Here is a 71,545-nt window from a genome sequence, read left to right as displayed (position 1 = left end):
ATGATTATATTGATTGTCAAATATATGATATCTGTGAGATCTGAAGAAGTGTAATTATATTTTTATATATCTGAGTGTCAGAACTCTCAGGTCTTTCACTGATATTCTCTTATAAGATCTTATTCTCTTTATAAGATCTTGTTGCAGGGTCAGAGTGACTGATGAGCAAGCTTCTATCTGAGAACTATCTGAGAACTCAGTGTTCACTTAACTGTTTGACTGTTTCTCTATTTCTTACATGTTGTTATGCATTCAGATATCTCTTGATGAATAATCATTTCTAATAAGAAGATGATGAACATTTTTATAGTGTAAGAGGCCTGCACTGAATAGATCAGTATAATATTATAGGTCTTATATAACAAAGATAAAAACATTAGAGAAGAAAAGAAAGAGAAAGTGCAAGAATCAGTGATTAAGATGAATATTTATACATGTATGTGATGATGTATGTGGTGGAGCTTTGAAGTGGAAGAATATACATGTGTTCATAGCGGCTGAGGATCAGCGATTAGAAATGGCTGAGAATCAGAGCATATGCTACGCGTGTTTGTAGCGGCCACGAATCGGTGATTGAGAATGGAAGAATCTATGAAGTGTAATGAAATAGTCTATATGATTGATCGGGCGCAGCCTGCTACAATAATAAAACTATTAAAAAATCTGGTTCTGATCTCAGACACAGTCACACAGTCAGTCTAAATAAGATTACTTTCTCATTTTTTTCAAGTTATAATTTCATTTTAAGATCTGAAATATAGTCACTTTACATGTTTTTTTGATAGTCAGTCCCAGCGGGATTCACACTAAGAAATGTATGAAACCAGACTAAATGAGATCAAATGTGAAATTCATGATTCTGATAACTAGTCTATCTTCAATGATGTGTACACTTCTGAAGAGATTATAAGTAATTATAATAAGATCTTCAGATTTGATATAATTATTTATTTATATAAATATTTAATCTCTCACTGCAGATCTATAACCTGATTTTCTCTATTCTTATTAATAATGATAATTGTGTCAGTGAAGATCTTCATAGTAAATACTTAATTCACAGTAAATGTCAATTGTTATTTGACTTTCATCTCAGCCTGTCACTGTATATACAAGATCTTGATTTCATTTAGAATTCTTGTATATATACAGAGCTTCAATTTCAGTTCAGTGATCTGTGATTCGGAAGAACGTACAATCATCGGATAATAACGCGGCCGCTTCCGAACTTGCTTACGAGTGTAAAAGAGGCCATAGCAGCCACTAATTAATTTAGTGTACAATATTACAATATATAAGAAGCCGGTGTACACCTGTAATCATACACTGGCTTAAGCAATCTTTGAATCACATCTAGTAGCATGTCTAAAAATCAGTGAGAAGTACAGACTTCTCCAGAACATGATAATTTCATCTATGAAGTAATTCATAGTTATCATGCCAGTATGGTTCTAGAACATCTCAAAAGATAGTGTATAAAGAGTGATGAGTGAAAGAGCATCTGATTGATGCTGCTTTACTTATTAGAGAAAAACTTCACACTCAGACAAATATCATGTATGCAAACAGATGAGATGTGAGAAAAGAAATGAGAGCAGTGAATCAGATTAAAAGAAGATCACTCTTCATCAAGAAATAAAAGAGAGAGTGGTCATTACTGAAGTCATATAATAATAACAGAAATCATATAATGATATAGCAATATAATAATATAGTAATATAATAATACAGTGATATAACAATAGATATTATACAATTAACAAGAAATCACTGAAATGAATACCTTCTCTAGCTGATATGAACAACACTCTTCTCTGCTACCTGAACTGAAAGATATGTAGAATCTCTCAGAGAGTTTACTCAAAGCAGTAAGAAAAGCAGTTAAAACTATTAAACTGAAATTGAAGCTTTATACATGTACAAGAATTCTAAATGAGATCAAGGCCTTGTATACACAGTGGCAGACTGAGATGAAAGTCAAATAACAATTAGTATTCACTGTGAATCAAGTATTCACTATAAAGAGCTTCACTGACACAATTATCATTATTAATAAGAATAGAGAAAACCAGATCTTAAGTCTACAGCAGAAGATTGAATATTTACACAGATAGATGACTATATTAAATCTAAAGATTCTATCACAATTGTTTATAATCTCTCTAGAAGTGTATACATCATCAGAGATCACTGTGCAGAATGAGAATTTAAGCATGAAATACATTAAGCTAGAAGATCTGCTGAAGTTATTAAGCTTCAATGATAACTGAAAAAATAATGCTGTAATCAGCTGACTAAGTCAGATGTAATTATATTATCAGATCAAACATGAACTCACAGACAGACAGTTAATGAAATTTTAACAAGTCTTAAGATCTACTGTGTTTCTACACAGAAAAGCAAAGTCATTGTAAATAACTAATAAAAAGATAAATCTTACAGACTCAGAGTGATATTCATTTTCACAAACATAGAATAAGTTTTTCAAATGAATCTTGTATCACTTTGAGAAAGTGAATATATAAGATAAGTATTATGAATACTTCACTGAGTGTAGATAAGTGAGTAATCTTATATTATACTTTACACACTTCAGCTTACACTATTTCATATTAAATGAAGAGCTTTCAACATCTTTCTGTTTACAGATCTTCATTCATGATCTTACACCTGAGTTAAGAGTAAAATGAAAATACTTAACCTTATAACCAGGCATGATGAAAGAAGCATACAACATTCTCATTATACAGAAACAAGTAAGTCAATTGTGACAGAAAATACTGCAATTAAGTATGTCTCAGTGAAGAACAGATAATCAGACTTCTATGACACAAGTTACATACTCAGATGCAATAAATCTAGATCTGAATGTCATTACTAAAGCACTGAATTCTCTAAAAAAGAAATTCTCTGAGTGAAAATCTTGATATTACAAGTATCAAGCTTACTTTAACTATGAACATCAAAATCATGATGCAAAAGATTACACTCAGTGTACACAGTCAAGAGAAGTAAGAGAGTTAAAAAACTAGCAGAATAAGTGAGTTCAGAGACACTCACTGATATTCTATGAAAAGTCTTCAAAGTGAAAGAGATATCTGTATTAGATAATTCTCTGAATTCTGTGAATATTAAGAGAAAGCAAGCTTCTGACTGAGATGTGAGTAAGAATGAAGTGAACACTCATCTCAATGCCTTCAGACCTGAAATATTAATGTATAAGAGATACTTGAGTAAGAATCAAGAGATAGCTGTAAAAGTGTTAACAGACACAGAAGCTTTTACACAATATATTGATAATTATATAATTTAAAGACTGAAAGAGATCTGCTGAGTGAAGAATCTCTGATATATAAGATTATCTGATAACTGATATTTAATATCATCTGTAAGAGTAAGAGTTCTCTTGCACTTTGAAGAATGATCTTGCTATATTTAAGTGTGAGAGCTGCAGAATGTGAAATACAATCTTATTCTCAGACTCAATTGATTTCAAAGATTCAATCTGCAGATTTAATGATATACATGTCATATGTAGTTGACTGATAGAAAGAAAACAGTTCATACAATTCTATCAACTGATATGAGAAGAACATTTCATATCTCTGATATAGAAGAGTTAAATCTGCTTACATATTAATAAGTAAAGAGAATGATTTACAAGACCTTATCTGAAAGCATTCTGTATGTTATACAGAACTCAGAAGCAGAGAAAATCAAGATAAAGAATATGTGAAAGAACAAGTGTATGAAGAAGCTTCTGAAGAAGTATGAGAAGATCTTCTAAACAGATCTTTTACTGGAATTGTCACTGAAATAAGGATTTATACATGAGATTGACACAGAGAATATAAAACCAGTCAATCAGAATATGTACTCTCTATCACAAACACATATCAAAGAACAGAAGTATCAGATCACAGACCTTCTAGAATGTGATCTCATACAACTCTTATCAAGTGTGTGAGGCTTTTCAGTTCTATTCATGAAAAAGACAGGTGAGAAGTGACAGATGTGTATCAATTATCAAGCACTTAACAAGCTGACAATCAAGAATGAATATTCACTGTCACAGATTCAATAACAGTTGAATATAGTTGAAAACACCTGATATCTATCAAAGATTGATCTTCTCTCAGAATACTAGCAGATCTGTGTAGATGAACTATCAGTCTCACAAACTATATTTAATATGCAATGAGAGAAGTTTGAATTTCTGACAATGTCATTCAGTCTGACAAATGCACTCATTATCTTTCAAATAATGATGAATACAATTCTTTATAAACAGAATAAAATCTCATATCTTATATATTTCAATGATATTCTAGTCTTTTCAAACTCATATAATGAATATCTGAAGTATCTCAATGAAGTGTTTACAACTCTGACAGAGTATAAGCTCTATATCAAATCAATTAAGTGTGTGTTTGAAACAGAAGAGTTAAAGTTCATAGAACATGTAGTAAGTGATAACTGTATACACTTCATCTCAGAGAAATTGAATGTTATAGTGAATTAATTACAGTTAAAAAACATATATCATGTACAACAGTTTCTTAAGTTGATCTCATATTATCACAGATTCATCAAGAATTTCACACAGATATCTGTATCACTCTTAGATCTCTTAAGAGAAACAGATGCAAATCTGTGAAAGAAGAAGTTTCATTCAATTATCTGAAATGCTGTGTGTGAAGAGACTTTTCTCACACTGAGAGAATGTATAACAATATTCTCAGTACTTATTCAATCAGATTATGATAAACCTTTCTACATTAAGACAGACACATTTAAATGAGCTATCAAAGACACTCTTCTACAGATGAGTAAGAACAGCAAGCTGCACTCAGTGATATATAATGATAGAAAACTATCAGACACTGAGCTCAATTATTCAGTATATGAAAAGAAATTGCTAGTAATCAAGTATATACTAGTGTTATGAAATAGATATATCAACAACAGATATATAACAACAGTAATCACAGATTATGAAAGTTTCATCTATCTACAATTAATAATAAAACCTTTTAAACACTTAGTACATTGAATCTCAGAGTTCTAAGCATACAATCTTTATATTAAATACTGAAAGAGATCAGACACTGTGATACCTGATGCAATCAGTCACAGACTCAATTTTATAAGTGAGAGTTCTGTAAATCAGATATAAGAGACATTCATATTAAACACACTGAGAAAATGCAAGGAATCAGAATGAGTGAACATTATAATCTCTTACTTAAAGAATGACAAGATGTTGAATGATAAGTGTCTTATAAGAGTAGTAGAAGAGATGCTTCTGAACTTCAAGCTGAGGAAATTAGAAAACAACATTGTGCTTTATCATGATCTAGAATACACAGAAGCTCTCTATCTAGAATCTTCATTTAGACACAACTTAATGACTCACATGCACAAGGAATTCAGTCACTTAGAAAGTTCTGAACTGATGAGTATACTCAAATCAAGAGTATACTGGCCAAGCATGACTGAGAACATTCAGACATACACTTACAAGTGCCTGAATTATCAGATCATGAAAGAATCTAAGAAAGAGTTAGAATGTGAGAAAGTATAATATCAGATGAAGTGTATAATACAATTATTTAAATGATGAGAGATGAATCTCATAGATATATTACTGCAAACATTAAATAGAAATTAATGAATAATCACTGCTATAGATTATGCTACTGACTGATCAGTTATAAAAGCAGTTTCAGAGACAATAGAGAAGATGATAATAAAGTTTCTATATAATAAGATCTATATCAACTATAGAATGTCACACAAGATTCTAACTGATAACAGTGTGAATCTTGTAGAAGAAGTAGTGAGGCATTTCATGAGTCAGTTACAGACAAGATATTATAGAACAATGTTATATCATTCACAGATAAACAGAAAGATGAAACACTTGAATGAAATCTTGAGCAACATGCTGATAAAATATCTAGTGAGCAAGTCTACAAGATTATGAGATGAATATCTCAGTTAGGTGCTATTAGCCACGTGAATTCAGCAGCATGCAGTCTTTAAGTATTCATCATTCTACCTGTTGTATGAATTGCATCCGCACATCCCAGAGAATGCTTCAGAAAAGATGAGAAAGAAAACAGCAGTTGCAGACATGAAATCAAGATTGAAAGAGATCAGCTATGTACATGTAAAAGCTAACAAGTTACTTCTGAGCTGAGCAATTCAATTGAAAAGAATATGAGACTCACTAGTTAAGAAATTGAGTCTTAAGATGAGAACATGAGTTTTCATACACAATGAGAGTTCTGAGAAGTTTCAACCTAGATGATTTGAGTCATATAAGATACTCAAATCACATTCTCTGAAAACATACACATTGAAAGAATCAGAGAGACAGATCTTATACAACTTAATAAATAATTCATAACTTGTAAAAGTAAAGATACAAGACTCAAGCAGATTATGATTATTCACAGCACTATTATCAGTATTGAAAAAGAAGAGACTTATAATTGAAAAGTCTCACAAAGTAAGAGAAATCATAGACACTTATGAATCAGATAATCTCACTTATTCTAATCTTTTCATAATTATAAGGAAAGAATGAGAAGTAATGAAGAAATCAGGTGAATGCTATACTTCAATAAGTAATGAGACTGTAGCTGATGATATAATAACATATCACAGACAGTAGGTGCAATATAGCAAAGAGCAGTCTCAAAGTAGTAGACTTGCACATAAGTCAGATCACAGAAGAAAAAGAAATTCAGAGTTGAATTCAACTGTTTACATCAGTTCAATTGCAGAGATCACAGAGAATGAACTATCTGAAACATTCACAGATATATGAGATTAAGTCATCTCAATCTCTGAAGGCACTCAGAGATTAAGTGAGATTAGTTTTAATAAGCTGTTCACTGTAGTAGTCTGAGTGAGTGAAGAGAGACAGTATAATGCATAAGACAGAATTATAAAAGATGAAAGCTGCTGAATCTAGTTACTGAATACTGTATTATATAGAGATTATGTAAGAGTAGTGACTAGCAGATAAAGAAAAAGTGTAAGAAAAGAAAAGAGATAATGAATTAATTATCAACTGTAAGAGTCAGCTGTAAAAGATAAATATTATTATACACATTTTATTCATTTTTATACATTACATGTTTAATCTATTTTCAATGTCACATTATCTGAAAAACACTAAAAATAAAGAAAATCTCAAAACTTGAGATCTGTAAGAGATTTAAAAGCTGTAAGTCACTCTTGCAATAATACTGTATATATTTTCAATTTCTCTATCACTCTGCATATGACATTAATGTCATTTATCACAAGATTGACTGAAATGTCAATATAGAAATGTGTACGTGTACATGTAGAAAAATTGAAGAAGAGTGTGAGATCTGCAGAATCAGAAGCCAGAGCAGAGAGAGCAGAGATAGAAGAAATAAAAGAAGAAGAAAATACAGAACTGAATAAATAATAATAAGAGTCACTCAGAGTTAAATGCTTACAATCTGATGTGTGTACAATCTTTCTCACAGAGAAGAAAGAGAAAGTAACAGAAGAAGCTTAAGAGTGAAAGAGAGTAGTCTCAGCAGTGCGTCAGCATGGCTCAGTTGATAAGACTGGTAATCAAGACTACACACATTAGAGGTGCGTGAGTTCGAATTCCATCACTGACATCTGCCACTTCTTACTCATGAAAGCCCTCATGTAATAGAGGCTGAGCCTAATTAGTAAGACTTAATGCAGAGTAGAACTTTCTACTGCAAGTCAAGTCACTAGTTAAGTGAGATTCTGTGAACACTTATCAGAGCTGATATGAGATGTCAATGTCTCACTATTCTACTATACATCTGTCAAGATTCTAACAATATAGAGTCAAGTCTAATGTAGTAATTATACACTATTTAAACAAGTCTCTAACTAGAGTCATCATTGAAGCCTAGCTTTCTCTTAAATACAGAGAATGATTTTAAAAATCATCTGACTAGTAGATCTAGACATGTATCTAGACTCTAGACAGAGTACTCTGATAGATTAGAGTCTGTAAGCTCTCTGTCAAGCTCTAATACTGACAGAGAGAACTGCAGTTATCAAGTCTATGATTAGTCTCTAACACAGAGTGAGATTATAACAGCTGATTGATAGGCCTATGAGCATCTAATAAGACCAAGATCAGCAACTGAAAGCTTGATGTGTATATCATCAAGTGAGCAGTGACAGTCACTAACTAACATCTCTGAAAATTAGTGACTGGCCCGAGAGAATGGACACAGTGATCGGTTAATTATAGAGGGTTAAATGTAATTAGCTTAAGATGCATTCTGCGGGTGACTAGCGCCTGTAGTGATTCTTCAAAGAAAATGCCTTCTTAACTTTACAGACTATACTCTCTGATTAAAAATTAATTTTCTTCTTTAAATGTTGAAAAAGTGAATCATGAGAAGTTATCTCTCTGAAGAGAAAAGCTTGAATCTCTTATAGACTTATAAATAAGTGAACTATTAAAAGAGAAAGAATATGAACAGTATTTAAAGAGAATTTCTATAATCAATATAAAAGACTTCATTCTGATTTATTCAGATAACTCAAAAAATGAGAATCTGAATAGATTAAACACAGACATTGCTTATACTGAAGATAATATTAATTTTATCTCAGATTTCTGAAATCTAGACTGTGAATCTGAAGTCTTTGATACTGAACTATTTATAATAGTGAAAGCTTTCAAACTCATAGAAATAAAATCTTATAAAAGAGAAAATAGTTTAAAAGAGATATAAATATTCTCTAATAGTCAAGCTGCTTTAAAAAGACTTAGAAGTAGTCAGATTTATAATGATTAAATGAATCTTGAACTGATCTTAAACTCTGTTTTGAAAATTCAAAAGAGAAGAATATCAAAGCTGATAATTTATCTACACTGAGTTTCTGCTTATATGAATATTCATGACAATGAATTGACTGATTCAGCTGTAAAAAAGAGTGCAGAATTAAGCAGATTTATTCAAAAAATTATGTTCTGATCTTTTATAAAGAGAAAAATAAAAGAATCTTGTTTAGATAAGTGAAATGAAAGCTGATAGAAACAAAAGAAGAGTATACATTATTCAAGATTTGAAATAAAACTCAAGTGAAAATCTTGTTTAATTAAATATAAAAAGAAAATATTCTCATCTATAATACAGCTGAAACTAGAACATGACTATTTCAAATCTTATATACAAAGATTTGATGATAGATTTAACTCAATAGAATGCTCATTCTGCAATGTAAATGAGAATTCTGAGTATATTGTAATGCACTGTGCATTATACAATAGTCTCAGAGTCAGATTGAAAGAGAAGTATAATCTAAATCAATTAAATATAAGATTCTTATTCTCAACTGAGACAGGAATTAAATACTTAATAGACTTTCTATCAGAAACTCAAGCAGCTATAAGAAAATGACTAAATTCAGAATTATCTGAATATGAAGAGAAAGAAATCAATCAGATATAGTCTGTTAAAAGAGCTATATACTATCTTTTAATAATTTGTTTTATTACAGTCTCTCTTTACTTTATCTTTTTCTTTCAATTTCTTTCTATCTATCTATTTAATATGTCTATCTTTAAGACTGTGTTCTTTTTCTCTTTTCCTTTGTCATGATATTGTCAAATAATTTCAAAGTATTAGAAGATGTTAAAACACTGTAATTTGTAAACAGTTTTTGTATTCTGAGCTGAAATTTTCTGATTTTGCATATCTGAAATTGATGAATGTATAATAGTTAACTTTACAGATATAGGAAAAACCCTGAGAACTAAAAGTTCTCAGATAGATGTCATAGTCTCTGACTGTATACATCTATAATTGAAGAATAATAATAATAATAGTCTCAGCAGTATTATCATCTTTGATTAGAATGATCTCTGATACTGAAGTAACTAAGAACTATTATTAGTATATGAAACTGCAAAAGCAGAGATAATAATTACTGAATGAACACTCACTGATCTTAGAATTGTACATGCAATTACAATATATACAAGGCTTCTTAGAAAGAGAGAGAGAAACACAAGAGAATGCAGAAAGCAGAATACAGTGTGTGAAAAACTCATTCTTATAATAACATCTCAGATAAAATATACAAGTCTCATGTCTGCAGATGTAAAAGAGTACAATATTCATATTTCTGTTTCTGAAAACACAGATATCTTTCATCTGCATCATAAAGTCAGATGACAGATATTAGAGAATAGACTGATACATATCTATTACTCTGAAGAAATTCATCAGAGTGAATATTTTTATAATATTGAACTTTACAGTTATGAAAAGCTTCTTCATATCTGTAAATATCATGACTTTGTATACAGTAAAACTTATAATAATTTCCTCTAAAAACAGAAAAATCAGCATTAGAAAGAAAAGATGAAAAAGAAAAAAACTTACAATCTCAACACTGTTGAGAAGAGAGAGAGTGATTCTCTGATATAAATAAATAATTATCTCATCATGAATATTTAAAATGAATATAATAATCAGTGTCTGCAACTGAGCTTCAGATTATTATATTATATACAGTCTTTATATAATAAATTATTCTGAGAGTTAGTAAGAAGAGTAGAAGTATATACACTGAGAAATGTGATTTATTAAGTCTATATAACATCTTCTTGAAACAGAGAGAGCTGATAATGAAAGCAGAGACAGTAAAATCAGAAGTAGTAGAAGTGAGAGTTATGAAAACAGAGGTAGTAGAAGCAGAAGAACCAGATTCAGAGATAAGTATAGAAGATTGAGAAGTAGTAGAGAAAGAAACAGAGAGAGAAGCAGCAGAGAAAGAAGTAATAGAAGAGATAAGAGAGAATATGAGAGACTCAGTTATATATGACACAGACAATTTCTTCATTATCACATTCTTCAAGTTCTTAATCAATGATTTAATATTGAGTTTACTATTATCAGTGAATACAGATCTGTCAACATATGAAGATTCTATATAAATAAAAACAAACATATCAGTATCTGTGTTTATATAAAATCATGCTAGAAAACATGATCAGAAACTCACTGAGAGGAAAAACAGTCAAGAATATATAAGAAGATAAAGAAGATGTGTTATTTATAATAGTACATTCTGATAATTATTAGAAGATAAATAAGTTCTGATCATGTTTCACAACACATTACACTTACTGCTAATAAACTGCTCAGTATAAGCACTATGAGAACACTTGTTATGAGAATGAAGAGTCATTATCAGAAACACATATAATGTGATAGATAAACAGATAAAAAGAGTTGAAAAGAAGAAGAAGTAGAAATCTTGAATAAGATAGTGATGTTTGATAATGATGATAATGAAGAAGATGATTGAAGAATGAGAAAAGTTAGTGAATAAGTGATATAATATAGTGAAAGTTTCTTTGTACAGATGTATGTGAGATGCTAGCTGAATCAGAGATAGATTATATAATTGTGAAATGCTAGTAATGAGTTAATTCACATGAAGCTAGAACATAGAATATGATCACATGAGTGTGATCAAATCTGATAAGAGAGAATGTGATTCAGAAGAATATATAACTGTCAGATAATAACACAACTGCTTCTGAACTTGCTTACAAGTGTAAAAGAAGCCATAGTGGCCACTAATTAATTTAGTGTATGATATTACAATATATAAGAAGCCGGCGTACGCCTGTAATCATATGCTGGCTTAAGCAACCTTTAAATCACAGATCTCAGCTACGTTTCTTACTGTTTTAAGTAAATTCTCTGAGAGATTCTGCATATCTTTCAGTTTAGATAGCAGAGAAGAATGTTATTTATATTAACTAGAGAAGATATTCATTTCAGTAATTTCTCATTGATTGTATAATATCTATTATTATATTATTATATAATTATATTATGATATAATTTCTGTTATTATTGTATAACTTCAGTGATAATTATCTGTCTTTTTATTCTTCTGAGTAGAGAGTAGTCTTCTTTGAATCTGATTCACTGCTTTCATTTCATTTCTCTCATCTCATCTGTTCACATACATGATATTTGTCTGAGTGTGAAGTTTTTCTTTAATAAGTAAAGCAGTATTAATCAGATGCTCTTCTACTCACTACTTCTTTATACACTATCTTTTGAGATATTTTTAGAATCACACTGACATGATAACTATAAATCACTTTATAGACAGAATTATCACATTCTGAAGAAGTCTGTGCTTCTCATCAGTTTTTAGACATGCTATCAGATGTCATTCAAAGATTTCTTAAGTCAGTGTATAATTACTGATGTATATCAGCTTCTTATATACAGTACACTAAATTAATTAATGACTGCTATGATCTCTTTACATTTGTAAGCAAGTTCAGAAGTAGCTGTGTTATTATTCAGTAATTATACATTCTTCTGAATTATAAGAGAAGAATATTAAAACTGATAATTAATCTACACTAAGTTTCTACTTATATAAATATTTATAACAATGAATTGACTAATTCAGCTGTAGAAAAGAGTTCAGCATTAAGTATATCTATTTAAAAAACTGTATTCTGATCTTTTATAAAGAGAAAGATAAAAGAATCTTATTTAGATAAATAAAATAAAAGTTAACAGAAATAAAAGAAGAGTATATATTATTTCAGATTTAAAATAAAACTCAAGTGAAAATCTTGTTTAATTAAATATAAAAAGAAAATATTCTCATCTATAATTCAGCTGAAACTAGAATAGAATTATTTTAAATCTTATATATAATGATTTAATAATAGATTTAATTCAATAGAATACTCATTCTGTAATATAAATAAAAATTCTAAGTATATTATAATACACTATGTATTATATAATAGTCTCAGAGTCAGATTAAAAGTGTGGCGGGCTGCGCCCGATCAATCATATAGACTATTCCATTACACTCCATAGATTCTTCCATTCCCGATCGCCGATTCGCGGCCGCTATGAACGCGCGTAGTGTATGCTCCAATTCTCAGCCATTTCTGATTGCTGATTCTCGGCTGCTACAAACGCGTGTATATTCTTCCACTCTGAAGCTCCACCACATACATCACCACATACATGTATAAATATTCACCTCAATCACTGATTCTCACACTTTCTCTTCCTTTTCTTCTCTAATGTTTTTATCTTTGTTATATAAGATCTATAATATTATACTGATCTATTCAGTGCAGGCTTCTTATACTATAAAAATGTTCATCATCTCCTTATTAGAAATGATTATTCATTGAGAGATATTCAAATGTGTAACAACATGTAAGAAATAGAGAAACAGTTGAACAGTTAAGTGAACACTGAGTTCTCAGATAGTTCTCAGATAGAAGCTTGCTCATCAGTCACCCTGATTCTGTAACAAGATCTTATGAAGAGAATAAGATCTTACAAGAGAATGTCAGTGAAAGATCTGAGAGTTCTGACACTCAGACATATAAAAATATGATTACACTTCTTCAGATTCCACAGATATCATACATCTGACAATCAATATAATCATGTCTAATGATAATATGAAACTCTTGAACATGAACATAGATGCAGTGTCACAGTGACTTCAAGCAATATTGAAACTATAACAACAATAAATAGCTGATATGCATGCAACTCAACAACATCAATATGAAGAGATTCAACAATTATCACAATAAGAAACTCACATGATTTCAACATCTACAGAATTGAATACAAAAGTGCTGAAAGAATGCTTAGATGTTTCTGCATATTTCAATGCTTTCAATCTCACTCTCTACTCATCATGGAGAATGGAAATGCTTGTGAAACTGAGTGTAGATGAAGATTTCATCAGTTCATTAATCAATCAAGGTTGATATATCAATGAATGATTGAAGAATCGCGTGAAACAGAAGTTTCATTCATGGATGAAAGCATGTGAACCAGCATTGCAAATGCCTGACAACATTATGAAACATCTTAATATCCTGTTTTAAGACACTGTCATGCAACAGAAAGTATTAGATTGATTACAGAGCACTTAACAGAGAAACACTTCTCTTACAACATTCATCTCTGACTTCAACACCAAGATTCTAGAAGCAGGTAGTCAGTCTTAGAAGAATTGAATGAAGATTAGCATGCTTAAGAAGACATTGACTTTCAAACTCTTACAGGCTCTTGTAAGTGTAGATGAAGACTCAACTTATAAAGGCTTCTGCACACAGCTTCAGACAATGAATGACTGTCTTACTAAGCTTAAGAATATACAGAACAGTGACAGAAGATATTACACTTCAGTGACTCATACACCTGCACTGAGGAATAACAATGATGCAGATGCCATGAATTGAGTAGACTCAAATGTCTATATATAAGCAAGAATCTTCACTGTCTGAACAGGCTTCTGAGTCCCTAAGATCACTTCTGAAGAAATTGCTGATCAACATTAACATAGAGTGTGTATCAACTGTAACTGATCAGGACACATTGCTTTCAACTGCTGATCAATCTTTGTGTCTTCTTATTTAAAGAATGAATCAGTGCCTGTCCGCGCCAATCACATTGCATTAGAGAAAGATTCAGAGAATAACTATGAGAACACTCTGATGAAACAGGAAAAAGATTAGCTTCTATTCAAATTTGCAAACAGAAGCTTGAAGAGGTTGAATGACAATAATTTGAAGAGAAGATGATAATGAATGCAATTCTTGTATTCACTGTGATTAATAACATGTATAATATGAAGATCATGATAGACAGTGATCTATGTCACTATGCAATGATAAAATCTTCAGTTGTAAGATGTCATAATCTTCAGTGTATTCCTCTATCAAAACCCTGACTCCTCACAGAATTTGATGATTCAAAAGACATTTGTACCTGTTACATGATGAAGCTGATCATAGATATAGAAGAACATCAATGTGAAGATGTCTATGTGTATGAAGTTGATAATCTTGATTATAATCTTATGTTAGAACTTGCCTGACTATCTGAACAAGACATCTTGTTGAATACTTGAAACAGAAGCTTGATATTCCCTAACAATGATAGAGTTCATAAAGATGACATTCACAAGATCATAAACCTGACATAGATCTCTGTCAACATGTATGAATTACTCTGAAAAAGAAGTCATCACTAAAATCACTGACAGAGTCACTGACAGCAAGATCATGTGTCAATCTATTTCACCAGTCTGACTGATATCAGAAAGGCTCTAGAAAAGTTATTCTATATTATAATAACAGATTCTTGTACAAAACTCTCTCAATAATATCATGAATATCTAGATATCTTCTGATAAGATAATATTACAAACATACTCTTCTTACAAGATTCTGAAGTGAATCACAGTATTAAATTAGAGAAAAAAGATGATAAGGACTCTGAACTGTTATAAGGCTCTCTTTATAACATGTTCTGAGATGAACTCCTTCTTCTTCAAAAGACACTCAATGATCTGTTGAATAAAGAATTCATATGTGTTAACAACTCTTCTGCCGCAGTCTCTATCCTCTTTGCAAAGAAACCAGATGAAGAACTCTGATTCTGTGTGAACTACTGAGATCTGAACAGATTGACAAAGAAAGATTGATATCTCTTATCTCTCATCAATGAAACTCTAGCATGGATCAGATAAGCTCAATAGTTTATAAAACTAGATGTCATTACTGTGTTTCATAAGATTCATATTGCTGAAGAAGATGAATGGCTTACAGTATTCTGAACATGTTATGATCTCTTTGAATGAATAGTCACACTCTTTGAACTGACTAATGCTCTCAGTACATTTCAGAAGTATATCAACTAAGTGCTCTGAGATTTCCTTGATAAGTTTGTATCTACTTATCTAGATGACATTCTCATCTTCACTGATGAATTCAGAAAAGAATATTAAGAACATGTGCAAAAGATATTACAATAGCTATAAGAAGCAGAACTACTGATAGATATTGATAAGTATGATTTTGAAGTCAAGAGTATCAAGTATCTGGGTTTTATTATAGAAGCTGGCAAGGGAATTTGAATGAATTCTGAGAAAGTCTCTGTCATCCTTGAATGAGAAGCTCTGTGTACTGTGAAAGATGTATAAAGCTTCATTGAATTTGCTAACTTCTATCAGCAATTTATATGAAACTTCTCAGATATCACAAGATCATTTACAGACCTTACTAAGAAAGACTCAGTATTTCAATGATCAGCAGACACTGAAGCTGTGTTTATACAGATGAAGAAGATGTTCATTAATACTTCTCTGCTGATAATCTTTGATTCTGATTATAAGACAGTTGTTGAAGCTGATTTCTCTGACTATATGACAGAAGAAGTGATATTACAATATGATGATGAAGATGTTCTATAATTATATACCTTCATATCTAAGAAACTGAGTCCTGCTGAATACAATTATGAGATCTATGACAAGGAACTTCTTACAATCATATACTGTTTAGAAGAATGAGACTCTGAACTTTAAAGTATCTCTGAGTTTGAGATAGTCACAGATTATAAGAATCTCAAATACTTCACAACTATCTGTAAACTTACTAAATAATAGATGCAATGATCTGAGTTCTTAAGCTACTTTCATTTTATAATACACTACTGCTCTGACAGTCAGAACTCAATGACAGATGCTCTCTTATAATAAGAGTAAGATATATTATTCAATATAACAGATACTCACTGAATGAACTGAGAGCATCAGCTCTTGAATCTGAAGATACTAGTTGATCAAGATGAAACAGCTCACAGTACTATACATGCTTCTCTGATTAGAATTATCACTGATATCTCAACTTCTTCTGAATCTACATTAGATGAGCTATGACATACAGCAGCTTAAACTGATGAACTTCTTCAAGCACTCACTGAAGCAGTATGACAAGAAGCACTCTGATTTCTCTCAGAATTACAAGTAAGAACTGATATCTCAGAATGTTCAATCAATGATAATAATGCTCTATAATTCTGTGAATGACACTGAGTCTCTCACTCTGAACTCTTATACATCTGGATAATGCAAGAGATACATGATTCACATATGACTGATCATTCAGACTGTGAACAACTGTATAGAATGATCTCTCAAGAATTCTATTAACCTGAGATATCAAACAGTATCAGATACTTCATCTGAAACTGCAATCACTGTTCTTTCATTATCTCATGAAAGAACTGTAGAAAAGGTCTACTGAAATCACTTGATATTTCTGATAGAATCTGGTGAGATGTGATGATTGACTTCACTGTTAATCTATCTGAGAGCAAGAATTGTAGAAACATTCTAATCATTGTGAATTGATTGAGCAAAGATATAATATTGAAACCTTGTGACAAGATGAATGCTGAACAAGTTACTGAAGTCTTTCTATAAAGTCTGTTCTATTGAATGCATGAATTATCAAGATTCATAGTATCAGATCAGAGCTGTCAATTTGTGAGTACTCTATGAACTAGAATCTGTCAAGTTCTCAGAATTATATGCTGTCTGTTAACTGTCTATCACTCTGAGACTGATGATGCATCAGAACAGATAATTCAGACTGTAAAGAATTATCTTCATAAGTTCTGCAATTATTCACAAGATGATTGGTATGACCTTCTTCTACATGCAGAGGTTGCTATCAATGATTGAGATGCTGTTTCAACAGATGTAAGCCTGTTCTTTCTTACACATGAATATCACATGAAAGTGTTAAATCTTCTAGAGATCACACAGTTCACACTGAACTCTCACAGTCTGATTCAGATCATCAACAATATAGTAACAAAGCTTCAAGATGCTCACAATTGAGCAGAGGCCTTTATGACAATCACAAAACAAGATCAAGAAGACTAAATCAATATCTGACAAGATCTCACAGAGCAGTATAAGATAGAAGACCTTGTGTAATTGAATCTCAAGAACATATGAATCACACATTCATCTCATACACTAGACTATCACCATGTCAGGTATAAAGTGATAGAAGTTCTAGATAGTCATAACTATCATCTTGACACATTATCAGAGATTCATAATGTATTTCATACAAGCTTGCTCTGCTGTGCTGTCACTGATTCATTCTCTTCTCAGCTGACTTCTGACTGACAGCTGCCAGGCATCATAGAAGAAGATAATGAGCTTGAGTGAGAGATTGAAGATATTCTTGATAAGAGATCCCGCGGCTGCAGCTGACAATATCTGATGAAATGAGTCAGCTATAATCAACTGACCTGAACTCTGAGTTCTGCATTATCTGAAACAGCAGTCCTTGACTGATGAGAACTGCTTCTGAAAAGAGGGGACTAATATGGCGGGCTGCGCCTGATCAATCATATAGACTATTTCATTACACTTCATAGATTCTTTCATTTCTGATCACTGATTCACAGCTGCTACAAACACGCGTAGCATATGCTCTGATTCTTGGCCATTTCTGATCATCAATTCTCAGCTGCTACAAACATGTGTATATTCTTCTGCTCTGAAGCTCCACCACATACACCATCACATACACATATAAATATTCACCTCAATCACTGATTCTCGCACTTTCTCTTCCTTTTCTTCTCTAACATTTTTATCTTTGTTATATAAGACCTATAATATTATACTGATCTATTCGGTGCAGGCCTCTTACAAAAAGAGAAGTATAATTTAAATTAATTAAATATAAGATTCTTATTCTTAACTGAGATAGAAATTAAATACTTAATAGACTTTTTATCAGAAACTCAAGCAGCTATAAGAAAATAACTATATTCAGAAATATCTGAATATGAAGAGAGAAAAATTAATTAGATATAATCTGTTAAAACAGCTATATACTATCTTTTAATAATATTATTTTATTATAGTCTCTCTTTACTCTACTTTTTCTTTTCTATTCTTTTCTATCTATTTATTTAATATATTTGTCTTTAAGACTTTGTTATCTTTTTCTTTATCATAATATTTTTAAATGATTTCAAAGTATTAGAAGATGTTAAAATACTGTAATTTATAAAGAGTTTTTATATTCTGAGCTGAAATTTTCTGATTTTATATAACTGAAATTAAACTGATTATATAACTGTGTCTAGACTGGCCGCTGAGATTATGAATTTCATGTTTGATTTCATTTGATCTGATCTCATACATTTCTTGGCATGAATTCTGCTGAGACTAATCATTAAATAAACATGCAAAGTGACTATATATCAGATCTCAAAATGAAATCATGACTTGAAAAAAATGAGAAAGTGATCTCATTTAATTTCATTTAGTTTCATTCTTAGTATAAAGTTACTATTTTTAGACATTTTAAGGTTTTTTTTAGACTATTTTTAATTTTTTAAAAAGTAATGCTTTTTGATAGCACTCAAATGAGATTTAAAGTCATTTAAAGCAATAAAAATAATTTAAATTAAGAAGTGAAAATCATGATCTCATTTGAAAAATGTAATAAGAGTAGACAGTAAGTCTCACTGAGACAGTATGAGACTACTATCTAATGTTAGAACCATGTAATGAAATCTGTTGAATTAACAATGAAACTATCAAAAATTCTGATTCTAATCTTAGACACAGTTACACAGTCAGTCTAACTGTGTCTGAGATCAGAATCAGATTTTTTAATAGTCTTATTATCAATTTAACTGATCTTATTACACAGTTTTAACATTAGATAGTAGTCTTATACTGTCTTAGTAAGACTTACTATCTACTCTTATTACATTTTTTAAATGAGATTATAATTTTCACTTCTCAATTTAAATTATTTTTATTACTTTAAATAACTTTAAATCTTATTTAAGTGTTATTAAAAAGTGTTACTTTTTAAAAAATTAAAAATAGTCTAAAAAAAACCTTAAAATGTCTAAAAATAGTAACTTTATATCAAGAATGAGACTAAATGAGATTAAATGAAACTACTTTCTTATTTTTTTCAAGTCATGATTTCATTTTAAGATCTGATATATAGTTACTTTACATATTTTTTTAATAGCCAGTCTCAGTGAGATTCATACTAAGAAATGTATGAGATCAGATTAAATGCAATCAAACATGAAATTCATAGTTTCAGTGGCCAGTCTAACTGAAATTGATAAATGTATAATAGTTAACTCTATAGATATTAGAAAAACTCTGAGAACTAAAAGTTCTCAGATAGATATTATAATCTCTGACTGTATACATCTATAATTAAAGAATAATAATAATAATAACTTAATAATGACAGTAGTAAAGTCAGTTAAAATCTTCATTTCAAGTTGTTCTAATGTTGGTATTAAAAAACACATTCAGATGCCATGTTAATATTGATATTCAAGTAACTGATAATGATGATGATATTTCCAAGTTTGTGAAGAGTGAGATTACCAGAAGATGTCTGTTGAGCTTCAGAATGACATCATCAAAACTCTTTAGTAGAGAAGCCAAGGCATGTAAGTGTATACATAACTGGTATCTCTCAACACGAGCCCCGTTTCCTGACAATAGGTTCTACTAGATTTCAATGAGCATATTTGCAAATCAAGCAATCTTCGCATTACACCAGGAAAAGCCGATTCGTGATCGCCTTGGCAAACTACCGATCTACGTTGAACACGCATACGATGAGATTTGTGATGAGATGGATGAAAGTGAAAGAAAAGTTGCACATCGCGCATTGAAGTGGGTTATGTGTTTGAAGCTTTCTCTTTCAACAAACCTACTTCTCCCTGCAGTTTGCCAAGCCGGGGATCGCCTTATTCACCCCATAGATTGATTACCTTGATGAAGATCTTATTCTTAAATATTGCCATAATTTGTTGATCATCAATCCCATAAGCCGAGTTTGGGTACCTTCCCATCTGTCTGTAATAATAGAGAACTGCGAAAACCACCTTTGGAGCCAACTACAGGCACACTGCCTCGTGGCAAGTGTGTGCCTTTGGCTACTCAATAATAATGTGACGTCCACATTCCGAGGATGGTCGCGCAGGCGAGTGGAAGGGTTTCCACAAGACGGCCCGGAACCTAACGACCTGATCCACTACTCGGTAGACTATTGCATAGAAGTGCGAGGAAGGGGAGGTTGGAAAGTCATCGTATCTCCAATCTCCTCGAACTTTCTTGGATCTCCCAGCGGGGAAGTAGCATGGCATATCGCGCCTGGGCTCGAGCATACTGCGTATGCAGACAACGGATTGTTGCTTTCACCCAACCCGACGTCTCCTCCCACGAGTTTATCATATTGGACCAAGAACCATATCAGCCTTCCTTGTTTGTAAGTTCGGGATGTACAGGACGCTACCAAACTGGTGGGCTAACCCATGGCCATGCTTGGGACAAAGAAAATTTTGAGGGGGTTCCACTGCTGTACCTTGCTGCGTCATCCGGGTCAATCCCTATTTGCATGCATCTCCTCAGTATGGGAGCAGATGTGAATTTCCAATGTAGTTACTCGCCAACTGGGATTAACCTCCGAAGCATGATAATACGCAAGTCCAGATCCAATTAATACGATATACTTCCAACTGCTCTCATGACAGCAGTGTCAAGTCAGTGGGCTGTATTCACATGGTGGATTTTCTGATCAAGTCGGGGGCAGCTATGAATCCGTTCAAGAAGAGGGTGGGACACTCTTCTTGCGGCGGCGGCATTCGCAGGTCGCAAAGAAATTGTACAACTACTTCTGGATGCTGGGGGGGGTGTGAATATGGGAATCGAGGTAGGGATGTATGTTCAACAGCGCTCTTGCTGCTGCTGCCTGTGATAGGTTGGACATAAAATAAATAAGTGGTTGAGCAGCTTATCAAGCATGGGGCGGAGATGGATAATTACCTCATATTGTGGATTTCCTCATCAAATCCGGTGCAAAGGAAGAATACGATTCATACAGAGATTTTGAAAGCTCTGATACAGATGAAGAGATGGTACGCTGGTAAGAGAGTAGAACTTGAATATTCTAGAGAAAGAAGCCCTGAATCATTGAGCCAGATCAATGTCTGTCATCATCATTGAAGACATGTTGGCAGTCTCAGACATTATATTTTGTTGATATACTATTGAAAGATTCATCTGAATATTTCAAAATTCTTCTCTATTGAATGAGACTCTCTCTACTTGTCATCTGATGAAACAATGTGGCAGAGATATAAATACTCGCTTAGTATTATTTATAGCCAGGTTCTTGAAAATAAATTCCTCTCATACTCTTCATACATCTGAAGTTGAACCTTTCAGACAATATGAATCCTTGAAATGAGTGAGGCATAATACTGTAATTAACATATTTCTTATTATAACTAATACATCCATGCCTTAATAATCATCCGGAGATCGGGAAGATATAATTGTAATCTCATGGACTCATTGACCGAACAGTAAATTAGTGGGACTTGATGTCGATCCAGCCCCAACCCCCGGATCAGTCTATAACTTCCAACAACCCGCAACAATCAACTTTCAAGCACCAGCAACAACATCATCCGATCCCGTCCCGATAACCTCACTTTTATCCTCTCCCGCTTTACCAAACCTCTGCTAGTTACTCTATTGGACCTGATTCCCTCATCTCCTCGCCGCAGCCCCTCAAACAAGCTCCAAAAGCAGCTTGCCACGCGCCTGCTGTCTGCCTACCATCCCCCCCTCCCCGAGCCCCCAATCTATCTATCTCCCTACGAAGCATGAAGCCCGTCGTATCGGCGTTAAACGCCTGGAGCTGGTAAGAGTTTAGCTACATACTCGATGAGGAAGCCCATATCGACCTTGAATAGCCACGGCTGACAAGAGACTTCTCGTCACAGCTTTATCATTTCCATCTTCGCTGTCATCATCCTATCAGTCCTCGGGTCTCTCTTCAAAGTACGTCAAATATTGAAACTTAAACGCTATCAGAACGTGTAGGCGGAGAAGCCTTAACATCAAAGGCTCGCTACTCTTTCTACACAGCCGCCTTGAAGCATCCTGCCCATGATGACAGCAAAGCTCAGAGGTTTTTGGAATATAACTGACCAATAACCGATCAACCTGTTTACAGAGCAATCACCATTCCATAACTGGTTCCACGAAAGACCCCGAGGACGGGACAGCTGTTGCAGCGTCGATATTCACAGCTGTTGTTGTGTACGCAGTATGTAATCCACATTTCCTTCCAGCGAGCCCTTTTGCGCGGAAATCATACCTAGCGCACCAATTTCGTAGCACTACCCTATTTATTAACTCCGATTTACTCTCTTTTTTTACTTAGTTCTTCATCGTATTTTGCGGCATACAAGCGTTCCTACACGTCCGATCGAGTCGAAGAGGGGCAATTTCGTTGAACTAGGTAAATGCGCCTTTCGTTATTTACATTAATTTACACCTAATAAACAGCATCTACTCTCTATAAAGTAACGGCGTCGAAGATCGAGATAGATTTTGCTGGGGGTGGCTTTTTCCTTTTCCTTGTTGCCTTCGATTATTTGGACATAATATATTGCCTGATTGGCCGGGATGGGCGATGGGTATAGATAGGGCTTCGGGGGATTTATTGGTGATAACTGTGCCATCGGAGTACGCACGGTTGTCGAATATCCCCTACTGAAATCTAAGCCTATCGGTTCTACTTTCTGAGCAGCTGTCACCCTCGCCGTGCCATGCTACTCATCTGTTAACGCACCAAAAACGGGAATATAGGAGAACTACTGAATGACATATCGTGACATCTAGAATGACTACGCTCTGAACGCGGAAAGAATCCCGGAAGCAGGGTAGTGTCTACGGTCTATGGCCTCTGGCTACCGGGCACCCACGTTATATGTCCGATCAACTAACCCTATCACCGTATCTCCGCTTCTATCCATGTGGGCCTTGTTTTCTTATTTTCCATTGTGAACTTCGTTTTGTGTATGATGTAAATCTTTACTGTTGCTTGATTTTTGGTGTATTAATCATCATGGAGTAAATGTGTACTTGCAAATAGAACTTCAAAGTCGGTTTTGTGGCTATTTAATTGCTCCCTTCGCGACTCCTCACCACTCTGGTCTCACTGTCCGATTTCAGAATAGAAATACTCTTCATTTGGGAATTTGCATCTGTATCTATCAGTGGCACTCAGACTTTTCTCATATCACATATACTGTTGTTTATTTATTGCGGATTGTCCTCAGGTTTGCTTGGCCAGCTGCTGAAAGGGGATAAACGTGTCCTTTGATATGTTGGCCCATTCATCGTCCACTGCCCTAGCATGTATACCTTATGAGAATAATGAGATGCAATAGAATGAATCCAAGTTTATAGGAAGAAGGCGTAAGCTGCATCACTGTCCCTTTTAATTTCCTTAAACGCCAATTCGATAACCAGTCCCAACCGTTGCTAAGGGAGCCTTCAGACTAGGGAAAACGCCGTCATGAAATGTCCTGAAATGTTAAGGTGCAAAGAAACTCGAATACATACGAGGAGGGTAGATAAGAGAAAAACAACGACTCTTGAACATTGCAAACCGGTAGTCTTCGTTTTTTTTTTTTTCCCTTTTTTTTTCATCCCTCCATTTTAGCACTCCTCGTCGAAACCATCCCGCTTCACTGGATCCAGCATCTTGCTCATATACGGCCCATCAAGCCAATATCCAAGTCTGGCATAATAACTCCGAACACCAACACCGGAAATAACACTAATCTTCCTACTCCCATGCTCCTCCCTAGCAATCTTTTCCGCCTCCTCCATCAACAGCGTGCCGAACCCCCTATGCTGGAACTTGCGTGGGTCCCGACCATGAAGCGGCACTGCGGAACCATACACATGCAACTCACGCACAAGGCTGGTCTGCTGGCCCGTTAGCTCCGGCCGGAAGGTATGCGTCTTACTACACTTGCGCAACCGCAAAAGGCCAATGAGGATATCCTGCTTGGGGTCCTCGTATGCCAAGAACGTTTCCCACCCGCCATTAGCCGTGTAATCGCGCCGCACAAGCTCAACCTGCGACGGGCGGATTTTGTTCTTCACCTCGTTGATGCCCACCTCGCGCGTGCGCACGTCGCGACATGTTGTTCCGAAATCTTTCATGCGGCTCAGCGCGAGTTCGCGCAGATTGCCGTTTTCCACGCCCGCGGTGACGAGGGGCATGGGAATGTCACGCTGAACGCGGTAGATTCTGGTCCAGGGCGGGACGAGGGCTAGGATACGGGCAACGATGTCGATGAGCGCGTTTGGTGTATAGTTCTTGTAGCGGCCTGTGCGCCAGAGTTCGTACAAACCTGTACCGCGGATTACGAGTGTGGGATAGATCTTCAACCCGTCAGTTCGGAAATCTGGGTTCTCGAAGTATTCGCGGAACTGGTCGAGGTCGCGCTCCATGCCGACATTAGGGAGGTCAGGCATCATGTGGCTAACGACCTTGAAGCCGGCATCTTTAGAAAGCTTGAATGTTTCGGCTACGGCTTTCACGGTGTGGCCTCTGTTGGTGTCACGGGCGACGTCTTCGTAAAGACTCTGTACGCCGATCTCGAGCCGTGTGCAGCCATATCGGAGCATGCTACTCAGGTGCGTATCTAGACAGTAGTCTGGCCGTGTCTCGATGGTGATTCCGACACATTTTATATTACTCATTTCCCCAGCCTGGACGGCCTCGTCTACATTTTTGGTCTGGTAGCCGCTAAGCGCATTGTGTAGTTGTGATATAAACCCATCCCTATAATCCTCCGGAAGCGACATAAAAGTCCCCCCCATGATGATGTATTCCACTTTATCCACACTGTGTCCTAGTGATTTGATTTGTTCGACTCTACCCCGCGCTTGCTCGAAGGGGTCATATCGAGCTCTAATAGCACGCATAGACGTTGGTTCATATCCGGTATAGGATTGCGTAGAATATTCAAAATCGGAGTCAGGGCCACCAGGGCAGTAGACGCAGATGTTTCCGGTATAGGCGATATGAGGACATCGATGTGGCTTGCACATTACGGCCACGACGGCGATTCCGGACGATGTTCCTAGGCAATTTCTATTAGCGCATGTGTGAAGGCAATAGAGTGACATTATCCCAATCACACATACTTATCGGTTTGGCAATCAACTTTGGAAGAATGTATTTCTTATAATGCTCTGGGACAGCAGAGATAATGGCTGTCAGTGGAGGCTGGGTACTCAGTCGATGCTTCTTCGATATCTGACCCCGCAGCTTATTCAGGTTGACATCCTTCTTGGGTTTCGTGGAGTCTCGCTGGGATTCATATTCTTGGATAAGCGCGTTTGCAATGTCAGAACACGCTCTCATATATCGTTCGTTTTCGGGGGGCAGCTTTGCCGTCTTCTGGGGTTTGTGCAGCTGCTTGGCCGGCAGCGCAGTCATGGTCTCTGTCGCCATAATGGCGATATGCGGTGGAGAGTGATTAAATCAGAAGCAGTATTTCTTTTCCGGGTTCTGCAGTTGCTATAATATCAGGAGATCCAAATACTGGCGTCTCAACTATGATCCGGTTGTTGTGGTGGAGGTAAATAAAGAAAGCAAAAAAAATGAAGTCACTCATTTAAACAAAAAATGCGGGCAAAAATGCGTAGTCCATATTTAGTTTTTGCTGTCCTCGCATCTTGCACCCACTAGCGTGGAGCAAGGTCCAAGCCGGAGAGAATCAAAAACATCGTCGGGTCATAGCAACATAAATAGTTAACAGCCTCTCCAGCAGCCCAACTTGTCCTTATCACTCCCTTTCTTCTTTCTCTCTTTTCCTTTTCTGTTCTTCATTGCTACGCTATGCAGGTTTTCAGACGTGGAACCGCTTCTGCGCTGCGGAATACTGTGCTTTGCCAGCGCCGTAGTCTTATCACCTCAACTGCCGGCTATGCTTCCACAGTCGACAACCTACGGATCAATAGCGATACGAAAGTCATCTACCAAGGATTTACTGGAAAGCAGGGAACGTGAGTACAATTGACTCGGTTTCCCGTCATAGAGTGTGAACTAATGTTACCCTGTTGATAGATTCCACGCCCAACAAGCCATTGAATATGGTACCGTACCCAAGCATCCCAACCATTATAAGTTATGGCTAGAGCATCCCGGTCTGATATTTCCTAGGAACCAATATCGTTGGCGGAACAAATCCTAAAAAGGCCGGAGAGACGCATCTTGGAAAGCCAGTGTTCGCCACGGTGAGGGATGCTGTGAAGGAAACTGGCGCAACTGCATCCGCCATCTTTGTCCCGTATGCAATCCGCCCTAACCCATCCCTGCTCATTTTGGCAGAATTCCTCTACTATGCTATGTCTTATTGAAATTCGGATGGCTAACCTTTCGTTTTTAGTCCCCCAGTAGCTGCCAAAAGTATCGAAGAAGCAATTGAATCCGAAGTTCCTCTCGTTGTCTGGTTCGTCCCCCATACCGCACCCCACGGGTGATATATGATATAATAAAAGTACCTAACAAACAAATCTCTTAGCATCACAGAGGGTATTCCACAGCATGGTATGTATCCAGATAACTCATTTTTGGTTGTGGGAAATCTCTAAGTGCCGTTACTACAGACATGGTCCGCATCACCGATATCCTAAAAACGCAAAACAAGACCAGATTGGTTGGTCCGAATTGCCCTGGCATAATCGCCCCAGTATGTGAACTCCACCCTTTTCATCTAACTGGTTCAAATATAGGGTTAAAATGAAAATACCAAAAACCCTTATATTCGCTAACATGGCAACTTAGGGCCAATGCAAAATCGGCATCATGCCAGGCTTCATCCACAAGCGCGGACGCATCGGTATCGTCTCCCGCTCCGGCACTCTGACCTACGAAGCCGTCAACCAGACCACGCAAGCGGGTCTCGGCCAGTCCCTCGTCGTTGGAATCGGCGGTGATCCCTTCTCCGGCACTAACTTCATCGACTGCCTCAAAGTCTTCCTCAAGGACGATGAAACGGACGGTATCATCATGATCGGCGAAATCGGAGGCAGCGCCGAAGAAGAGGCGGCAGAGTTCTTCAAGCAAGAGAATGTAGGGAATAAGCCTGCTGTTGGTTTTATTGCTGGCATCAGTGCGCCCCCTGGACGACGGATGGGACATGCTGGTGCCATCGTAAGTGGGGGCAAAGGTGGCGCGGACTCCAAGATATCTGCACTTGAGGCTGCCGGCGTGATTGTGGAGCGTAGTCCGGCTGCGTTGGGTAAGACGCTTCTTGCAGAGTTTGTGAGGAGAGATCTTGTATAAAAGCTCATATAAAATCTACACCGCTTCGGTGCGCTCAGCCTTTGCAACATTTTTTCTTGTCTTTTTATTCTATTAATACCTCTCCATTTAATTTGTGTGATTATATCATAGTTCCTTTAATTTTTTTCCCTCTTTTTTTGCTCTTTTCTTTTTTCGGTTTTTTGCCTTTGATCTCCACATTTTCCCATTGCATCCCCTGATCTCAGTTTCTGGCTTTTAAGCCTTTTGCTCCAAGCTCCTATTTATCCAGCCTCCCCCGCTCATTTGTGACCAAGGCCAAGCCAAAGAAAGTGGTCGTCGGCCTGCCTCGCTGTCATGACACGGAAACTTCATTCCATTTTGGAGCATACAGTTATATAGACGATATATGGCTATCCCACCTCCACCTTTTCCTCCGCGTTTGTAGGCCATCCAGTGAGCTTTTACGATCTCTCCACATAGTACACCTCTACATTCGTGCATCTGTTAGCCTCTGAACTTCCAAGCCTGCGCAGACTAGAGCCATTCCAGATGAATTAAACACGTTACAGGAGATTACATTTCTATTAATATGCAGCTATCGATCTTACAGGTGGTATCTTCTTACGGCGGCCTACCTTTCTCGTCAATGAAAACTGTCCTAGCGGCATGGTGGGGAATTCCGCAGTCACACCCAACTTTGATAAAGACATCCCCGCTGCTTTAAATATGGAATAGCCTAGTAAGTGATGGGAGGTAGTGAGGGCGCTTGGCCCGGTTACGTGTATTTATTCATCTGTTGATGTCATACTGAAGTTCGTTCTATCCTCACCGCCGCCCAACTCCCGTATCAATTTAGCAGGGGAGAATACCTCTGGAAACGAACAAGATGAAGACACACGGCGTCTTGTACTAAATTGATTTGATTGTACAGTACAAGTGCTCAGGATCACTATGCAGTGTAGGTCTCTAAGCCCAGTGTGCAAAATGTTACTGAAAAGCAGCAATTGTCTCTAGTGGGGGTTTGGATTTGATGATCAAGGTAAGAAAGATGTGTATTTGGTGATAATAGAATGATATAAATGTTATTCGAATGATTGATTCTAGAGAAACATGGATATTTTGGCTATTTTGGCAGTATTCTTGCAATAATGTTTTCGCAAGCAATATGTCCACCACAAATTTGTTTTCGCAAGCAATACGTCCGCAATCTGGGTTTGCGACTGGAGAATCTAACACACACAGACTCATTCAAACGTGTCTCAGTGCCCCTTCCTTTAAAGCAAACTGTTCTGCCGCTATCAAGCGAGCAGTTGTCTTCGCTGACCGACAGCTGGTGAAGGAATTGGTTGTGATATTGCTTCATGCTGGTTTGATCCAAATTACCAGGGACTGTCTCGGAGTCGAGACTATGCTGATTATGGGTACTCTGAAGTTATTCAGCTGCTTCTTAAAGCTGGCTCTGATACCTCTCTGAGAGATATAACTGATATAACTGCTTTTGATGCTGTTAAAGATGCTTTTTCAGAGTGTAGCAGACCGTTGCAGGCTACTGCCGAAGGGAAGACCGTGACGTGGGATGATTGCACCCTATAATAGTTCCTAGAAAATTGAAGAACATTAGGTTTTAGTGTTTTGACCAGAAGTTCTCGTCCTTCTGATGCGGCCCAGGGCATAATGTTTTCTTTCCATATTTATCTTCGTTAGTTGTCCTTGTCTCTTACACTGTTCCTTTTCTGAATATACATGCATCTCCTTTGCCAAGGCGCTCAACTGCTTTATATGAATTTCTACTTCTGTAACAGCAAAAAAAATAAAATAAAATAAAATAAAATAAAATAAAATAAAATAAAATAAAAGAAAGAAAGAAAAAAGGAAAAAAGGAAAAAAAAAAAAAGAAAAAAGGAAAGAAAGAAAGAAAACCCTTTTAGAAAACCATTTCTGTCATTCTCACAATCCGTCCTCTCGCTTCTAACTTGGTCTAGTGCAGCAGCTCATGAAGCGTGACAAGGGAGAAGAGGTGAGCTTAAGTGCACCACCACCGCAAGGGCTCGATGAGATTTCGCGGATTGCCATGGAAATTGGAATACATCTAACATAGTAGCAAGGCAAAAAGAAATGAATATGCAAAAGATTTGATTTCTCAATACGTCCCGGGCCGTCCGAGACACAATTGAGAAACATTTTAATATGCTCAGACGACACTATATGTAAAAACTTGTTACATATCAGTGATATCACTAGATCCAAGTCCCAGAGCTCTGACAGTCAGCCCTTATACACATACTCACTCTAGAGCTACCAGCCGCCTGGGGAGACACCCAACTTTCTTGTCTCGATCCTGAGGCCCGTCTGCTCTTTTTTTTGATTTAACACCCTCCCGTGACCGTTCATCATCATCGATTATACCTAGTGGATGCTCCACCACTCTTGACATGAAAAGCATGACACTACTTTCGGTCTGAGGTTTTGCGTGGTATTGATAATGAGTTGGCTGGGTTTTCTGGGCTTCGGTTCTATGTAAGCACCCAAATGGACTGGATGGTGGTTTGTTTAGTATGAAAATAGCTGAGTCCCCATTGCTAAATAACCATCAATCTAATGGTTTAGACAATGCCTACCGGTCCCGCTGTTCACCCGGAGCATCACCCTTTTAACCTGTGAATGACATTCCAGACTAACAAAATACAATAAACTTGTTAAAAAAGAATTTGATATAATATCTCTTGCTTCGAGCAGCCGGGGTTGATACTTTCCCAGCCTTCCCTTTCACGGATGACAGAGACGCAATTCCATCCCCGGGAACAGATTATTAAAATTAGAAAAGAAAAGGAAAAAGGATATTTGGATAGAATCAATTTCTATCCACCAAATGAAGTCACCAGTGCCACACCAATCATTCCAGATCCTGGCATTACCATCTCTAGGTATGCACAGCCCCTCGCGTTGACAATGGCTGATGTTTGGAGAGTCCATTGTCTTTCCAACAGAGCTGTTCAAAAACCAGCGAAGCATCAAGTCCATGGTTGAACTTGAAGTAATCAATCAACCTGCTCATACGGATGTACGGATGCTCACTGCCATCAGAATAAGCTTCAATGAAGCGTAATCTGGCACCCATGAATGACGCCATGAGAACCTGCGATTATTAGCTCAGAACTAGTGCAGCAAGCTTGAGACATCTTATATGGTGTTCAAATGAGATTTTACATCAAGTCATACTCAGATTAATGGATGTTAGAGAGGAATACCAAAACATACTGGGAAAATCGTATTATTATGTCTCAAGGATGTGTGCAGTAACTGAGCCTGGATGAGATTGACAAGTGGGAGAGCTTCACTGCATGTGAGCTTGCCTTCAGTGTCTTTTGTTGCCTGCAATCCGTGGGAAGTCACCACAAATTGATGTGGACAATTACGCGATCTTTTCCGGACTTCTGGCTTTAGACCAAACGATCGTAGCAATCTCCACTCATAAAGACTGTGGAACCTGGGATTTTGAAACTCGTACTGGGCAGTTTCAAGTATACGTTGGTTCGGGCTGTAGCCCATTGTAAGTGGAGCAATTAGTTAGTTAGCTTTGTTACAGAAACAAAGATCTTTTATCACAAGGAGTTAATTAATACCTATCTCACTTTACACCACTTGCTATACTCAGAAACCAACATCTCCTTGCCACAAAGGTGAGAATCCTCAACCACAGACTTCAAGTGCATCCCAATATGAAATGGGGAATCGGTGTAGTCAAACCGGCATCTGAAATCCGGATATTGTTTTGGTATTTTCTGGTACTCGTGCGTAGATATCGGCTGGAAAAAGCATGCTCCATTGTCATCTTCTAAGTCAAGCTTGGAGAGCCTGGTCCCGAGAAGGTCAAGGTCTTGATCTGTCAAGTAGACATGATCAATGTTGTGTTTCAGAATGGCCCAGCCTGGTAATAATGGGCCTCCATCCTCGCGAAGCTATTTCGGTTTGCTTGTACTGTGATTCCATATAGTTGGCAACATCTTAAGAATTATTTTGTTGCTGATGAGTGGCAGGTTAACCACCCCCTTTGGTGCTTGGATTGTTGTTTTCCGCTGGAGAATGGAGTTAGATGTACTCCGTAGGGCAAGGTAGTTCACGTGACCCTCCCTTTGCTCATTCCACTATCCCACTCTTTTGATCGGGATGTCCCCATTTACCCTCTCTTCTACAGCGGGAGATGCGCATGCCCTGTGGGGGGGGCTGTGGGGTTCAAGCCCTTTGATTTTATCATCTCCCGTTCCCTTCCCTCATGAAACAACATTGAACATTAGGTGATCCCAAAAATTATTCTTACGAGGTTTAGTGGCACTCCAAGTAGACCAACCTGAAACCTCCCACCCATGGATACTCCTACTATAGAAACCCCGAGTGAATGGGTCGCAGCTGCTAGTTCAGTAGACGTCCTTCAGTGGAATATTTTCGATTTCCGACCAACGGAGCTCAATTCTGGTTCAGAGATTGAAGGAAAACAGTTTCTTGCTCTCCGGGCCCTTTGGAAGTCTAAGGAAGCCGAGGAATTTAAACCTGCTGCTGCTTGGGGGATCGCTCTTGTCAATTTTTTAGCGCTTATCACAGGTGTTTGAATGGAAAACTTATCTCAAGGCCGCGTACCCGGGACTCTATCCTATCCCTCAAGTGCCAAGGGGTCTTGCATCTCTGTCGATAGTATGGTACTACCACCAGCTGGTTCAGGGCCCAGCTGCTCCCCCGCATGAAGTGCCTCGTCCTAATCGCACAATAGGAGGGTTAAACCAGTGTATACAGAAGAGCTCTCAACTCCTGAACAAGTCAGTAAAACATTTGCTGAACTTCAGCTATCCCCTTTCTCTCATGCTAAAAGAGAACATCGGAGTATTCTCTACCCTGATATTGAGAATGAGCAAATTGTCAACACCCATCTTATTGACTTGTTCACTTCTCTCGGAATCATCTGTAAAATCACCAACTGCCAATGGAACATTAGTCGAAAAGTCTTCAGGGTTCAGAAGGAGGTACAGACAACTCAAATTGATGAACAATCATCCAAGCCTGTTTCTGTCGTGAAAAAGGCACTACTCTTTGAAACACGAACGGACGGTTGTCTCTGGTCAGTTGATGACCAGTTGAGAGCCAACATTATATACTGGAACTCAAGTTATCTATCCGAGCAGACTTTACTCCGGTGAGATTCCAAGAAACAGCAGAGATGGCAGCCAGGATATATACTCAATCAGATAACTCCGACACTCTCCATTATCAGTTACAAAACCTTTTCCTCAATATCTTGTCAAGACATACTGATGAGAATACGGATTCAGGCGCATCATGATATCTCAAAGCCACCATGAGATGCATATCACCATATCAGAATATGACCACGACTATGTTGACTATCAGAGCAACAGGCCGAACCATGAATAATCATTGATGAGAATGAACGAATTTGGGCCTTGGGATGTCAGCCGACAAGAACACATGGGAGACTTTGCGATGATTGTTGTGGCTTTGATGTTGCAAAATGGGAAACTTGAAGAACCCCCCTCCGGCCGGGACTTCACGCCGAGCTCTTAAGGTCAGTCAGTCCATTTGGAGGTGAACTAGATAAAAGGGCGGGTAAGTCAGGGCTCAAGCCTGCTGGCAAAGGGAAAGGATGCGCCTGAATCAATCATAGCTGATATGCTTGTGAATATTTCATTCTATTTTATCTTTATTTCAAGGGAACTTGACAGAAGAAGCGAGTTGCAGTGATGGATATTACATAGAATTTGGCTCAAATATTCTTCTTAGCCCTATCTACTCTGTTGATCCGCATTGTCTTTCTTTGATCAATGTGGGTTTTGCTGTCACATCTTTTCCCTCTCACCCCCTCTTCCCCGATATTCTATCTATTTTTCTATTCACGTTACTAAGCGATGGAGTACTGGTTTTGTAGTGGTGTTACTGTCAGACCTATAATCCTTCCACCATAACTAGTTATAACTAAATATATATATATACATACATATATATATAGATGCCTAGTCTACTGAGCGCGTGAAAGCAAGAAGTCTGACACGAAATAAGAAAAACAGAAGACAAAGAATATAAAAGAAGACAAAAATGAGAAGCGTGAGAGAAAAGCCAAGGCAGCTAAATAGGTAGTTAACGATAAGAATATTGGAGCTCTAATGAAAAAATAGAAATGAACAGAAATGAAAATGAACTGAAATGAAAATGAACTGAAAAATGAAACAGAAAAAAAAAAAAAAAAAAAGCAGAAGATGAATATGCCACGCGATTTTTCCTCGCCAGTTTCTGAACCATAATAAACAAAGGGCACATGCACGCACACACACCAACCCTCTCACACACATACAGAGAAAAGGAAGGGGGGGGAAAAAGAGAGAAAAAAGGGAAAAAGCCAACCAATATTGAAGACACAAGACCATAAAACAAGAAGAACACCAGGAGTAGAAAAACAGCACTTCATTTCATTTCATTGTTGTCTCTCATCCTTCCCATCTGACATACACAAATCTCTTTCTTCCCCTCTTTTCTATTCTTCTTCCGTGCCTATCTTGTCCTTCTTTATTCATTATCACTTACAACCCCGCTATTCGTCCCATTTGTTAACAGCCCACCACCACCACCACCATTATTATTATTGTTATTACCATCTTTGGAGCCGCCGAATGTCAGTCTCAGTTTCTGGTGTTGCTGCTGCTGCTGTCCACCGGGTGTTGATGTTGACACAACAGACGCAAGCGGAGTCCCGACGCTAGATACCGCAGCGGAGGATGAAGGCAAGTCTTCAAAATCGGCAAATTCAGGATGAGCTTCGGTTTCTTTCTTGAGTTCGGAAACGCACAGGGCCTATTTTGAAATGAGAAGAGAGGGTTAGGTTAGCTAGCTGTTTAAATAACCATATATGTATAGTAAATAAATATGTATATAAAACAAGGACAAAACATTCCTCGTTACCGAGGTGTTATCGCAAGCACAGACTTACCTCAATATCATTAGCATCTTGGAAAAGGACGCTGCCATCTTCATTATACGTTCGTGCATTAGAACACAGCAGTCGAATATCTTCCCGAAATTCTTTCACACTCCGATACTCCTCCCGGTTAATCTTCTTCCGAATCATGTCCATCGCAATAGGAGTTTGGATGATCATGTAGTAATCGGGATAATGGCTCTTGGGCGGTGGTTTCATAAATGGGTCGATAATGGACCGCGTCACAGGTCCATCTTCGCTATCTGACGAATCGGCAGGGAGCTCTTGTTCGAGTTCCATGAGGCTCTGGTAGACTTTGTTGAGTATCTTCTGGAGGATGGCGCGCTCGGATGGAGCCAGGGTGTCTGCTGCAGCCATGGCGGCTTTGCTGAGTCGACCCTTCTTTCGTTTGACGGGGGTCTCGTCGATAGCTTCCTCCGCCTTTCGTTTTGGTACGGGGCCCTTGCGGCGCTTCTTCGGCTGCTGGGGAGCTTCCGAGTTCTCCCGCGATGGTTCTGGGGATGAATCGAGGCCCTGGGCTTTCCTCGCCCGTTTCTCTTTGTTTTGTCGTCTTCGGTCCATCTTGGCTTCGTTTCTGGCAATTGCATCTTCAATGGTATCATCATCCGCATCCACGGCCATGAGCCATTGCTCCTCTGTAAGTCCATCATCATATTTCATAACTTTCCGTTCACGTGCGCCCCGCCCTGCATATTCTTCCACCTCTTCGGGGACAGGGTTATCTTCTGCAAGATATATATCAGGAAGTTCCTCCTCAACCATCAGACGGGGATATTTACGCCCAGGGCCATAAAGGTCGTTTTTGGCGCGCTCCTGGTCGAGTTTCTGGAATAGGAGGATTTCGTCCTCGGATCGGGCCATAATGTCGTTAAGGTCGTCATCGTCCATCTCATCCTGATCGCCAATTTGGTCAGCAGTTTCGGCGCTCTCCAGTAGAGTACGCAAAAGGGCATCACGCTCCTCGTTTGTGGATTTGTTGTCGAATTTTCCTGCCTGGATAACTTTCCCATCCATATCCAGTTTGAACTGGGCCGCTTCGAGAATTCTCTCTTCAACGGAGTTGGACGTGATTAGTCGGAGAATTCGGACCTCGTTCTTCTGGCCGATACGATGCGCTCGATCCTGCGCCTGTAAATCCTGGTGAGGATTCCAATCGGAGTCGTAGATAATAACTGTATCTGCAGTTTGAAGATTTAAACCAAAGACCACCTGCACGGGTAGAAAGAAGGAAACAGAAGTAATCTGAACCAGGGGCGTTAAATTCCTTTAATAGATCTGATCGGTCGTCGGATTTGGTTGAACCGTCAAGGCGGAGATACTTCATGCCGCGAAGTCGCAAGAAATCCTCCATAATATTCATAATTTGCGTCATTTGGAAGAACATCAACACGCGATGTCCTGACGCCTTGAATTTGGGTAAGATCCTGTCCAGTAGTTCGAATTTACCAGCCGTCCGCCAGATTAAGTCATTTGTGGCTCTTCCCGGGTTCATCTCGTCCTCGACTGATTCGAAGACGAAGGGGTGGTTACAGAGTTTTCGCAGCTGCATTAGCATGTTACTCAATCCACGCACACCGGTCTTGCCACCTTTCCCATCACTAACGACCAATTTGTTATGCGTAGCGAGCTGCTTATACAGTTTAGCCTGTAACGCGGAGAATCGGCACTTGATCACTCGTTCCGTTTTCTCCGGAAGGTCTTTCTCCACGTCCTTCTTCAGACGTCTCAAGAGGAACGGTCGAAGAACCTTGTGCAGTCGCCGGATGACGAGCAACTGTTCTTCTTCAGTCAGATCCATGCGGTCTTGTCCTCCGGTATTGGCAAATGGGGTATTGAACCATTCATCGAAGGACTTGACGGACTTGAAGATGTTCGGGAGAACGAAATTTAGAAGATTCCAAAGTTCCGGAAGATTGTTTTGCAACGGGGTACCAGTCAAAATTAGGCGATAGCGGGTAGTATAGTATTGTGTCAAAGTACAGCTCAATTTCGAACCGGCATTTTTCATGCGATGACCTTCGTCAACAATCATGTGGACCCACTTAACCTTGCTTAGGACAGGTCTATCTTTGATGATATACTCATAGGTCGTCAAGAGAACCTGGAAATTACCCCATCGGATCGCCTGCTGCTGTTGCTTCCGTGTCGTTGGAGGCCCCTTGTATACGATGCGACTCACAGATGGCGCCCACTTCTCAAATTCAATATTCCAATTGGTAAGTGTGCTGAGTGGAACAATAACCAAAAAAGGACCGTTCTGCTTTTTCTTCTCAATCAGGTAGGTGATCAAACTTATGGTTTGGATGGTCTTGCCGAGACCCATCTCGTCTGCCAAGATACCATTGAGGTTGTTGTTATAAAGCGAAATCATCCATTGAAGACCTTTGATCTGGTATTCTTTAAGAGTACCTCCCACAAGGATATTGGGTTGCTCTGTGACCTCTTCCTTGATACGATGAGCAACAGCATAATAATCAACTTTCCGTCCACCCTCTTCCACTTCTTCGTCGTCATCATCGTCAATATCTGACTCGTCATCATCGAATCGATCTTCCTCACCGTATTTTTGTGCGGTGCTTTTCTGTTGTTCCTTGACGGAAGCAGCCAGTTGCCGGAGGAAGCCATCGGTTTGTTTAAGCAGGTGAGAAATACGTGAATCTTTGGCTTGACCAAGCAGTTTCATATATGTCTCTTCATCGTTGGCTTTCAACGCTTGCAGACGTTGTTTGGCCGTTCGCTCCACACGCTTCTGTTCATCCCGCTCCATGTCTTGGTGGTGTTTCAGCATGAGACGTCCGAGTTTTTGCACACGAGCGCGTTGCTGGCCAGCTGCAAGTTGTACCTCGCGGCCATGATTGAGGATAGCTTGAAGTTGCTCGGATTGCTTCGTCCTCTCTCTCAATTCGCGCGCATCTCGTTGTTGCTTCTCAAGTTTCTCAGTAACTCTGGCCTCACGAAGAGACTGCTTTTTCATACGACGATGACCAGCCCGATTTGCTGACATGGCCAGGTTGTCGAAGTGGAACATCTCCGTTTGGATCTGCTTGCGGAAAAGTCTCTGTTTCGGTAATAAGTTTAGCATTTTGTACTCGATTAAAGCCTTGAGCTTGAGAGAATCGTCTCCATTTGGAGTATCGCTCTCGTCCGTATTCCAGACTCCTAAGTTTGCGGGTAGTTTCCCTAGTTCAGCTTTTCGGAGAGTTATTAAATTGTAGAGGGCCGTTTCTTGGTCCTCCCTAAGCTTCTCAATATCAATGCCAATTGGCATGAGGCTAGGTATTCTACGTCTATTCCTCCGGAAAGAATGATCGGCGTAGTTGATCGTTTCAGCAAGGGCCTTGTATGGCGACTCAAACGTCTCGTACATCGTCTTCGATTTATTCGCATTTTCGTTGGGTTCAACAGGCTGGCTTCCTCGGGCTTGTGCGACATTGTCAACGTTATCTGGAAGCGCAACGCCATCAGTAGTTACCGTATGTACTTTTTTCGCGAAAAGCTGCTGTTGGACGCGTGGTGGTATGGCGAGGTTCTTGGAAAGCATTTTAAACGCAAGAATCTGATTTCTCAATGTAGTCAGTTGTTCTGGCGAGAACGTGCCTCCAGTCGAAGACGCAGGCTTCGAAGGCGCAGTGTTGCCTTGTTGCTGAGCTACTGAGTTCGACTGTTGCCCAGCAGCAACGGCAGCCGTGGGATCCAGGCTGGCACCACTCGACATCGGGGCCACTGATCCATTTCGACCTGATCAAACGCAAAACAGAATAGTCAGTAAAAAGTCACACGTTTTTGAGAGTGAAAAATACGACGAGCCAACTAAAATTCATACCATCTACACCGTTGGCCAAGTTATCATTGGGAATGCCATTAGGTTGCTGCGACTGCGATTGCGACTGTTGCTGTTGTTGTTGCTGTTGCTGTTGTTGTTGCTGTTGCTGTTGTTGTTGCTGTTGCTGTTGCTGCTGTTGATGTTGATGTTGATGTTGATGTTGTTGCTGTTGCTGTTGCTGTTGCGCGAGTTGTAGCCGTTGGTTCTGAAGCTGCTGCTGTTGTTGCGCTAATTGGCGTTGCTTTTGGAAGGCTTGCTGTCTTTGGACGGCAGAGAGGAGTCCGTGGGCTTTTACATATTCTGGATCGTCAGGTCGCACACCTTGCTCTTGCATCTTACGAAATTTCTTCACAGATATATTAGTTTAGGCGCATAAGATATATATGTATGTATATGGCAAATAATAAAAACTTTTATCGCGACAGGTATACATAAATAATAACCCAAACAAAATGGACGGCAGAGTAGTAGGGTAGCGACAACGAACCTGATACACCTCTTGCACATGTTGCTGTGTTAAGTTGGGCGGCAAGCTAAGATTAGCAGTGGCCATATTGGGGACACCTTGAATTGAAGTCATCGTGTTCGGGGGGGGATAGAGAGGAGGACATGAACAGGGCCCAGTCTCCTCCTAACAGTGCCTCGGGCGTGGAAAGAAGGGCTGGAAAAGTGGGAAACCGAGCGTCGCGGAGTTGTAGCGACAGACAGAAAGCGGGCGTCGAGCCCTGTGGAGGAAGAAGCAGGGGCTAGGGAGCGGAGCGGGACGAATGGGGGAGCCCTGTTGATGCTTGGCAGATGGGATCTGGATGCGTTGGGGATGGAAGGAGAGCCTGGGCTGGCTGTCTGGCAAGAGGCAAAAAAGGCGACAAAAAAAGAAATAGACCAGAACGGCCAAGGGGAGCTGGAAGGCGGCAGACAACGGGCTCTCTGGGGGAGAGGGGAATCGCAAGGGCGGGCGAAGAAGCACAGGCGCGTTGTGGTGGGCGCGTTGGACGGGATGGCGATGGCGATGGCGATGGGGATGGGGATGCGAGGCAGTCGTCGCGGGTGCTTGGAAGGTCGTTTCGTCCTTGGGAGGAACTGAGAAAAACGGAGACGGAGAGCGAGGAGGCTGAGGACGGGCGGGGGCACGTGAGCGCTGAGTCATCAGGTGGCGCTGCTGAGTCAGCAGCGTTGCTCTCTATTCTTTTTTTTTTTTTTTTTTTTTTTTTTTCTATTTTTTTTTTCTCATTTTAATACATCCTCCACAATTGGAAAACAAGACTGTCTCCTACGTACTATCATCCAACCCACAACGACTCGCACCGACAAGACCCGCTTTTCCAGACGGACCCATGATTTTGCCCACATTGGTACAGTACGACACAAACAAAATATAACAAGGTCTAGGCTCTACTTGTCCAAAGATGGAGGCTAGACACCAAGTCCACCTCAACTTAGCCGTCACCCATCTCATCTCTAGCGAATCTTCCCCGTCATGCTCTCCAGGGGTGCCGTTTTAGGGGGGGGGGGGGGGGTGGTTCCTCCCTCAGACCCTCAGAGACAAACAATGCCAATCAGCGTGATGAACACGGCTATATTTGTTGTCGCCTTTAGAATCTAAATTTGCACGATCTCCTCCCCCGGGCCATCGCGCACGATCTGTTGCGAGTGCTGACCTGGGTAGGGATCAATGTTGTGTGTACATCAGCCGGTTGAGTTTGTGGGGTTGAAGCCCCTGGGTAGGAGCGGCCCCCAAAAAAAGAACCGAAACCGAATCTCTCGCACATGAAATAAAAATGGTGCTTGGATATTTTGTAATCACCCTTTCTTTATTTCCAAACAAAAATTTTCCCATTCTCGTCGTCTATCGTTGTCCAAGGAGAAAAAATAGGGGGGGAAAGAGGGGAGGGGCGAAAGGAAGAGCAGTAGTCTCTCATATATAAGAATATTATCCGTGCTAGACAGATTATCTGGGGAGGATCTTTTAATATTTCTTGGTAGACGTGTACCGTTAAGTACCCCCGGGGTGGTTAATTAATACACTGACATTATTAGGAGCACCGAAGACAAACACAATTGGAGAGTTAAAAAAAAAAAATACAAGGAAAAGGAAAAAAAAGGGGAAGTGGGAAAGAAAAGAGACGCAACTCCTGGACGGCTAGAAGAACAAAAGAATTATAGAAAAGGTCCCTTTTGCCCAAAAATATAAGACCAGCTCAAGAAATCCAAGGGGCGGGAGGCCATTCGATCGTCATCAACATAATTCCTTATCCAGCGCCTGTAACATGGGACCGAAAAAAGAAAAGGGGTGGAGGGGTGGAGGGGAATCTCTTTGCCAAGTTTTGCGTATTGAAAGTACAAAGATATTCAATCACATATGAGCAGCAGCACCAATGGGTCTCTTTCCCGCCGGCGGTGGAGGAGGAGGTGGCTTCTTAGCCCGCGACGGCGGAGGCGGGGGAGGGCCCTTTTTGCCAATCGAACTCCCCCCAGCTTGATGAAAGCCCGTCACACTCGCAGCTCGGGATATGACGCTGCCATTTGACGTCGCGGGCGATACGGAACGGCCTCCAGTGAAGTACCGATCAGGACTGCTGCCGCCGCCGCCTTTGCCGTAGGATGCATCGTCTGGGGACTCCAGGTAGTGGTCGTAAGGTCTGTTTGCGGTTCGGAGGTGCAGTTGGCCATGGTGATTACTACCGCTACTATTATTATTGCGTAAGGCTGCACTGTCGCTTGCTATGCGACTCATGCGGTGTGGTACGGCGGGCGACTCATCGCGCCTCAGCTGGGAGGGCCCTTCGAATGTTGAGGTGCGGGCTATGTTTGGTCGGTGCTGGTAGGGCGAATCGGGGGAATAAGCCCTGGGTGGAGATCCATTCTGATACATGGAAACGGCTCGGTTGGATTTTATGGCTAGCCGATGCTCTGAAGTTGGAGTAGGAGGCTCTTCTTGCACGGCTTCGTACCGATCGTGGTATGAATGTGCTGTATTTGACCAATTTCGTCCAGGTCGTCTGGATGAACCGCCTTGCGATTGTGTTTGGCTGTATCGATTAGGTTAGCTTTGATGATGCTGTGTTACAGAAGGGCAATTGTTTACTCCTATCATTTGACATTTCAGACAAAACTTACCCAGCTGGCCAGTTATCCTTGAGTTGCAGAAGAACCTCTCGGCATTGATCGTAATAGTTGAGTTCAGCGTCCAAGAATGCTCCCAAATCAGCAATGCTATCAGCTTCAGCTTCTTTAAGATCTTCCATCCGCCTGTAGACGTCTTCGGTGGACTCTTCATATTTTGCTTTTTGACTCCGCAGCTCTTCTTCCACCCTAAAGTCCTCTCGTTTCGCCTTTTGCATCTTGGTAAGGGAAGCATCATATGCGATCCGACGGGCCTCCAGCTTCTTTCTCGCATTCTAAGGAGTATATTTGTCAGACAACTTCTTTTCTCGGTACACCGCAAATTCATTTTCGTAAAATGATCTTCATACCTGATATTCCTTCATCTGGACAAGTGACCGGTCGAGCGACTCCAGCCAGCTGGTAGTCGCATTCGCGATGTAAGTCTCCTGGATCCTCGCGATACGTTCGTTTGTCCGTCCAAAATCTAGAACAAGGGAATCAGCAACCTCACTTCAACCAGAAAGAGGGGCATTTCACGAACTGATAAGGCACTGTCCAAATTCTGAGGTGCTTTCAAAGTCTTCTCCATGGTTCACCATAGTTGTACCCAAATATCCAACTGGTAGAGTCTTCTCCTTATCATCTCCTTCATTGCGCTTGGACAACGCTTTCACATAGGATGTCATTGATTTCTGGAGTCGCTCCATTCCTGTCAAAACAAGGACAACCATAATTGTCAGCTATATACAATACAATGCTAGACTTGTCATGGAAAATTGTCCTCCTATCTTCCGTATCTCACCTTCATGTCTCAAGTTCATCTCCATCTCCAGCGCCTTGAAGTCATCTGAGACTTTAGTTTTCGCTTCCGATCCCATGCGCTCCCCCGCCCACTGCTTGAAGCGACCGATTTTCTTGTTTACATTCATCTTGAAAGTGCAATTTGCGGCTGTAGGATGGATAAGAGAAGGCGGAGGGGAGGCCGCTCTTCCAACTTCTGGCCTGTGGAGGCAGGAGTAGTAAATAAAAGATGAAAAAGGATGGGCAATGCGCGGAGGCGGTCCGGAGTCTAGTTTATGTCAAACGAGATCAAGGATCGATTTGTTGGCGTGTCAAAGGCTTTGTTGTTTCAGACGCCCAAAGGGGGCCCTGGGCGCAGGGGCTGGTGAGATAAAAACTACAATGAAATGAGAGGGTAGTGGTATAGAGATAGATATGTTTAGGAAGAGAGAGAAAGAAAGCAGGAGAGCGAGCGCGAGACAGAGAGAGGCACAGAGAGAGACACACAGAGAGACACAGAGAGACACAGACAGAGAGAGGGACAGAGGCGGGGGGAAACAAAGCAGTTAGATATTCATCAATGGCCCGCAGTTCTGAGACAACGAAGGAAAGTTTGTTGTTTGTTGTCAAAATAAGAAGTAAAAGGAGTCTGGATGATGGATGATGGATGGATTGATTCTGGACTACCTGTCGAGAAAGTCAGGTGATGATGGTGACAACATCATATATATACAGCATATATATACTTACATCTATTGATGGGAAGTTGATAACCACTGTTATATATGAATAAGTGAATTAGCGCCCATTGGTGACAGTGGTCAGCACCAAAGACTATCACCACAGCCAGATATTTGTTGTTATTCTTGTTACTCTCCCTTGTAGCAGACACCAGCAGTCACCGCGCGATATTGGCTGCCAGCGTCTTTGAAGCCTACTCCCGGCCGTGTTTCACCCTCAAGTACGGAGTAGTAGCACTGGAATCAAATCACACGTTCCTTCATGGCTTTTTTTACAGGCGCTTGCTGGCATTAGCCCCGGTCCTGACCCCCTCCGCCCCAGTTATTTCTGGCCTTGCGTCTGTCTGTCTCATGGCACCTGATTTCAAACAGCGCAACGCAGGTCGGCAGTGATCTTCAACCAACGATTGGCCTCAATTTTGATCAGGATTGCCGTCCGCCCGCCCAAACCTTTAACGCTATTAACCCAAAATAAATAACAAATAATGGATAGAGATCACAAGAGGCTCCTGAAAGCAAACACATTTCTTCTCAGGGACAAGGGGCTCCATGAACCCTGCTTGGAATCCTTGTGGAGCAAGCAAGCCAGGTTCCCCTTTTCGACCTCCTCCCGCCACCACTGGGACGTTGGGGATCAGATAGGGCCTGGGCGTCTCGCTGTGTCCAATAGGAAACAAATGACTTGTCAAGCCCTGCGCGTCAACCCGCACTAGTGCGATGGGATGGGCCTCGCCTTCAGGGAGGTGTTTAGTGCGGCCTCCCTGGCCCCAGAATGAGTGGCCCAGAGTGATCGACGGGCTCAGGACATGCCAAACATCGAGAAGGCTTCTTATATAAATATGCGAAACACACATGCAGAAATCGGGCGCCAACAATGGAATGATCTCCAGAACTATTTAATACCTCTATAGTCTGTAAGATGGGGGTGCGGCGACTCAGAGCATCCCATTTTCGTCGCTGTTTTAAGCCCATTCCTGGCCACGTGACGCGAAACCTACGCTGCTTTTATTTCAATATCGACTCCTCAAATCTCTTTAACAACTATTTTCTACATAACGTAATCAACCACCCGACGCGAAGCAGAAAACTTGACCTCGCTAATGTTGGTGATTACTACACCTACCCTAGTCACGTGCCACCCCAACCTATTTAGGTAACTCGCGTAGTTAGATTACAACATAACAACATTATACTTCAAGAGATTATGAAGCTCTTTGTAAGCAATAAATAACTGTAATAATATACTAACTACATCTTCATATATTTTTACACATGTCTAGATGTTTTTTATAATTGATTGAACTTATAATTAATTTAAGATTCAGAGAAATATCTAACTTAATAAAAGAATATATATTTTTAAAATAGAGAAATGAGAAAATATTAGAGTAGTAAATACAAGATCACAGATCACTGTTAATATTAATAATAAATTAAAAGACAGCTCTCAGAGTATTTAAGCTGAATAAAATTATTATAAAGAAATAGTCTGATAAGTTTAATAAATATAAAAACTTAGTTAAAGATATCAGTGAGATATCAGATAATATAGAGAGTTTAAATAATTAAAATAATAATAGCTTTGTAAGTAAGAAGACTTATATAAGACTAGAAATTACAAGACTTCAGTATAAGCTTAAGTAAATAAAGATTAGTAAAGATAACTCTGTAGATAATAAGATAAAAGCAGATCTAATAAAATATCTTCAGTAATATTACATTTCTGTTTCATATAACTCATCACTTTTATACAGATAATTTCATTCTGTCTGAACTAGTTTTTAATCACTCTATAATATTATTCAGATATATCATAGAAAGATCTGATTAATAAATATAAGAATCTTACTTTTATATGAGATTAGCAGATTACTCTTTCTTAATAGTGAGACACTGCTGAGATATCACTCTAACTATTCTCACTCATGAAATGAGAGAAGAGTATCTGCTTATTATCTATATAGAATAGCTAAATACTGACTTCTTATTAAAAAGATCAGTAATTCATTTTTTTTTCTTCTACTGAAATATATATAAGAGTTACTATATATCTTATACAATCTTCTTAGTATACTAAGTATTATATCTGTGATATTCTTATAATAATTCTGTAGTCTATGAGCTCACTATTCAAGTAAGATTAGACTGACTGTGTGACCGTGTCTGAGATCAGAATCAGAATTTTTGATAGTCTCATTATCAATTTAACAGATCTCATTACATGGTTCTAACATTAAATAGTAGTCTTATACTGTCTCAGTGAGACTTACTGTCTACTCTTATCACATTTTTCAAATGAGATTATAATTTTCACTTCTCAATTTAAATTATTTTTATTGCTTTAAATGACTTTAAATCTCATTTGAGTGTTATCAAAAAGCATTACTTTTTAAAAAATTAAAAATAGTCTAAAAAAAACCTTAAAATGTCTAAAAATAGTAACTTTATATCAAGAATGAAACTAAATGAGATTAAATGAGATCACTTTCTCATTTTTTTCAAGTCATGGTTTCATTTTGAGATCTGATATATAGTTACTTTGCATGTTTATTTAATGATTAGTCTCAGCGGGATTCACATCAAGAAATGTATGAGACTAGATTAAATGAAATCAAACATGAAATTCATGGTCTCAGCAGCCAGTCTAAGTAAGATAGTCAAGCTCACTTATACAGCTTTTCAAACAACTACTTCTATATAATATTACTGACTAGTCATCACTTCAGTTCTGTTATATTACAATTTAAATCACTCAATCTGATTATAAGTTTGAATCAGTTAAGCTCTAACAGACTGATATAGTCTCACATATTTATACTAAGACTAACTTGATCTCACTCTCTGAAGAAAATATCACATTATTCTCTAGAGTTATTATTATTATTATTCTTCAATTATAGATGTATACAGTCAGAGACTATGACATCTATCTGAGAATCTTTAGTTCTCAGAGTTTTTCCTATATCTATAGAGTCAACTATTGTGGTTCGGAAGAACATACGGCGGTTCGGAAGAACATATGACCATCGGATAATAACGCGGCCGCTTCCGAACTTGCTTACAAGTGTAAAGGGGCCATAGCAGCTGCTAATTAATTTAGCATATAATATATAAAAAGTCAGCATATGTCTGTAATTATATGCTGACTCAATCAATCTTTGAATCACATCTGATAGCATGTCTAAAAACTGGTGAGAAGTGCAGACTTTTTCAGAGTGTGATAATTCTGTCTATAAAGTGATTCATAGTTATCATGTCAGTGTGGTTCTAGAATGTCTTAAAAGATAGTGTATAAAGAGTAGTAAGTGAAAGAGTATCTGATTGATACTACTTCACTTATTAAGAGAAAACTTCACACTCAGATGAATATTATGTATGAGATGTGAACAGATAAGATGTGAGAAAGAGAATAAAAGCAGTGAATCAGATTCAAAGAAGTTCACTCTCTACTTAAAAGAAGAATAAAAAGAAGAGAAGTAATTATCACTGAAGTTGTACAATGATAACAGAAATCATATAATAATATAGTAATATAATAATAGATATTATACAATTAACAAGAAATCACTAAAATGAATATTTTCTCTAGTTAATATGAATAACACTCTTCTCTGCTATCTGAACTGAAAGGTATGCAGAATCTCTCAGAGAATTTACTCAAAGTAGTAAGAAAAGCAGCTGAGACTGCTGAATCAGAATTGAAACTCTGTACATATATAAGAATTCTAAACAAGATTGAGGCCTTGCATACACAGTGACAGACTGAGACAGAAGTCAAACAACAATTGATATTTACTGTGAATTAAGTATTCACTATGAAGAGCTTCACTGACATAATCATCATCATTAATAAGAATAGAGAAAATCAGATCTTGAGCCTGTAGTAAGAGATTGAATATTTACATAGATAGATAACTATACTGAATCTGAAGATTTCATCATAATTATTCACAATCTCTTCAGAAGTATACATATCATCAGAGACTGCTGTACAGAATGAGAATTCAAGTATGAAATATATTAAGTCAGAAGATCTGCTGAAGTTATCAAGCTTTAATAGCAACTGAAAAAATAATGCTGTAATTAGCTGACTAAGTCAGATGTAATCATATTATCAGATTGAATATGAACTCACAGACAGACAGTCAATGAAATTTTAACAAGTCTTAAGATCTATTATATTTCTATACAGAAAAGTGAAGTTATTATAAATAACTGATGAAAAGATGAATCTTACAGATCTGAAGTAATATTCATTCTTATAAATATGAAATGAGTTTTTCAAATGAATCTTGCACAACTTTGAGAAAGTGAATATATAAGATAAGTGTTATGAATACTTCACTGAGTGTAGATAAGTAAGTAATCTCATATTATATTTCATACACTTCAGCTTACACTATTTTACATTGAATGAAGAACTTTCAATATCTTTCTGTTTATAGATCTTCATTCATGATCTTATATCTGAGTTGAGAGTAAAATGAAAATGCTTAATCTTGTAATCAGATACAGTGAAAGAAGCATACAACATTCTTATTATATAGAAATAAGTGAGTTAATTATAACAGAAAATACTGCAATTGAGTATATCTTAGTAGAGAATAGATAATCAGACTTTTATAACACAAGCTACACACTCAGATGTAATGAATCTAGATCTGAATATCATCACTAAAGCACTGAATTCTCTGAAAAAGAGATTCTCTGAGTGAAAATCTTGATATTATGAGCATTGAGCTTGCTTCAACTGTAGATATTAAAATCATGATGTAAAAGATTACATTTAACATACACAGTTAAGAGAAGCAAGAAAGTCAAAAAACTAATAGAATCAGTGAGCTCAGAGACACTCACTGATATTCTATGAAAAGTCTTCAAAATGAAAGAGATGTCTGTGCCCCGGTGGCCGAATGATTAATGCGGCCACCTGGTAGTGCCTTGGCTTGGGAAACCAAGGCGCGTGGGTTCGAAACCCGCAGGGGATACATTAAATCCGGAACTCAAGCACCTCAGGTTTCTAATAAATACAGAGGTGTACAAATCGCTTCAATGAATCACTCTATGTTCCTGGGCTGGGAAGTTATTATCACATGTATCTAATTGTCACTCCTTTGTATTTTCCTATGTTCTTGTTATCTTGGCGTGGTCTCAACACCTGTATTTCCTCCTGTATAATCAACACTTGACCTGTATTTAACATCACGCAAGGACTCATCATAAGCTCCGCTTGCATATGAGTATAATGAAAGAATAATAATAATAATAATAAAGAGATGTCTGTGTTAGATGATTCTCTGAATTCTGTAAATGTAAAGAAGAAGCAGGCTTATGAATAAGATATGAGTAAGAATAATGAAGTAAATACTCATCTCAATGCCTTGAGACCTGAAATGTTAATATATAAGAGACACTTAAGTAAGAATTGAGAGATGACTGCAAAAGTATTAGTGAATACAGAAGCTTCTATACAATATATTAATAATCATATAATCTGAAGATTGAAAGAGATTCACTGAGTGAAGAATCTCTGATATATAAGATTATCTGATAACTAATATTTAATATTATCTGCAAGAGTAAGAGTTCCCTTGCACTTTAAAGAATAATCTTGCTATATTTAAGCACAAGAGCTGCAGAATGTAAAATATAACCTTATTCTCAGACTTAATTAATTCTAAAAATTCAATCTGCAGATTCAATGATGTACATATTATATGTAGTTGACTGATAGAAAGAAAACAGTTCATACAATTCTATCAACTGATATGAGAAGAACATTTCACATCTCTGATGTAGAAGAGTTAAATCTGCTTATATATTAACAAGTAAAGAGAATGATTTATAAGATCTTATCTGAAAGTATTCTGTATATCATACAGAATCTGAAAGCAGAGAAAATCAAGATAAAAGATATATAAGAGAATAAGTGTATGAAGAAGCTTCTGAAAAAGTATAAGAAGATCTTCTGAATAGATCTTTCACTGAAATTACTGCTGAAATGAGAATTCATACATGAGATTGACACAGAGAATACAAAATCAGTCAATTAGAATGTGTATCTTCTGTCACAAACATATCTTGAAGAATAGAAGTGTCAGATCACAGACCTTCTAGAATGTAATCTCATACAACTCTTATCAAGTACATGAGGCTTTTCAGTTCTATTCATGAAAAAGACAGATGAGAAGTGACAAATGTGTATTAATTATTAAGCACTTAACAAGCTTATAATCAAGAATGAATATTCACTGTCACAGATTCAACAACAGTTGAATACAGTTGAAAACACTTAATATCTATCAAAGATTAATCTTCTCTCAGAATACTGACAGATCTGTGTAGATAAACTATCAGTCTCATGAATCATATTTAATATACAATGAGAGAAGTTTGAATTCTTGACAATGTTATTCAGTCTGACAAATACACTCATCATCTTTTAAATGATGATGAATATGATTCTTCATAAATAGAATAAAACCTCATGTCTTATATATCTTAATAATATTCTAGTCTTTTCAAACTCATATAATAAATATCTGAAGCATCTCAATAAAGTGCTTATCACTCTGACAGAGTATAAGCTCTATACTAAATCAATCAAGTGTGTGTTTGAAGTAGAAGAGTTGAAGTTTGTAGAACATGTAGTGAGTGATAACTGTATACACCTCATCTCAGAGAAATTGAATGTCATAGTGAATTAACTGCAGTCAAGAAATGTACATCATATACAACAGTTTCTTGAATTAATCTTATACTACTGCAGATTCATCAAGAATTTCACATGAATATCTGTATCACTCTCAGATCTCTTAAGAGAAATGAATACAAATCTGTGAAAGAAGAAGTTTTATTCAATCATCTGAAATACTGTGTGTAAAGAGGCTTTTCTCACACTGAGAAAATATGTAATAACATTCTCAGTGCTTATTCAATCAGATTGTAATAAATCTTTCTATATTGAGATGAACACATCTGAATGAGCTATCAGAGACACTCTTCTACAGATGAGTAAGAACAGCAAGCTACACTCAGTGATATACAATGATAGAAAACTATCAGATGCTGAGCTCAATTACTCAGTATATGAAAAGAAATTGCTAGTGATCAAGCATACACTAGTATTATAAGATAGATATATTGACAATGAGTATACAATAACAGTGATCATAGATCACAAAAGTCTTATCTATCTATAATTGATAATAAAACCTTTCAAATACTTGTGATTCGGAAGAACGTACGACCGTCGGATAATAACGCGGCCGCTTCCGAACTACTAGCGTACGAATGTAAAGGGGGCCCTAGCGGCCACTAATTAATTTAGTGTACAAGATTCAATATATAAGAAGCCGGCGTATGCCTGTAATCATACACTGGCTTAAGCAACCTTTGAATCACATCTGATAGCATGTCTAAAAACCGGTGAGAAGCACAGGCTCCTCCAGAATGTGATAATTCTGTCTATGAAGTGATTTGTAGTTATCATGCCAGTGTGGTTCTAGAATGCCTCAAAAGATAGTGTATGAAGAGTGATGAGTGAAAGAGCATCTGATTGATACTGCTTTGCTTGTTGAGAGAAAACTCCACACTCAGGCAAATGCCACATATGCAAATAAATGAGGTGTGAGAAAAGAAATAAGAGCAGTGAACCAGATTCAAAAAAGACTGCTCTTCACTCAAAGAAATAAAAGAAGGAGATAATCACCACTGAAGTTGTATGATGATAACAGAGTGATATAGTGATATAATAATATAGCAATATAATAATACAGTGATATAGCAATATAATAATACAGTTATTATTATTATTATTCTTCAATTATAGATGTATGCAGTCAGAGACTATGACATCTACCTGAGAACTTTAGTTCTCAGGGTTTTTTCTATGTCTGTAAAGTTAACTATTGTACATTCATCAATTTCAGATATGCAAAATCAGAAAATTCCAGCTCAGAATACAAAAACTGTTTACAAATTGCAGTGTTTTAACATCTTTTAATACTTTGAAATCATTTGACAATATCATGACAAAAGAAAAGAGAGAAAGAACACAGTCTCAAAGATAGACACATTAAATAGATAGATAGAAAGAAATTGAAAGAAAAAGATACAGAAAAAGAAAAAGTAAAGAGAGACTATAACAAAACAAATTCTTAAAAGAGAGTGTATAGCTGTTTTAACAGACTATATCTGATTGATTTCCTCCTCTTCATATTCAGATAATTCTGAATTTAGCCATTTTCTTATAGCTGCTTGAGTTTCTGATAGAAAGTCTATTAAGTATTTAATTCCTGTCTCAGTTGAGAATAAGAATCTCATATTTAATTGATTTAAATTATACTTCTCTTTCAATCTGGCTCTGAGACTATTGTATAATGCACAGTGCATTATAATATGCTCAGGATTCTCATTTGTATTGCAGAATGAGCATTCTATTGAGTCAAATCTATCATCAAATCTTTGTATATAAGATTTGAAATAGCCATGTCCTAGTTTCAGCTGTATTATAGATGAGAATATTTTCTTTTTACATTTAATTGAACAAGATTTCCACTTGGGTTTTGTTTCAAATCTTGAATAATGTATACTCTTCTTTTGTTTCTGCCAGCTTTCATTCCACTTGTCTAAACAAGATTCTTTTATTTTTCTCTTTATAAAAGATCAGAACATAATTTTTTGAATAGATCTGCTTAATTCTGCACCCTTTTTTGCAGCTGAATCAGCCAATTCATTGCCATGAATATTCATATGAGCAGGAACCCAGTGCAGATGAATTCTCAGCTTTGATGTTCTTCTCTCTTGAATTTTTAAAACAGAGTTTAAGATCAGTTCAAGATTCATTTGATCATTATAAATCTGACTATTTCTAAGTCTTTTTAAAGCAGCTTGACTATCAGAGAATATCCATGCCTCTTTCAAACAATTTCCTCTTTTATGAGATTTTATTTCAATGAGTTTGAAAGCTTTCACTATTGCAAATAGTTCAGTATCAAAGACTTCACATTCAGAGCCTAGATTTCAGAAATCTGAGATAAAATTAATATTATCTTCAGTATAAGCAATGCCTGCGTCTAATCTATTCAAGTTCTCATTTTTTAAGTCATCTGAATAAATCAGAATAGAGTCTTTTATATTGATTGTAGAAATTCTCTTTAAATGCTGTTCATATTCTTTCTCTTTTGATAGTTCACTTATTTGTAAGTCTATAAGAGATTCAAGCTTTTTTCTTCAGAGAGATAACTTCTCATGATTAACTTTTTCAACATTTAAAGAAGAAAATTGATTTTTAATCAGAGAGCATAGTCTGTACAGTTGAGAAGGTATTTTCTTTGAAGAATTATTTTCATTTTAATCAAGAAATCTATTTCAATCCAGTTCATTTCCAGAGTTAATTGATGAAAATGAAGAAGAGACTCTTTCTCTGATTATATGATTTGAGCTCATCTTTACAACTCTCAGAGCATAGTTCATACAGGTCTTTTCAAATCTAATAGTAGGAGGAGGAATTGAAGCTTCAATTTTCATTGCTTTAATAGGAGATGATTTAAATGCTTCCAGAATTCTTCTCAAGGCTCTGTTTTGCAGACTTTGAAAGAGTTCAGTGAAATTCCCTTGATTATTTCATCAAACTTGAACTTCATAATCAGCTACTGATGTAATACAGGCTATATATAACTGTTTCATAGCCTGGAAGAATAGATTCCTCTCTGTATTTGATAGTCTGATTATGTTGTTCAATAGTCTTTCTGCCTTGACAGTTCTTTGTTGAATGTGATATTTAAAATTCAACTTGGAGTTTAATCATACTTCTAATCATTTGACATTTACACTGGGTTTAATCTCTCTATTTAAAAGAGTTAGAGATAGTTCTTTCTCATTAAATCTAGAAAAGAAATGAATTAACTCAGTTTTATCTATATCAAATTGAATTTGATTGATATCTGCTCTAACAAAGATTTTCTTTGCAGCTTCTTCAATTACTTTCAAATTCTCTTTGATAGTTTTTGAGCTGTAGACTAGACCAATATCATTCACATAACTCAGAGATCGCACTATTCTCATATTTCTATTTTTGAATAGATATGCAGTGTATATTGCAAATAAAATGAGTGAGATTGAAGACCCCTGTGATACTTCTATTTTTATCTCAGTCTTGTCTTGTTTCATTCCATCAAAGAAGAGTTGTATAATTCTTTTAGATATAAAACAGTTAACTCATTTTATTAGAGAAAGTGACAGTTTTAATATCTTCAATGTCTGAATTAACTTTGACTTTGAAACATGATCAAACACTTCTTTTATATCAATAAAAACTGCAGTTGAGACCAGACCCTCATGCTTTGCTATTTGAATATCATGAACAACTGAGAGAACAGTGTCAATTGCAGAACACTGTTTTCTATCTCTCATTTGTTCACTGAATAAAAGAGAATCATCTATAGAGCTTATAAAAGATAGTTGAGTAGCTATTATCTTTTCTAAAACCTTTCCTAAACAGTTCAATAGAGATATTACTCTATATGACTTAGGAATTGAAGTTTTTCTATTAGGTTTTACAAGAATCACTCCAGTGGCTTCTCTCCAGCATTCAGAATGATATCCATTTTTCAAGAGATTGAAAAAGAGCTCAAAATATTCATTCTTTAAGTAGGAATATGTATTTTGAATAATCAAGTGATTAATTGAATCAGGACCTGCAGCAGTTTTAACAGAACTTGAGAAGATAGCTGACTCTAATTCATCTTATGTAAGATCAGGCCATTCTCAGTCATTTTCATCAATGTAGTTGAGAAGTGATATATTCTCTTCCTCTGAATCTGAATCTGAATCTGGTGAGTTCTGAAAGAGAATTCTCATGAAAGCTTGACATTTTTCCTCAAAAGAGTTTGCTGTATATGATTCATTCTGAAACTCATATTCTAGAGCTGAAAGTTTTGCTACACTTCTTGTTTTAGTATAGTTAAAAGCTTTAAAAACTTCCTTTTCTTATGCTTCTTCAAGAAATTTATTCCAGCAGTCTGTTTTAGCTCTTTTAATATCTGAAAAATATTCATTTCTGACAGTTTTGAACTCTTCATCAGATATTACATCATTCTTTCAATCTCTTCTAGCAGTAGCTAATTCTTTTCTTTTAGATGAGATATTCTTATTCCATCAAGGTTTTAAATACTCAGAAGATTTTCTTTTTGAAATATTATCTCTAACACTTGTTAGAATGATAGATGTAATAAGCTTCACTCTATTCTCAAGCATTTCATTTGAGATATCTTGACCAGAATTCCAATATAGCTCATTCTGTCTTTCAGATTTTAACAGTTTTATGCTTTCTTCAACTGCTTTTCAATCAGCTTTTTCAAAGTTATACTGATTAGAGAGAAGAGGATTTTCACTCATTTGTTTTTCACTCAGTTCAATATCAAATTGAATAATCTTATAACCTGATTCTGATGTCTCATTTGAATCAATAAACCAGTTTACAAGTCTTCTTTTCATTAGATTTTGTGACATGAATGTTAGATCTATAATAGACTTCTGTTTCATACCTTTTCTAAAGAATGTTTGTTGATCAGACTTATTAACCAAATCTATTGAATGCTCAAAGGTTCATTCAATCAGATTATCAGCTCTCACTGCTCTCTTGCATTCTGAATTCCATCAGAAATGATGTGCATTGAAATCTCCTGCAATTATAGAGTTTCTTGATGAAGTTATGTTCAGAAATTCTCTATCAATTGTCCAGATATTGTTATTTTTCTTCAATGACTTTTCATTATAGATATTTATGAGCTGTATAGTATCAAACTCATTTTCTTTATCTATAATATCACCCACCAGAATATCAGGGTCAGACATGATATTAAATCTTAGATTAAATTGATATCTTGATCTCTTTCTTCCATAGATCACTACTCTTGACTTTATCTCAGACTTTTGAGGTAAAAAGCAGTAGTAGCTTGAATGAGAAATGACATATTTTTGCTCAGCATCAAAATTCAGCTCCTGAAGCAGTATAAAATCAACTTTTTATTCAAATGCAATTTGAAGACAAGAATAAATGCAATTTGAGTTTCTATTCACATTATTTTGAATAAATGTGATTTTTGAAGAGTTTTTAAACTTTTTTTGTTGTTTTTGTTGTATATTCATACTAAAAGAGAGTAGAGAAGAATCTAATCACTATCATCAGATAGTAGATTATAACTGTTCTGAAAAGTAGAAATCTCAACTGCTTGCATTATATCTAGTTTATCACCAGAGTCATTTCTCAATTCTCTAATCTTAACAGAAGTTTGAGAATTCAAATTCTGTTTACATTTTACTGAAGAATTGAAGTTTGAAGACTTAGATAATTGAGAGTTTCTTCTTTTTGAGCTTGCAGTTGTGAGTTTACTGACTTAACTCTTCTCTTCAGTTCTAGATTGACTTTGAGCTTCATCTTTTCTCCAGTTCTTTTGAGTTCTAGGAGCAAATATACATTCTTTTGAGCTAGATGCATGTTTTTCTTTGCAATTAGAGCACTTAAGCAGAGTATATTGACAAATTTCATCTCTTTTTGAGCATGTTTCACATTTATGCTCACTAGTTTTGTGATCTCTGACACAGAATGCACATTTTGAGTCTCTAAAACATGAGATTGCAAAGTGTCCATATCTTTGACAGTTTGAACACTGTGTTTGAGCTTTGAGATTCATTCTTGAGTCTTTGTATTCATGAACTCTCATTTTCAAACCTGCTACTCTTACTTCAGAGATCTTTGACTGTTCAAGTGTTTTTATATATACTAGAACAGAGGCATTTCTCCTGCTTTGTCTAAACTCAATTGAATTTAGTCATACAGGCTTCTTTCTCAGTTGAATGAAGTTGTATTCTTTCAATTTATTTTTAAGAAGTAGCATTTCTTCTTCACAGTTAAAAATTTCAACTGAAATATTATAAAGAATGAATTTGCCTCACTTTTCATCTCTTTCAGATAGAATTGTTGTGTTTAGTAATGATTCTACTGCTGACTTTCAGAGATTCTTATTCTGAATAAGAAATTCAGCACTGAATTCAGGCATTGTAGTCAGAATAATAGAGTTTTCAAAGAATGATGACTCAATTGAAGCTATAACTGGTTTTTGAACTTCAATATCAGTTATCAACTGAGAAAAGAACTGCTGATTAATTTCATTTCTGATTCTGAAAATGAGATTTGAGTTTAGCTTGTTTCTTTGCAGAATGTTCTGATTTGAGACTTTGAGAATAAGTCTTCTATTTCTAGAGATTTGAAAGTTTTTCTCTTTTTACATTTTCTTTTTCACTTTTCTATGAATAGAGACATGAGCAGTATTCTTCTCAGTTTTCTCAGGATTTTGAGCAGATTTTGAGATAGCAGATTTAGAGACAGCAGATTCAGCTGCTTGAGCATATGTTTTCTTCTGATTCAAAGAAGAAGAAGAGGTAGAAAGAAAGGAAGAAGAAGAGTAAGATGAAGAGTCAGTGATTGTACTAGGAATTTTCAAGGTTTTTTGAACTGTGTTTGAGATTCCAAGTTTGAACTTGATCATCTTCTGTAGTTGTCTGGCCTGAGTATGAAGAATTAACAGAACTTCTTCATTCATCTCACTCAGACACTGCTTTTCAAGAATCTTGCTTGCTTTTTCAAGTTCCTGTATTTCAAGAACTTGTTGTTTCTCTATTTCTTCTTTCTTTCTTCTCTTCAGAATTTCAATCTCAGGAATAGCATTTGAGAAAGCATCTTTTTTCACATCAACTGAGTGTATTTTTAAACTCATTGTTTTCACTCAATGAAAAGTTGGTCAGACTGTTTCAATTGAGATATTTCTAAGTCTGTTTTCAATTGAAAAGTTGATCAGACTGTTTCAAAAGAAGAATAAAAGACTTTTGTGTATAAAACACCTGATTTTTTTCACACTAGTTCAGTAACTAGATTAGATTTTTGAAGAGAATCTAATAAACTAAAATTGATTTTTAAGATAAATCAATAAAATCTTTACAATCTCTTTCTTGAGATATAGTGAGGAAAAGTATGATATCAATTGATAATAAATCAGATAATATGACAGTTTTTGAGAGAAAAACTGATAAAAAATAAATCAATTTTTTGCAGAGAAATTGATTAAAACTATTCAATTTTATTCTAAATCATTCAATTCTTCTCACACAACAAGTGTGCAACTCAAATCAGTTAATAAAGAGTGTAAAAAAGAATTAAGTATTAATGAAAGCTCTTCAGTCACTGAAAAAGTAATTCTTACTTAAAAGAATATGAAATTATGACAGAAAACAACTCTGTTTTTAATTCTTTATAAGAATATTGTGTAAAATCCAGAGAAAAACACCTTACTTTTTCAAGAGAAGTAAAAAACTATTTCTAAGATCTTTTTTTTTTGCATTAACTGCTGCAGAAGAATGAGATAGAAACTGCTAAGATATGCACTACTGTATACTCTCTATCAAGACTTTCCCTCTTCAGGGTCTTGATATTATAGAGAATATAAGTCTGTTTCTATATGATAATATAAATATTGTCAGCGGGATGTAGAGAAACTGGTTATTTATATCACAAAATAGAAGACTTTGTCAATGATTATATCAATATAGAGTTAATTCTCAAATTCAATAGAAATCTAGTGTTGCTGTTCTCAATCTCTTGCAGAATCTATTGAATATTGAGGTATTAAAACTAGATTTAATATATCTCACTGTGCAGGGATCAAAGGCTCAGTCAGACCTTGAGGTATACTGATTTTATAGTTGTTGGTGTGCTGTTGACTCATTGTCCACTGATTATGTATTGAATACTGTTGCCGAGGTATCTTTTTGTATCGTTCTGCTGGGGATGGGCCAGATTGAGAGGGGTAGTACAGGGGTGAGACTTGGTGTTGAAGTCTAGATACACTGGCGGCAGACCGTGGAGGTTGCACTTCAGAAGAGTCTGTTGATTATGTGCTTGATATTATCGCTGAGGTATCTTTTTGTATTTTTCTGCCGGGGATGGGCCAGATTGGGAAGGGCGGTACGAGGGTGAGACTTGGCGTTGGTGTTTTGGAACATCAAAGATGGACAGGGTTTTCGCGGAGGTCGCTCCTCGGATATCTCCACAACTACAGGTCGGGGGTCTTCCAAAATTGAGAAGATTGGTGCATATGGCTAGGTCACTTCACCTTACAATTTGTATGGCACTCTGGCCCGGGGTTGTGGTGTGGTAGGGGAGAACGGGGGATAATCCCACACAGGAGCTTCGAACAACGTCCGGTTCACGTTTGGCTGGATAACTCCACCACCACACGGGGTATGCGGTCGGCGATGGGGTCAAAATGCTCGTATGATCGAGGGCTTTTCGATGGATCTATCGGCGGGTTCTTATTCGAAAAATCGAGCGAGTTCGTGGTGGAGCGGTTGTCGATAGACTACAGAGTTGATAATAATACAGTGATAATAATAGACATCATACAATCAATGAGAAATCACTGAAATGAATATCTTCTCTAGCTGATACAAACAACACTCTTCTCTGCTATCTGAACTGAAAGGTATGTAGAACCTCTCAGAGAGTTTACTCAAAGCAGTAAGAAAAGTAACTGAGACTGCTGAACTGAAATCAAAGCTTCATATGCATACAAGAATTCTAAACAAGATTGAGGTCTTGTGTACACAGTGACAGGCCAAGATGAAAGTCAAACAACAATTGACATTCACTGTGAATCAGGCATTCACTATGAAGAGCTTCACTGATGCAATTACCATTATCAATAAGAATAGAGAAAACCAGATCTTAGGCCTGCAGCAGAAGATTAAATGTTTACACAGACAGATAACTATACTGAATCTGAAGATTTTATCATGATTGTTCACAATCTCTTCAGAAGTGTACACATCATCAGAGACTGCTATGCAGGATGAGAATTCAAGTATGAGATACATCAAGTCAGAAGATCTGTCAGAGCTATCAAGCTTCAATGACAACTGAAAAAATGATGCTGCAATCAGCTGACTAAGTCAGATGTGATTATATTATTGAATTGAATGAGAACTCACAGACAGACAGTTAACAGAATTTCAACAAGTCTTAAGATCTGCTGCATTTCTACATGAAAAAGTGAAGTTATTATAAATGACTGATGAAAAGATAAATCTCACAGATCTGAAGCAATATTCATTCTCATGAACATGAAATGAGTTTTTCAAATGAATCTTACACAACTTTGAGAAAGTAGATATATGAGATAAGCATTATGAACACTTCACTGAGTGTAGACAAGTGAGTAATCTTACATTGTACTTCACACACTTCAGTTTATACTATCTCACATTGAATGAAGAGCTTTCAATATCTTTCTGTTTACAGATCTTCATTCATGATCTTATACTTGAGTTGAGAGTGAAATGAAAATGCTTAATCTTACAATCAGACATAGTGAAAGAAGCATATAACATTCTCATCATACAAGAACAAGTGAGTCAATTATGATAGAAAATACTGCAATTGAGTATATCTCAGCAGAGAACAGATAATCAGACTTTTACAATACAAGTTACATATCTGAATGTGATGAATCTAGATCTGAATGTCATCACTAAAGCACTGAATCCTCTGAAAAAGAGATTCTCTGAGTGAAAACCTTGGTGTTGTGAGCATTGAGCTTGTTTCAACTGTGAATGCTAAAATCATAATACAAAAGATTGCACTCAGCATGCACAGTCAAAAAACTAGCAGAATCAGTAAGCTCAGAGACACTCACTGATATTCTATGAAAAGTCTTCAAAGTGAAAGAGATGCCCGCATTAGATGATTCTCTGAATTCTGTGAATACAAAGAAGAAGCAGGCTTCTGAATGAGATGCAGGTGAGAATGATGAAGTGAATACTCATCTCAATACCTTGAGACCTGAAATATTAATGTATAGAGAGCACTTGAGTAAGAATTGAGAGATGACTGTAAAAGTGTTAACAGACACAGAAGCTTCTATACAATATATTGATAATTATATAATCTGAAGATTGAAAGAGGTCTGCTAAGTGAAGAATCTCTGATGTATAAGATTATCTAATAACTGATATCTGATATCATCTGCAAAAGTAAGAGTTTTCTTGCACTTTGAAGAATGATCTTGCTATATTTGAGTGCGAGAGCTGCAGAACATGAAATACAATCTTATTCTCAGACTTAATTGATTTCAAAGGTTCAACTCACAGATTCAATAATGTACATGTCATATGCAGTTGACTAATAGAAAGAAAATGGTTCATATAATTCTATCAACTGATATGAGAAGAACATTTCATATCTCTGATATAGAAGAGTTAAATCTGCTTACACATTAACAAGCAAAGAGAACAATTTGCAAGATCTCATCTGAAAGCATTCTGTATATCATACAGGACCCAGAAGTGAAGAAAACCAAGATAAAGAATATACAGAAGAACAAGCATATGAAGAAGCTTCTGAAGAAGTATGAAAAGATCTTCTGAACAGATCTTTCACTGAAATTACTGCCAGAATGAGGATTTGTATATAAGATTGACATGAAGGATGTAAAACCAGTCAATCAGAATGTGTACTCTCTGTCACAAATGCATCTTGAAGAACAGAAGTGTCAGATCACTGACCTTCTAGAACATAGTCTTATATAACTCTTATCAAGCGCATGAGGCTTTTCAGTCTTATTTATGAAAAAGACAGATGAGAAGTGATAAATATGTATCAATTACTGAGCACTTAATAAGCTTATGATCAAGAATGAATATTCACTGTCATGAATTCAACAACAGTTGAATATGATTGAAAATGCCTGATATCTATCAAAGATTGATCTTCTCTCAGAATACTAGCAGATCTGTGTAGATGAACTGTCAGTTCTGTGAACTGTATTTAATATACAATGAGAAAAGTTCGAATTCCTAGTAATATCATTCAGTCTGATAAATGTGCCTGTCATCTTTCAAACAATGATGAATACAATTCTTTATAAATAGAATGAAATCTCATGTCTCATATATCTTGATAACATTCTAGTCTTTTCAAACTCATACAATGAACATCTGAAGTATCTTGATGAAGTGCTTATAACTCTGGCAGAGCATAAGCTCTACATTAAATCAATCAAGTGTGTGTTTGAAATAGAAGAGTTGAAGTTTGTAGAACATGTAGTAAGTGATGACTGTATACATCTCATCTCAGAGAAATTGAATGTTATAGCAAATTGACCATGACTGAGAAATGTACATCATGTACAACAGTTTCTTGAGTTGATCTCATACTACTGCAGATTTATCAAGGATTTTGTACAAATATCTGCACCACTCTCAGATCTCTTAAGAGAAATGAATGCAAATCTGTGAAAGAAGAAGTTTCATTCAATCATCTGAAATACTGTGTGCAAAGAGGCTTTTCTCACACTGAGAAAATATATAATAATATCTTCAGTGCTTATTCAATCAGATTGTGATAAACCTTTCTACATTGAGATGAACACATCTGAATGAGCTATCAGAGACACTCTTCTACAGATGAGTAAGAACAGTAAGCTGCACTCAGTGATGTATAATGATAGAAAACTATCAGATACTGAGCTCAATTACTCAGTGCATGAAAAGGAATTGCTAGTAATCAAGCATGCACTGATGTTATAGAATAGATATATTAACAATGAGCATACAACAACAGTGATCACAGATCACAAAAGCCTTGTCTATCTACAATCAATGACAAAATCTTTCAAACACTTAGCACATTGAATCTCAGAGTTCTAAGTGTATAATCTTTATATCAAATACTGAAAGAGATCAGACACAGTGGTGTCTGACACAATCAGTCACAGACTTAATTTCATAAGTGAGAGTTCTGTGAACCAGGTATAAGAGATGTTTGTATTAAACACACTGAGAGAATACAAGAAATCAGAATGAGTGAACATCATGATCTCTCACTTGAAGAATGACAAGATGTCAGATGATAAGTATCTTGTAAAAGTAGTAGAAAAGATGCTTCTGAACTTCAAGCTGAGAAAATTGAGAAAGAAAAATGACATTGTGCTTTACTGTGATCTAGAATACACAGAAGCTCTCTATCTAGAATCTTCATTTCAATGTGACTTAGTAACTCACATGCATAAGGAATTCAGTCACTTAGAAAGCTCTGAACTCATGAGCATACTTGAATCAAGAGCATACTAGTCAAGTATGACTGAGAACATTCAGGTATACACTCACAAGTGCCTGAATTATCAGGTTGTGAAAGAATCTAAGAAAGGATTAGAATGTGAGAAAGTATAACACTAGATGAAGTGTATGATACAACTGTTTAAACAATGAGAGATGAATCTCATAGACATATTACTGTGAACATCAAATGAAAATCAATGAATAATCACTGCTATTAATTACACTACTGGCTGACCAGTTGCAAAAGCAGTTTCAGAGGTGACAGAGAAGATGATAGTGAAGTTTCTATATAATGAGATCTATATCAACTATGAAATGTCATATGAGATTCTAACTGATAACAGTGCAAACCTTGTGAGAGAAGTAGTGAGGCATTTTATAAGTCAGTTACAGACAAGACATCATAGAACAATGCTATATCATTCATGAATGAACAGAAAGATGAAATGCTTGAATGAAATCTTGAGCAACATGCTGATAAAATATCTAGTGAGTAAGTCTATAAGACTATGAAATGAATATCTCGGGCAGGCACTGTTAATCATGTGAATTCAACAGCATGTAGTCTTCAAGTGTTCATCATTCTACCTGTTGTATGAATTGCATCCGCGCATCTCAGAGAATGCTTTGGAAAAGATGAGAGAGAAAACAGCAGTTACAGATGCAGCAGTCGCGGATGCAACAGTTGCAGACACAGAATCAAGATTGAAAGAGATCAGTCACACACATGCAAAAGCTAATGAGTTACTTCTGAACTGAGCAATTCAATTGAAAAGAATACAAGACTCACTTGTTAAGAAATTGAGTCTTAAGATGAGAACATGAGTTCTCATATACAATGAGAGTTCTGAGAAGTTTCAATCTAGATAATTTGAGTCATATAAAATACTCAAATCACATTCTCTGAGAATGTATGCATTGAAAGAATCAGAGAGACAGATCTTATACAACTTAATTAATAATTCATAACTTGTGAAAGTAAAGATGTAAGACCTGAGTAGATTATAATCATTCACAGCACTATCATCAGTATTGAAAAAGAAGAGACTTACAATTGAAAAGTCTCACAAAGTAAGAGAAATCATAGATGTTTACAAATCAGATGATCTCACTTATTTCAATCTTTTCACAATTATAAGGAAAGAATGAAAAGAAATGAAGAAATCAGATGAACATCACACTTCAATAAGTGATGAGACTGTAGTCAGTCATATAATAACATGTCACAGACAGCAGATGCAACACAGCAAAGAGCAGTCTCAAAGCAGCAGACTTGTACATAAGTCAGATTACAGAAGGAAAAGGAATTCAGAGTTGAATTCAACTGTTTATATCAGTTCAATCACAGAGATTACAGAGAATAAACTATCTGAAACATCTGCGGACACATGAGACTAAGTCATCTTAACTTCTGAAGATGCTTAGAGATCGGATGAGATTAGTTTCAATAGACTGTTCACTGTAGTAATCTGAGTGAGTGAAGAGAGACAGTATAATACACAAGACAGAATTACAAAAAGTTGAAAGCTGCTGAACCTAGTCACTGAACACTGTATTATATAGAGATTGTATAAGAGTAGTAACTAGCAGATAGAGAAAAAGTATAAGAAAAGAGATGATGAATTGATCATCAACTGTAAGAATTAGCTGTAAAAGACAAATGTTATCATACACATCTCATTCATTTTCATACACTACATATTTAATCTATTTCCAACACCATCTGAAAAACATCAAAAACAAAGGAAATCTTAAAACTTGAGGTTTGCAAGGAATTCAAGAGCTGCAAGTCACTCTCACAATAACACTGTACATGTCTCTGATTTCTCTATCACTCTGTGTATGACATTAATGTCATTTATTACAAGATTGGCTGGAATGTCAATATAGAAATGTGTACATGTATGTGTAGAGAAATTGAAGAAGAGTGCAGAACCTGCAGAATCAGAAGCCAGAGCAGAGAGAATGAAGATGAAAGAAACAGAAGAAGAAGAAGACACAGAACTGAATGAATGACAGCAGAAGTCATCTGAGACTGAACACTTACAACTCAGTGTACACACAACCTTCTCTGCAGAGAAGGGAGAGAAAGTGATAGAAGAAGCTTGAGAATGAGAGAGAGTAGTCTCTGCAGTGTTGTCATCTTTAATGAGAATGATCTCTGACATCAGAGCAACTAAGAACCATTATTAGTATATGAAAATTGCAAAAGCAGGGATAATAATTACCAAATGAACACCTGCTGATCTTAGAATTGTATGCATAATTACAACATGCACAAGGCTTCTCAGAAAGAGAGAGAGAGACACAGAGAAATGCAGAAAGCAGAACACAGTGTGCAAACAGCTAATTTTCATAATAACATCTCAGACAAGATGTACAAGCCTCACACCTGCAGGTGTAAAAGAGAATAACATTCATATTTCTGTTCTCAAAAACACAGATATTCTTCACCTGCACTATGAAGTCAGACAATAAATGCCAGAGAATAGACTGATACAGATTGATCATATCAAAGATATTCATTAGAGCAGATATATCTACAATATTGAATTTAACAGTTGTGAAAAGTTTCTTAATGTCTGTGAATATCATAACTTTATGCATAGTAAAACTCATAATAATTTCTTCTAAGAACAGGAAAATCAGTGTTGGAAGAAAAAGATGAAAAATGAAAAGACTTATAATTTAGACACTGTTGAGAGAGAGAATGATTCTCTGATACAAATAAATGATTGTTTCATTATAAATATTTAAAATGAATGTAATAATCAGTATCTGTAATCAAGCTTCAGATAGTTATATTGTACATCATCTTTATACAATAAATTGTTCTAGAGATTAATAAGAAGAATGAAAGTGTATATGCTGAGAAATGTAGTTCACTGAGTCTACACAATATCTTCTTGAAACAGAGAGAGCTGATAACAAAAGCAGAGACAATAAAACCAGAAGTGACAGAAGTGAGAATCACAGAAACAGAGGTAGCAGAAGTGGAAGAATCAGACATAGAGACAGATGTAGAAGATTGAGAGAGAGTGACAGAGAAAGAAACAGAAGAGACAGAGAGAGATGTAAGAGATCTGACTACACATGACACAGACAATTTCTCTATTATCACATTCTTCAGATTCTTAATCAATGATTCAACATTGAGTTCACTATCATCAGTGAATGCAGATCTGTCAACACATGAAGATTCTATATAAATAAAAACAATATATCAGCATCTGCATTCACACAAAATTATGTCAGAAAACATAATCAGAAACTCACTGAGAAGAGAAATAGTCAAGAATGTATAAGAAGATAAAGAGAGTGTATGAGAAGATGAAGAAGATGTGTCATTCATAATAGTACATTCTGGCAATTATTAGAAGATAAACAAGTCCTGGTCACATTTCATAACACATTACACTTACTGCTAATAAACTGCTCAGTATGAGTACTATGAGAACACTTGTTGTGAAAACAGAGAGTCATTGCCAGAAATACATACAATGTGATAGATGAACAAATAGAAAGAGTTGAACAGAAGAAGAGGTAGAAATCTTGAATGAGATAATGATGTTCAATGATGATAATGATGAAGATGATGATTGAAGAGTGAGAAAAGTTAGTGAATAAGTAGTGTAATATAGTGAAAGTTTCTTTGAGAGAGTGTACACAGAACACTAGCTGAATCAGGAATAGATCATATGATTGCAAAACACTAGTGGCAAGCTAATCTGCATGAAGCTAGGGTGTACAACATGGTCACATGGGTGTGACTGAATCTGGTGAGAGAGGATGTGGTTCAGAAGAATGTACGACTGTCGGATAATAACACAGCCGCTTCCGAACTACTAGCGTACGAATGTAAAGGGGGCCCTAGCGGCCACTAATTAATTTAGCGTACGAGATTCAATATATAAGAAGCCGGCGTACGCCTGTAATCGTACGCTGGCTTAAGCAACCTTTGAATCACATGCTTAGCATGTTGAATCTCAGAGTTTCAAGTGTACAATCTTCATATTAAATACTGAAAGAAATCAGACACTGTGATACCTGATGTAATAAGTTACAGACCTGATTTCATAAGTGAGAGTTCTGTAAACCAGGCACAAGAAACATTCACATTAAACACACTGAGAGAATGTAAGAAATCAGAATAAGTAAACATTATTATCTCTTACTTAAAGAATGACAAGATGTCAGATGATAAGTATCTTATAAGAGTAGTAGAAAAGATGCTTCTGAACTTCAAGCTGAGAAAATTGAAAAACAACATTATGCTTTACTGTGATCTAGAATATGCAGAAGCTCTCTATCTAGAATCTTCATTTAGATGTAACTTGATAACTCACATATATAAGAAATTCAGTCACTTAGAAAGCTCTGAACTCATGAGTATACTCAAATCAAGAGTATACTGATCAAGCATGACTGAGAACATTCAGACATATACTCATGAGTAGACTGATCATCAGAATCATGAATTTCACATTTGGTCTCATTTGATCTGATCTCATACATTTCTTGGTGTGAATCCCGCTGGGACTAATCATTAAATAAACATGCAAAGTGACTATATATCAGATCTCAAAATGGAACCATGACTTGAAAAAAATGAGAAAGTGATCTCATTTGGTTTCATTTAGTTTCATTCTTGGCATAAAGTTACTATTTTTAGACATTTTAAGGTTTTTTTTAGACTATTTTTAATTTTTTAAAAAGTAACGCTTTTTGGTAACACTCAAATGAGATTTAAAGTCATTTAAAGGAATAAAAATAATTTAAATTGAGAAGTGAAAATCATAGTCTCATTTGAAAAATCTGATAAGAGTAGACAGTAAGTCTCACTAGAACAGTATGAGACTACTATCTAATGTTAGAACCGTGTAATGGAATCTGTCGAATTGACAATGAAACTATCAAAAATTCTGGTCCTGGTCTCAGACACGGTCACACGGTCAGTCTACTCATGAGTGCCTGAATTACCAGGTTGTGAAAGAATCTAAGAAAGAATTAGAATGTGAGAAAGTATAACATCAGATGAAGTATATAATACAACTATTCAAATAATGAAAGATGAACCTTATAGACATATTACTGTGAATATCAAATGAAAACTGATGAATAATCACTGCTATTGATTACACTACTGACTGACCAGTCATGAAAGCAGTTTCAGAGGCAATAGAGAAGATGATGACAAAGTTTCTACATAATGAGATCTATGTCAACTATGAAATATCACATGAGATTCTAACTGATAACAGTGTGAATCTTGTAGAAGAAGTAGTGAGACATTTCATGAGCCAGTTACAGACAAGATATCATAGAACAACATCATATCATCCGCGGACAAATAGAAAGATGAAATGCTTGAATGAAATCTTGAGTAATATGCTGATGAAATATCTAGTGAGCAAGCCTACAAGATTATGAGATGAATATCTCAGTCAGGTGCTATTAGTCACGCGAATTCAGCAGCATACAGTCTTCAAGCATTCATCATTCTACCTGTTGTATGAATTGCATCCACGCATCCCAGAGAATGCTTCAGAAAAGATGAGAAAGAAAACAGCAGTTACAGACACAGCAGTAGCAGTTGCAGACACAACAGTCACAGACACAGAATCAAGATTGAAAGAAATCAGTCACACACACACAAAAGCTAACAAGTTACTTCTGAACTGAGCAATTCAATTGAAAAGAATACAAGACTCACTAGTTAAGAAATTGAGTCTCAAGATAAGAATATGAATTCTTATACATAATGAGAGTTCTGAGAAGTTTCAATCTAGATGATTTAAGTCATATAAAATACTCAAATCACATTCTCTGAGAATGTATGCATTGAAAGAATCAGAGAGATAGATCTTACATACCTTAATCAATGATTTATAACTTGTGAAAGTAAAGATGTAAGACTCAAGTAAATTATGATTATTCACAGCACTATTATCAGTGTTGAAAAAGAAGAGACTTACAATTGAAAAGTCTTACAAAGTAAGAGAAATCATAGATGCTTACAAATTAGATGATCTCACTTATTCTGATCTTTTTATAATTATAAGAAAAGAATGAGAAGTAATGAAGAAATCAGGTGAATATCACACTTCAATAAGTGATAAGACTGTAGTCAGTCATATAATAATATACTGCAGACAGTGAATACAACACAGTAAAGAGCAGTCTCAAAGTAGCAGACTTGCACATGAGTCAGATCACAGAAGAAAAAGAAATTCAGAGTTGAATTTAACTATTTACATCAGTTTAATTACAGAGATCACAGAGAATGAACTATCTGAAACATCTGTGAATGCATGAGATTAAGCTATCTCAACTTCTGAGAACACTCAGAGATCAGATGAGATTAGTTTCAATAAGTTATTCACTGTAGTGATTTGAGCAGGTAAAGAGAGACAGTATAATGTATAAGACAGAATTACAAAAGATGAAAGCTACTGAATCTAGTTACTGAACACTATACTATATAGAGATTGTATAAGAGTAGTGACTAGCAGATAAAGAAAAAGTGTAAGAAAAGAGATAATGAATTGATCATCAACTGTAAGAATCAGCTGTAAAAGACAAATGTTATCATACACATCTCATTCATTTTCATATATCACACATTTAATCTATTTTCAACACCACATCATCTGAAAAATGTCAAAAACAAAGAAAATCTCAAAACTCAAGATCTGTAAGAAATTTGAGAGCTGCAAGCCACTCTTATAATAACACTGTACATGTCTTCAATTTCTCTATCACTCTGTGTATGACATTAATGTCATTTATCACAAGATTGACTGGAATGCCAATATAGAAATGCATACACATATACATAGAGAAATTGAAGAAGAGCACAGAATCTGCAGAATCAGAAGCTAAGAAAGAGAGAGTGAAGACAGAAGAAATGAAAGAGAGAGACACAGAACTGAATAAACAATAGAAGTCACTCAGAGTCAAATGCTTATAACTTGATGTGTGCACAGCCTTCCCTGCAGAGAAGAGAGAGAAAGTGACAGAAGAAGCTTGAGAGTGAAAGAGAGTAGTCTCAGCAGTGTTATCATCTTCAATTAAAATGATCTCTGACACTGAAGCAACTAAGAACTATTATTAGTATACAAAAATCATAAAATCAGAGATGAAAACAGTTACTGAACAAACACTCACTGATCTTAGAGTTATACATGTAATTACAACATACATAAGACTTCTCAGAAAGAGAGAGAGAGACATAAGAGAATACAGAAAGTAGAATACAGTGTGTGAACAGCTCATTTTCATAATGATATTTCAGATAAGGTGTATAAGTCTCATACTCACAGATGTAAAAGAGTACAACATCTGTATTCTCATTCTTAAAAACACAGATATCTTTTATCTGTATCACAAAGTCAGATAACAGATATCAGAGAATAGGCTGATACAGATCTATCATTCTGAAGAAATTTATCAGAGTGAATATCTCTGTGATATTAAACTTTATAATTATGAAAAGCTTCTTCATATCTGTGAATATCATGACTTTGTACACAGTAAAACTCATAATGATTTTCTCTAAGAACAGAAAAATCAGTGTCAGAAAGAAAAGATGAAAAAGAAAAAGACTTATATAATCTTGACACTGTTAAGAGAGAGAGTGATTCTCTGAAATGAATAAATAATTATTTCATCATGAATATTTAAAATAAATGTAATAATCAGTGTCTGCAACTGAGCTTCAGATTATTATATTATATACAGTCTTTATACAATAAATTATTCTGAGAGTCAGTAAGAAGAGTAAGAGTATATACACTGAGAAACATGATTTATTAAGTCTATACAACATCTTCTTAAAACAGAAAGGGCTGATAATGAAAGCAGAGACAGTAAAATCAGAAGTAGCAGAAGTAAGAGTCATGGGAACAGAGGTAGCAGAAGCAGGAGAATCAGACACAGAGACAGGTGTAGAAGATTGAGAGAAAGTAGCAGAGAAAGAAACAGAGAGAACAGAGAGAAATATAAGAGACTCAGTCACATATGATATGAGTAATTTCTTCATTATCATATTCTCTAAGTTCTCAGTCAATGATTTAATATTGAGTTCACTATCATCAGCAGATGCAGATCTGTCAACATATGAGAATTCTATATAAATAAAAACAACATATCAGTATCTGCATTCATATAAAATCATGTCAGAAAACACAATCAGAAACCTGCTGAGAAGGAAACAGTCAAGAGTATATAAGAAGATGAAGAAGATATGTTATTCATGATAGTACATTCTGATAATAGTTAGAAGATAAACAAGTTCTGGCCATGTTTCATAACACATTACACTTACTGCTAATGAACTGCCTGGTATAGGCACTACAATGATGCTTGTTATGAAAATGAGAAGTCATTATCAGAAACATGTACAATGTGATAGATGAACAGATGAAAAGAGTTGAATAGAAGAAGAAATAGAAATCTTGAATAAGATAGTAACATTCAATGATGATAATAATGAAGAAGATAATTGAAGAATAAGAAAAGTTAGTGAATAAGTGATGTAATATAGTGAAGATTTCTTTATAAAAGTATATATGAGATGCTAGCTGAATCAGAGATAGGTTATAAGATTGTGAACACTAGTGATATGCTAATCCGCATGAAGCTAGGGCGGATGTCATGGTCATATAAGTGTGATCAAATCTGGTGAGAAAGAATGTGATTTGAAAGAATGTCCAGCAGTTTGAAAGAACATACAACTGTCAGATAATAATACAGCCGCTTTCAAACTTGCTTATGAGTGTAAAGAAGTCATAGCAGCCGCTAATTAATTTAGTGTATGATATATAAGAAGCCGGCGTACGCCTAGACTGGCCGGTGGGACCATGAATTTC

General features: G+C 36.5%; 9 protein-coding genes across 10 annotated transcripts; 5 read left to right on the top strand and 4 right to left on the bottom strand.

Moving 5' to 3' along the window:
• The first annotated feature begins 20,326 nt into the window (after positions 1 to 20,326).
• On the top strand, positions 20,327 to 21,992 carry BDCG_16532 (uncharacterized protein). Its single transcript, XM_045425751.1, has 2 exons — positions 20,327 to 20,368; positions 20,438 to 21,992. Exon 2 carries the CDS (start codon positions 21,068 to 21,070, stop codon positions 21,428 to 21,430), a length of 363 nt encoding a protein of 120 aa, XP_045279957.1. The 5' UTR covers positions 20,327 to 20,368; positions 20,438 to 21,067; the 3' UTR covers positions 21,431 to 21,992.
• Positions 21,993 to 22,122: 130 nt separating this feature from the next.
• On the top strand, positions 22,123 to 24,356 carry BDCG_16531 (uncharacterized protein). Its single transcript, XM_045425750.1, has 4 exons — positions 22,123 to 22,636; positions 22,719 to 22,776; positions 22,952 to 23,044; positions 23,162 to 24,356. Exons 1-4 carry the CDS (start codon positions 22,599 to 22,601, stop codon positions 23,237 to 23,239), a joined length of 267 nt encoding a protein of 88 aa, XP_045279956.1. The 5' UTR covers positions 22,123 to 22,598; the 3' UTR covers positions 23,240 to 24,356.
• Positions 23,652 to 26,660, bottom strand: BDCG_02255 (elongator complex protein 3). Its single transcript, XM_045417799.1, has 2 exons — positions 25,948 to 26,660; positions 23,652 to 25,883 (listed from the first exon to the last, which is right to left on the bottom strand). The coding sequence occupies exons 1-2, from the start codon at positions 26,255 to 26,257 to the stop codon at positions 24,445 to 24,447; spliced, it is 1,749 nt and encodes a 582-aa protein (XP_045274528.1). The 5' UTR covers positions 26,258 to 26,660; the 3' UTR covers positions 23,652 to 24,444.
• On the top strand, positions 26,391 to 29,823 carry BDCG_02254. 2 transcript variants are annotated; one of them, XM_045417798.1, is made up of 8 exons: positions 26,454 to 26,811; positions 26,873 to 26,901; positions 26,969 to 27,095; positions 27,195 to 27,257; positions 27,330 to 27,355; positions 27,415 to 27,497; positions 27,593 to 28,793; positions 28,868 to 29,433. In XM_045417798.1, the coding sequence occupies exons 1-7, from the start codon at positions 26,645 to 26,647 to the stop codon at positions 28,091 to 28,093; spliced, it is 996 nt and encodes a 331-aa protein (XP_045279955.1). In that variant the 5' UTR covers positions 26,454 to 26,644; the 3' UTR covers positions 28,094 to 28,793; positions 28,868 to 29,433. The 2 variants fall into 2 exon arrangements, with proteins under 2 accessions (XP_045274527.1, XP_045279955.1); XM_045417797.1 differs by having other exon boundaries at positions 26,391 to 26,811; positions 27,593 to 29,823.
• Positions 29,824 to 30,974: 1,151 nt separating this feature from the next.
• BDCG_02252 (uncharacterized protein) lies at positions 30,975 to 31,701 on the bottom strand (the record flags this gene model as incomplete). Its single annotated transcript, XM_045417796.1, has 2 exons — positions 31,313 to 31,701; positions 30,975 to 31,190 (listed from the first exon to the last, which is right to left on the bottom strand). The coding sequence occupies exons 1-2, from the start codon at positions 31,601 to 31,603 to the stop codon at positions 30,975 to 30,977; spliced, it is 507 nt and encodes a 168-aa protein (XP_045274526.1). The 5' UTR covers positions 31,604 to 31,701.
• Positions 31,702 to 32,418: 717 nt separating this feature from the next.
• Positions 32,419 to 33,398, top strand: BDCG_02251 (uncharacterized protein; the record flags this gene model as incomplete). The annotated part of the gene is made up of 3 exons (XM_045417795.1): positions 32,419 to 32,628; positions 32,654 to 32,865; positions 32,919 to 33,398. 3 exons carry the CDS (start codon positions 32,419 to 32,421, stop codon positions 33,241 to 33,243), a joined length of 747 nt encoding a protein of 248 aa, XP_045274525.1. The 3' UTR covers positions 33,244 to 33,398.
• A 443-nt stretch (positions 33,399 to 33,841) lies between these two features.
• On the bottom strand, positions 33,842 to 40,114 carry BDCG_16529 (adenosinetriphosphatase). Its single transcript, XM_045425748.1, has 4 exons — positions 39,365 to 40,114; positions 38,878 to 39,223; positions 35,046 to 38,792; positions 33,842 to 34,909 (listed from the first exon to the last, which is right to left on the bottom strand). Exons 1-3 carry the CDS (start codon positions 39,455 to 39,457, stop codon positions 36,106 to 36,108), a joined length of 3,126 nt encoding a protein of 1,041 aa, XP_045279954.1. The 5' UTR covers positions 39,458 to 40,114; the 3' UTR covers positions 33,842 to 34,909; positions 35,046 to 36,105.
• On the top strand, positions 39,695 to 39,961 carry BDCG_16530 (uncharacterized protein; the record flags this gene model as incomplete). Its single annotated transcript, XM_045425749.1, has 1 exon — positions 39,695 to 39,961. The coding sequence occupies one exon, from the start codon at positions 39,695 to 39,697 to the stop codon at positions 39,959 to 39,961; it is 267 nt and encodes an 88-aa protein (XP_045279953.1).
• Positions 40,115 to 40,122: 8 nt separating the features above from the next.
• BDCG_02248 (BAR domain-containing protein) lies at positions 40,123 to 44,068 on the bottom strand. The gene is made up of 5 exons (XM_045417794.1): positions 42,785 to 44,068; positions 42,524 to 42,691; positions 42,351 to 42,466; positions 41,995 to 42,275; positions 40,123 to 41,906 (listed from the first exon to the last, which is right to left on the bottom strand). Exons 1-5 carry the CDS (start codon positions 42,909 to 42,911, stop codon positions 41,231 to 41,233), a joined length of 1,368 nt encoding a protein of 455 aa, XP_045274524.1. The 5' UTR covers positions 42,912 to 44,068; the 3' UTR covers positions 40,123 to 41,230.
• Between the last annotated feature and the right edge of the window lie 27,477 nt (positions 44,069 to 71,545).

Source organism: Blastomyces dermatitidis (assembly GCF_000003525.1).
Source record: "Blastomyces dermatitidis ER-3 genomic scaffold supercont1.2, whole genome shotgun sequence".
NCBI classification, from domain to species: Eukaryota; Fungi; Ascomycota; class Eurotiomycetes; order Onygenales; family Ajellomycetaceae; genus Blastomyces; species Blastomyces dermatitidis.
This window is presented reverse-complemented; position numbering and strand designations above follow the sequence as displayed.

Bases quoted from the DNA above. Each gene is read 5' to 3' on its own strand.
- BDCG_16529 (XM_045425748.1), bottom strand. From the start codon at position 39,457: ATGACTTCAATTCAAGGTGTCCCCAATATGGCCACTGCTAATCTTAGC. The intron at 39,224-39,364 runs GTTCGTTGTCGC...ATATCTGTGAAG, and splicing joins ATGTGCAAGAGGTGTATCAG to AAATTTCGTAAGATGCAAGA. The intron at 38,793-38,877 runs GTATGAATTTTA...GCGTTTGATCAG, and splicing joins CTTGGCCAACGGTGTAGATG to GTCGAAATGGATCAGTGGCC.
- BDCG_02255 (XM_045417799.1), bottom strand. From the start codon at position 26,257: ATGGCGACAGAGACCATGACTGCGCTGCCGGCCAAGCAGCTGCACAAA. The intron at 25,884-25,947 runs GTATGTGTGATT...GAAATTGCCTAG, and splicing joins GTTGATTGCCAAACCGATAA to GAACATCGTCCGGAATCGCC.
- BDCG_16531 (XM_045425750.1), top strand. From the start codon at position 22,599: ATGAAGCCCGTCGTATCGGCGTTAAACGCCTGGAGCTG. The intron at 22,637-22,718 runs GTAAGAGTTTAG...TTCTCGTCACAG, and splicing joins GCGTTAAACGCCTGGAGCTG to CTTTATCATTTCCATCTTCG. The intron at 23,045-23,161 runs GTATGTAATCCA...TTTTTTACTTAG, and splicing joins CAGCTGTTGTTGTGTACGCA to TTCTTCATCGTATTTTGCGG.
- BDCG_16532 (XM_045425751.1), top strand. From the start codon at position 21,068: ATGGCATATCGCGCCTGGGCTCGAGCATACTGCGTATGCAGACAACGG.
- BDCG_02254 (XM_045417797.1), top strand. From the start codon at position 26,645: ATGCAGGTTTTCAGACGTGGAACCGCTTCTGCGCTGCGGAATACTGTG. The intron at 27,096-27,194 runs GTATGCAATCCG...TTTCGTTTTTAG, and splicing joins GCATCCGCCATCTTTGTCCC to TCCCCCAGTAGCTGCCAAAA. The intron at 27,498-27,592 runs GTATGTGAACTC...ATGGCAACTTAG, and splicing joins GCCCTGGCATAATCGCCCCA to GGCCAATGCAAAATCGGCAT.
- BDCG_02248 (XM_045417794.1), bottom strand. From the start codon at position 42,911: ATGAATGTAAACAAGAAAATCGGTCGCTTCAAGCAGTGGGCGGGGGAG. The intron at 42,692-42,784 runs GTGAGATACGGA...TTGTTTTGACAG, and splicing joins GATGAACTTGAGACATGAAG to GAATGGAGCGACTCCAGAAA. The intron at 41,907-41,994 runs GTAAGTTTTGTC...TAATCGATACAG, and splicing joins AAGGATAACTGGCCAGCTGG to CCAAACACAATCGCAAGGCG.